Source organism: Aegilops tauschii, chromosome 6, assembly GCF_002575655.3.
Source record: "Aegilops tauschii subsp. strangulata cultivar AL8/78 chromosome 6, Aet v6.0, whole genome shotgun sequence".
Lineage (NCBI taxonomy): Eukaryota > Viridiplantae > Streptophyta > Magnoliopsida > Poales > Poaceae > Aegilops > Aegilops tauschii.
Window position 1 is genome coordinate 25,371,368 of NC_053040.3, and position 72,089 is coordinate 25,443,456.

Here is a 72,089-nt window from a genome sequence, read left to right on the forward strand (position 1 = left end):
CCGCTTGGATCGGCTAGGCAGACCCAATGTCTGTTTTTGGCCGCCAGCCTGTAGTCCAAGACAACACGGACGGAAGATCTCGGGAGCAACTAATTAACTAGCGTTCGTTGGGAGCCTTCTCAAAGATCACCTAGAGTAGGCTGAGAGCGTGTCATTTGACAGCGCATCATGTGTCGCGTTCTAGATGCTCCCTCCGATATTTTTCCACGAACGCGTTGTCTGGGTGGCGGTGGAGCTCGGACGGGAGGCATAAACAAGAAATAATTGAAGGTGTGTGAGACCTTAAGGGTGATGCTTGGGTTTCCAAAATAAAAATGAAATTAAGCTTCTCTTTCGCCCATTTCTGCAAATTCATTGAGCTATGGTCCATCCTCCGTGACTTTCCTTCATGAGGATGCCGAGGATGACATTTGTGTGGAAGCACAGAGATAGTGGCCACATGCTCTTCAAAAAAACAAAGTAGCAGCGGACCGTTAGGACATCAAATTCTGTGCTGAGTTAAATGCTATTCCCTCTGTTCCTAAATATTTGTCTTTTTAGACATTTCAAATGAACTACTATATACAGATGTATATAGACATATTTTAGAGTGTAGATTCATCCATTTTGCTTCATATGTAGTCACTTGTTGAAATTTCTAGAAAGACAAATATTTAGAAACGGAGGGAGTAGACAGTATCAATCACATACTTGAAAGCATGCTATCAACCTACTCTCTCACACCACATGCATGCAAGAGATATTAATGTCCTAACGGTCCGCATAGTATCAAATTTTATGTATCAAATAAAGAGACAGTATCAAATTCTATGCTGAGTTAAATACTAGACAGTATCAACACATTTTCAGCAGCTTTCCAATGGTATATCATTTGCTCAATTTGAACAAATGGTTGATGAGTTACAAGAAAAAAGCAACACCAAAATATAAAGTGAAGTTCGACTATGGAAAAACCTCAGTTCAAACCCGCACAAAAGCTCAATCCGAATATTCTGTTTCTGGATGAAAAAACAGCAGGACCGATCTTGTTGTATTCAAAATTACTCAAACGAATGTGAATTTGAGAAAAAGTTCAACATAAAAAAGTTTAGCAGTTTTAATAGCATACGCATATCGTTTTCATAATGGAATTTAAACCATGTGGAATTTTGGAAAAGGTTCTATACAAAAAGTTCCGCATTTTCTATTGCTTTTCAACGGTCTATCATTGCTGCATTCCAGCAAACTGTTTGAAAATTAGAGAGAAGGTATATTTCAGCTAAAAATCGATCATTTTTCAAATTACTTTTAAACCCTATGGAGTTTGGGAAAACATTATACATGAAAAAGAGCGCATTGGTAGCACGCCCCATATCACATGCACAGGTCCGAAAAACTGTATGTAAATGAGGTCAAAGATATGGTTCGCGTTTGTGAATACGAAAAAATGTTTTTTTTTCATAACTGTTCATAAACCGTGAGGACTTTCGTGAAACAATTCTACATGAGAGGTGATCTCCATGCCCAGAGATCTCCAATGGTATATTATACCTCTCATCCTAACAAAAACCATGAAATTTCAAAATTTTGCTATATGCAGTTTGGGTACTAAAGCAGAGATAATTTGGTAACACCATTAAAATAATATTCTGTGAGTAGTAATAGAATTCCACTTTCTGCACCCAGGTGCAGATGCTCCCCAGTGTGAACTGTAAAATCATTTAAAATAGAAGAAAAATTAAAAAATACCGATTTTGTGTGGTGCAAGATGGTCGAATGCCTGATGCCCGTGCAAAATTTTGTGGAGTTTGGATATTCAAGGAGCTCGTGGCAAAAAAGACAAATTCCGGCTCTGTGAGAAAGTTTGAAAAATGCACTGTTCATTGCCGATTTTTTCTTTTTTGGTGCGAGCTCCTCGAATGTTGTTTGCCAACGAATTTTTGCACTTACTTGCAGCACTGAAGCATCTTGCATGCAAAAAATTTTCATATTCTTCTTGATTTTTTTACTCTTTATTTTTATCCTACTATTCATCAGGTGTAGATGTGACCGGGCTCCAGATTGAATTATCGATATATTTATATAGTAGGTTTGTGTCAAATTAAGCCATACATGCATGGCTTGATACACCGTAAGCAAACCACAAATTGATGCAACTGAACAATACATGCATGGATTGATATATAGACGAGAAAAATTACACAGTAGCTACAAAAGTATGTAGTTCCCACACAAAAAAAAGACAATACGTAGTACACCTCACTTTACCTAAGAACATGGAAAATGGAGTATATAGCATGGTAGTTGGTGATGTGGGAACATATAATGTCCCACCTTTTTTTTTCTCCGAGAAAATACATAAAATGGTTCATATGAAATTCACATAAAGTGAAGTTAAGGTGTCTTTGAGACTAAACGATAGGGTGTATGCATCTTCACGCTTGTACATGAAATCCATTGTCCGGGCAAGATCAGTCGCCTTCTCTAGAAGTGTCATTGGATATTCTCTATGGAGGCATTCGTGGACTATGTCCATCCATGCTTCTTCAATTATTACCTTAAGCTTCTCATTGGCTTCTACCACCATGATCCCATGCTCTTTTGTACAAGTTTGTACTGTGGATGCCACATGCTCTGATAGTTGCTCGCGCTTCAAAAATAACATGATTAATTAGATGAAGTTTCATCATGCATGCATGCATGTGTGTATGCATAAATATGCCATGTACAAGAAATAATTTTTTCGTATTGATGATGTGACTCTCCCAAGTACCCTAGCTGCTAGTTCGCAGACTACGCGCTCCCTCACCGCCGTCGCCACTGCAGTAGGGTAGACGTGTAGTTCCGTGGTTCCCGACGAATGTACGGAAGCGGCTTGTGTGTCCCGACATGGCAGGTTTCTCGATGGCAAGACCGTGGCAGGTAGTAGGTCACATGATGGGCGTCTGGCGGACGACCATGGTGGGGGATCGTTTGGTCAGCTGAATCACCACTTGTTGTGTGAATCTGGTGCAACAATGCCGCTCTATATTTGGTGTGTTCCATTCCGGATGTGTGACTACTCAAGCTTCAATGTACATCTGATGTTGTTCTGGACACTACACTTAGGGTAGTTTTAGCAGTGGATAGATGTTAGCTAGAATGGTACAGGGCAGTGGATGTTGTTGTCGGTGGCAAGCTAGCCTTGTTGGGCGGGGATGAGATGACGTGGAGCTATAAGTGTGGCCGTGACAGAGCTGATAGTCGGTACATGGATCCAACTAGCATGTCCTAGACTCCCTCCCAAAAGCTCCATCTTTCCAGGTAGGTCCGATTTTGGCAATGATGACACTCGTGGGTGTCTTTGTTGAGGCATCGACTATTTTAGTTGGATTTGAGGCGGACTTAGTAGCTACTGTGTTGTCGGATCCCCTCCCTCGGGGTTTTGGTGAGGTGGATGTGTGCTAGGATTTGGATGGAAGTCTGGTGCCAATAAATGGCCTCCATGGGCTTTGCTTCCCTACTTGGGCGTGCTATTGAAGAGCTTCGTTGAAGTCCTAACCCTTGGAGTATAGTTGTGTCGGTTGCGTGGCAACGAAGCACGAGTGCTTCTAATGGACAATCATGTTGCTTCATTGGTATGATTGATTTGCTGTGTGGTACTGTTTCCTAGTTTAGTTAGGTGCTACACAACTATCCTTGAATCCTCTATAAGGTTTTCGTCCTAGTGTTCCTCAAAAGTGGGCCAATCTCTCTCTCTCTCTCTGTGTGTGTGTGTGTGTGTGTGTGTGTGTTTGAGAGTGCAGGAATGCCCTGCCCTTTAACCATGATCTCAAAGAAGACATGTATGATACTGATACATTAATTAACTCAGACTTGTTGGACTATGTGACTACTAGTTAATTTCATTTAGGACAACCACAAATAAAAGAAATATGGTTTACATGCGCCAGAAAAGTTTTAAATGGATAGAGTTGGTACCTCATGTGACACCATGTCATTGCCAATACGCCCGACAATACATACACATTCGATAATTTTTGGATAGGTAGAAGCCCACTCAAGAACCTCGCTTGTAGTTATATCACCCATTGAGATGAACACAAGGCTTATTATTTGCATACAAGCGCTGGTGCGCACTGAAATTTGTAGATGCTCTTCAACACTAGTTGGTATGTAGTGCTCATCCCGCCATTTCACCTCCGCGTGATAGCTTTTGGCAATGTCAATTACCTAAACAAGGTACAATTTTAAGGTTAAATAAAGTACAAATGTGGGGAGAATGTTTGGTGGCAAACTGTCTTTGCATTGTGATCTATTGGCTAATGACACAGTACTCATAAATATTCTCCTTTTGAAACACAATTGTATCCATAGATAAATCCAACATAAACCAATGTTTCTATATAATCAATAGTTTAACACACTAAACCATCTTAAAATTAATAAAATTTGTTGAATTGTGCGCTACATGCATGAAGGGACAGAAAATTCATATGCAGCTTTAGATGCATTATATAAGATAAAACTAAAATGATGATTTCTCATAGTTTACTCGAAGCATGGTATCCAACATTTTTTGAGTTAATGAAGGTTCTCGTGGCTCCACCGACTTCCATTCCAAAACCACCAATCAAGCATGTTATGCAATTATTAGCGTTAGGAGCTACAATTTTTTTTCACGAAGTTCTTCTATTTGTATTTGCTTGTCCCCCCTCCACATGAATTTCACATTTACCATCAACAACACGACTCTCATATATAATACATAGATGCATTTGCCCCATCTCCTGACACAAGATCTCAAGACGTTAGAGCTACATATTATTTGCTTCAAATTACTTATACATAGTCGAGTAATGATTAATAAATAATACCTAAGTTTGAAACCTTGAGCATTGAATGGGAAAAATATAATAATATATGTAGTTCTCTGGTATAGCTCATTTTTAGGAATAATTTTTTACAGTTTTGAGAAGCACTAACCATTTTTTTTGCCAATCCAGTATGCATGTTTTTCTGATGCTTCAACTCTTCATCAATAACATTTGTAGTGTTAAGTATATTGATGTATAATGCCTTCAAGTATGCTGGGAATTGTTCCACGGCTTCTTCATCCCACCTATGGTTCAGAAAGTGTGTGTTTAGTGCAAACATAGATAAAATATATGATACCAAACTAAATAGTGTTGCATATAAATTGCAATGGAAGATATTTATATTATTGTAAGCAAGGCTACATAACTTGTATATTTGGAGAAACTCTTTTTTGCGACCCACACATGAAAATAGTTATTAGATTGATAACTAGGACGCCTTGTTATCTATGCCACGTCTGACAGTATATTGTTTCCTAGATGCCTTATTAATTCAAGATATTGTATAATAAAATATTGTTGACAATTATTTCAAAACATAGGCAAATGGAATGTAAAGATCCATAATTGGGCCGCTATTTTTTTTACGTGGAAACCCCTTGAAGAAAACAAGAACATGGGTGGCTACATCAGAAGTGTTTGCAAATGTTGGGGCTTAAAAATGTGTTGTTAACTAACCTTGTGCGACTTATAAGAAGTATTAACAGATATCATGTATTAAACTCAAGTCAAGCAGAAACCTAATGCGCCATGCAGAAGGAATGCTACCACTATTGTCTTAAGAATTTAGATCAATTACTTGTCGGAGAAATGGATGTATCTACAGGTATTTTATTTTTAGATACAATCATTTTTATCCATTTCGGCGATAAGTATTTCAGGGTGGTGGAAGTATATTAGTAAATTAACCACACATACCTGGTAGTAAAGAAGTCACTGGAGTTTGGTATATAATATTGTTTGATGCATATATATATAATTTTGACAAAAGGGATACATGTGAAGTTAATTATAAAATAGAACTGTATATACATGCTCTAATTATTCTAGCTATAGATCATGTTGGTGAAATAATTGCACGTAGGAAGCTTTTGCTAACAATGTTTTGTCAAGGGATTCCATTTGTGTGACTTAATGTTAGGCTTTCCATTCGTTGTGCAAGATCGATAAATATTATATGAGAAAAACCAAAGGTGAATGTACCTTTCCAAGGCTGCGGTGAAGATGTTGCTTTCTTCAGTGGTGCTATAGTTATCATAGAGGTCATCAAATAATGACACAAATATGACCAATTTTGTCAACATTATACGTGAGTAGGAATATTGCGGCTCATAGACAACTCCAAGCATCCAAAAATGAATCTCCACCATTCTATCTCGTGCAAACTGTAGATCTGTCTGTGCTTGAAAGTCTTTCCACCAACTGTTAATTATTAATTGAATATGTATTAGCACATTTCATAATAGTTAAATAGTAAAAATCTTATTGACATTTTAATAGCTATTATATTTTATTTACTCTCTTACATCGTAAGAGCTTTCAACTCCTGGCAATAAAGAGTTTGCAAAATGTTGAAGTCCAACTTAGAAAATTCTAATATGTGCTCATCTCGAGTAGCCTTCTTCTCATACACCGGGATGTAACGTCTCGTTTCCACTCTTTCGACTCTCCTGAAATGGGGTGTTTCCAATGTACACTGGACCTCTTCTACCAACCGCGGGTCTAGATGTTCCAACATACATTGTAGACGGCTCTTGGTGAAAACAACTGCGTCATCAAGCACTTCTTCCCCACGAACCCTAAGATACGCTGCATTATACAATGCCAATAACGAGTCCAGATCATTGCTAGCAAAGTTTCCTTGGTCATCTCTGAACTTCAGAAACACATCTGCGTGAGCAAGTAAACCTATCATATATCTAATAATTGATTTAAAAATATGTATGTAGGGATTAACAATCATGACTGTAATTATACCCTGAGAGGTGTGGTACCCATGCTTCCTCAACAAGTAGAACCGCATCGCTCTCATATGGAGGTCGTCACCAATGCCTTGTCCATCACCGTGCATGTCACATAGTATTTCATTGATATCTTCGCGGTAGTGATAGGCCACACCTATTCGTTCCAGTGTGTCAATAAGCTCCATCTTCACAACTAAATCGGAGGAAGATTTGGTATCCAAGATGATCTTTCTCACTCGTTCCTTCTTGATAGTTGCCATGTGCTTCATAGCCAAACACTGCAAGATAGAGAAACATTTATCATCTTGGAAAATTATTTTCTAGAAAAGACCGCTGCCCTACAGCTATGTACATAGAAAGCACAAAAATACATTTGGGATACCAACTCCAAAAACGGCATCTTGTAAATATCAAAGACCTAAGAGTGCACGCTCGTGTTCAGGAGCTTTTCAAAAACTTTAGAAAACATTCACAGATGTACCCATGGGAATACTAGTGAATCTCCTGTACTAGACAATACCTTGCATGTATCCTTAAGATTTGAACTATGTAAGGAATTTCTACAGAAACAAAAAATAATAATCCTAACACAAATTTGAATATATACAATTAAATGCACTGAGATTTAAAATCCACTCAAATTGCACTAAAGCATGTTGCATGATAGAGAAACTCTCATGTCGAGAACAGATAGAAGTTAGTCGACCAAACTAGAAACTCCAATTGCTACGACAATCTTTATGGTGTGGAAGCATGCATGTGTAACAAAATTGCTATTTAAGGACTTGTGCTGGGGTTTAGCTACATATAAAATATAGATATTTGTGTCTGATAATAGTACGGAATAATATCAGCAACCGCCGAGACAGAAAGTAAGAAAACAAATCGGTAATTACCTGTGATTGAGTGCATGGGTTGTGGTTGAGGAAGAAGTCACCCCAGGGGCTGGGGGTGTAAGGCCGGGGCTTGTGCAGGTCAGCCACAACCTCCTCCTCGTGTGAGCCATTAGCTGCAGGAGCCATATGATTCACTTCACTGCTGGGAAGACGCACGGCAAGAGTATAAATTCTGATGGTGAAGCAAGGTTGCTTTGCTTGCAGCAGATGTGTAGTTAGCGCACACCCTCGGTGGCCTTATATAGATGGACAAATGACCTGCACATAACATATGTCTGTTGGTAGATTATTTGTCTGGAAAAAGCATGCATTTATATAACCCTAGCAGCCTAGCTAGCAACGTAAGCTCCATAGAACAAAGTAGTGCATGCATCCTTTCCGCAAGCACAACCTCTTCCGATCATATATTCAAAGTCAAGTTCCATGGGACGGCCAAGGATTAAAACTTGATTAGGAGATCAGGACCAGTATACATGTACATGCAATGGAGTACTATACCCAAATTATTGATCTGACACTGAATATACATATGGGGGCTCGTGTGCTGACAAACTAACCCGATAAAATCTAAAAAAATTCGATTGCCTCCTTATATATATGGAGGCTGCTAGCTCCTGCTGGCGTCAATTAATGGGTTAAGTTGGTCGTTGCATGCAACTTGCAGTTGTAAAACCCTAGGTGGTCGATCACACCAACCACTAGCATATGAATGGCTAGCACAGCCGGCTCGCATAATCTTTAGGGGCTAGCTGGAAACACCGCTCCCGCAAATTAACATTCTGGTCCACCTCTTCTTCTTTTTTAGAAACTGCACAAGCCTAAATATATTATATAAAATCGCCCCTTACAAGAATATGAAATCACCGAAATGTTTCTGAAGAAAACAACACCATCTTCCTTTCGCATCCCAAGGTGGTGTCGAAATGCTACAGCTATGGGCAATTGTTTACTGGTCCAAGTTTACGGAAAGATGTGGCACTAAATACTTGGCCTGCTAGAAATCAAGGGGGGCCAGAGAGTAAAATCAGCGAGGAGTTATTGGTGGAAAACATCCCGTAACCAGAATCCGTAAGCAGTTGCCCATAAGTCTAGCAATTTTGCACGGTTGTGTGCCATGAGCAATGCTCGTTGCCAGCTCTGAGAGCATCTCCAACAAATCCCAAATAAAAAAATCCAGGTATTGGGGGGAGTTGGGGCAATCATGGTAGTTTCATCAATTAGCCATGCACCTATAAAAAATAGTCACTTCTGTTTATAGTAAGAACATCTCATGCCATCTCGTGATATAGTGTCATGGAAAATCTATTTTAAGTTTAACAACTAAAAACTTAGAACATGGCGAAAATGGCGTGGGTGAAAAACTAATGATTGCCCAAAATTTGCATGACTAAAAATGTCCATGGGCCATGGTAAAATTTCCGGCAAAATGATTTATAAAGCAGTAGAGACAAAACAAATTGCCATGGCAATTTAGGAATTTGAGTTATATGACACATGGCAAATAATTGCTTAAATTTGCGTGGTATTTTTTTTTGCGGGAAAAACTTCCAATCTATTCATCTTCAATCATGGTAGTACTACGAATGCCATGATAGAGAGGATGGTATATGGACACAAATGCCATGGTACAGTGAATTTTGACATGCTAAATAGACACGAATGCCATGACATGTTTGCGGTACAAACAAAACAAAAGGTCATGCTAATTTAGGGATTTGATTTTGAGGAAGCCACATTATGTCAACTTTAGTAGTATCATTCAGAACACTATAACCTCCATAGATGTGCCCCTGTAGCATCTAACCTCGCCACCCCCCCCCCCCCCCCCCCCCGCCCCGCCCCTCCCCTGGAGTCCCCTTGAATCATGGATCCAATTCTACGAGCCACATTAAGAGAGGATCAAGCATGTTTTCTACCTGAAAATTCTGTAAAGAAACGGCGCATTGGTGAAACGTTGGTCGCGAGGTTAGATGCATCGCACGCTCACGACAACGTTGGTCGCGAGCCGTTGGTGAAGACCAGCTTGCAGCACTCGGGGAAATGCACTCGCGGGGAGGCACACATTGTCGGATGTGCGCCTTCCTCGGCCGCAGAGAAGCCGCCTCGGCTCTGGCCTCGCAGGGGCTCGTCACCGTTCGTGGCCACCACCATAGCCGGGTGCCGCCTCCGCGACCTCTCGTCAACCTCGTCGACCTCGTTGAGATGCAGCAAGGAGGAGCGCCTAGCTGGCGACCTCTCACCAACCTCGTCGAGATCAAGCGAGGTGGAGCACCTAGCCGGCGCGGAAGCCCGGGTGGTGTCAGGCAGAAGGGCTGACGCGCATGGTCCCCAGCGCGGTCGCATCACAGTCGCCGTGGGTTGTCACCGAAACCATCTCTCTCTCTCTCTCTCTCACACACACACACACACACACACACACACACACACACACACACACACACACACACACACACACAAGGGGGCATCGGTGCTTGTATGGCCGCGAGCGCGTTCGCGCCGGGTACATTCGCAGCCAACGGCTGGGTTTGTCTGACTTGGCAACTAAGAGTGCATCAGGATTCGTGTTTTTGATCCAACGGCTGTTTGCTGGGAAATGTCTTAAAATCTGACATTCCCCGGATAGCATTTCCCTACTAAAATGATTACTCACTTACACCTATTTTGTCTATAAAAGGACATAACTAATACTCCCATCCATTTCATTTTACTCCATATATAAAATTTGTTTGAAGTTAACAAACGAAAAGTTTGACCAAATTTATATTAAAAAATATCAACAATCAACGATACTATTGTTATATAGGAAATTAACTTGAAATTTATGATGCATCTAATGATATGGATTTTGTATTGTGAATGTTTCTTTTACAACGAACTTGGCCAAACTTTAAAAAGTCTGACTTTATACAAATTTTATATGAAAAGTAAAAAGAAAACGGAGAGAGTAGTAACATAAATTGTACATTAAAAAAAACACATTATTTTACTGCCAAGCAGAAGCAAAATCACTGAGCGCAAACGTAATTGAAATGTACTCTTTGTTTGCCTCGGATATCAAACTACAGAGAAAACATGATGTCTCTCTACGAATGGAGAAAAACAAATTAGAACCGAGCTAGATTGGAACTAGGCTAGGAACATATGGAACTACATCAACGGCAAGGACTGTTTTCATTGGGTACTCAACGACCACCGTGCCCGCGTCGTTGTCGGGATGGTGATACTTGAGATACCGCGTGTCGACAAGATCACCATAACCCGGCTCACAACCACGTCGACGGTAGCGCCAGAGATACGACGGTCCGGCGCGCAGAAGTATGGCGCCGGCCGACGCAGTCATCGGACGAAGAGATCGGTTGCCACGGAAAACACAGGCCTCGACGACGTGACGCCGGTCCCACCGGGCTCCGGTCAGGTCGCCGCCGCATGCCCACATCTCCACCGACCCCATGCCGGGCCTCGGGCTGCCCACGCACAGCCACAACTCCCCGCGCAGCTCCGCCATGCTCGACGCCGCGTAGTCGATCCTCTTCTCGCAGGGAGGCCCCGGGACGACGCCGAACGGCTCGTCGTTGTCCTCCAGGCTGAAGCGCACGAAGCCCGGCGCCTCACCGCCGTCGAGGACCCGCTCGTGGGGGGTGAAGAGGAGCGAGCCCTTGAAGAATGTCGCAGTGCGCCCTGGTATGACGGGGCACGGAGGTGGCGCCGCCGTCTCGCGCCAGCACTGGTCCGTCCCCCCGGCTGTGAGGGTGAGCACCTCTGCCCCGAGGGAGTAGGTGTAGGTGCAGCCGCCGGCGTAGAGCTCGACCTCGTCCAGGGAGCGGTAAAAGATGCGGACGACCATGTAGGCTCCCGAGCGAGGGTCGCAGCCGAGGCCGAACGCCTGGTGGCCCACGATCCGGCCAGAGGGAAGCGGGGGCGGCACGCGGGCTCGAGGGTAGCGCGAGGACGCGGCCCGTGGCCGGGTTGAGCACGCGCACGGCGGCGTCGGTGGGCACCAGCAGCAGCCCGTCGCAGTGCGCGAGGTCGTGCGCCGCTTCCGTGTCGGGGTGGAAGGAGCGGTAGTCGGGCATGGCATCCACCACGAGGGTGGCGACGCCCTGGCCCTCCTCCCAGCGGTAGAGCCCGGCGGTGGTGAGCGTGCCGTCGTCGGCCTCGATCTGCGGCGCGATGAGCACGCACGGGCACGGATCCTTCGTCGCCGTCGCCATCGCCAGATCGGCCGGCCGGGCTTGTTAAATTAGGTTTATTTATTAGTCGATCGCGCGAAGCAAGTTGTCACGTTACCAAAAAAAACTGATCGATCTCGGTTGGTTAATATACTCCGTATATGTAGTCCAAAGCAGTACGGATCGATGAAATTGGTCTCCGAGCCGTACAATACGGGAGAACACATGGAAACCAATATTCAAGAAAAAGATAGTTTCGGAAGATTGCAACCACATTTTCTTCGGGTGCCCTGCGGCGCAGTTCATATGAACTTGCTTCCGGAAGGTTGTTGGTGGCGTTTGATGCCATGACAACCTTCCGGACTTGTTTGGGGAGATCCTTAGTCTCCCCAGCTCTAGGCATGCCCCACCTGGGTGGCTATGGGTACCCTTGCATGGACCCTCTGGTGCATCCGCAATAAATTAGTCATCGAGCGTGTGATCCCTTGCCGTGTGACTGATGCAATCTACAAAATGTGTGGCTTCCTACAACTATGGAGACCGCTTAGCAAGTGGCGTGATGGGGACGTCATCGACAACATCATCTCAGGTCTCCGCTCTTCGGCCTTGACGTTAGCTCCACCACCACCGCCACCCCCTCCTGAGCCGGATTAGATTCTGTTTTCTCTTTGTTTGGGGCTTGTTTTGCTGTGCCCCAGCGACTATGTGTGAGACATGCTTGTACTTGTACCGATCTTGACTTGTTGGATGCTTGGTGTTGTTGCTTTATAATATAAAGCAGGGGAAAATCCTTTTTCGCAAAAAATATAGTTCATGAAAACCATATATAAAAGTTTTCAAAAAGGATGTGTCTAGGGCACATCTAGACGTGCTCTAGTTGTTGCACATCTAAGTGAGTGAATCAAGTATAAAAAGAAAAAAAAAGAAAAAAAATATCCACACGAATCTCAATGTAAAATCAATGACATAGGATTTGGGGCAAGGCCAACGCGTGGCCTCAAAGTGATGCCCCATAGACTCGGATGCCACTGTGCCATTGCCTGCATGCGCAGGTGAAGCTTGTAGAGGAGGCTGGTTCTTCAATGGAAAAAGAAGGAAAAAGTAAGAAGGGAGAGGAAAAGAAGGGGAGGAAGAAAGAAAAAGATGAACACACATGGGGACCAAGGATGATGGGTATGAGGCAGCACCACAATAGCCACCATTGGACCGAACACATGTGAGCAATAGTCTCAATTCTCCCATGCCTACGTGTTTGATGGAGCACCCGTCTTTTTTCCCTTCCATTGTTCATGCCCTTAGTTGTGCAATACTTCTGTCTTTTTTTGCTTTATTTGTCCATGCCCTTAGCTGTGCAATACTTATGTCACATCTAGATGTGCTTTAGTAAAACTATTTCAAAAAAATCTAAAAAAATGATATTATATTGTCATGCAAAATTTCAAGTTGAAACAAATTACAGCCGGAATGCAAGCTATGAAAAATATAATTCAGCAACGAATAGTGCTGTTACAGTTCAACACTATTCAATGTTGATTTTGTTCTTTTTAGAGCTCCCATCCAATTATGTGTTCGAACTTGGATTTTCGTGTGGTAATAGAAAATCATCCTCTTAAAGGCACACATGCAACATTTCAAGGCCAGTGTGAATCTCCATACAGAACACGTTATCTCTGAAAGTCCTCTTCTGCTATGTAAGTCCACTTTCTCTTCTCTCTTCTCTCCTCTCTACTCTTAAAAATAATATACTTCCTCTGATCTATATTACTTGTCACTCGAACGAAATATCTAGACGTATTTTAGTGCTAGATACATCCATTTAAGCTACAAGTAATATTAATCGAAGTGAGTAAAGTCTTCCGCAAAAAAAGATATCGAAGTGAGTAAAGTCTATTCAAGGCTCAATGTTGTTCAACTTTAGTAGGTACGTCATCATTTCTCTCCATCCAATTTTTCATTTTATCTTAATTTTTTTCATCAATTTTCTCTAACAATCGCCTCAACTGTCTGTCTTTCATTTATTACATATCGAATAAAATGTTGTTTTCTTTATCAAAGATCTGCCCTACTTAAAAAAATTGTAAGATACCGGTGGTCGCTCATCATTCGTCCAACCTTAGATACGTCAACCCCTCTTTCCGTTTGATTTATTTCACCGACCACTTGCTTTTCTTCCATCGGGTTTTCCATAAAACCCGCCTCAACAGGCCAACCTCTTATTTACTACTCCCTTAAAGGCTCTTATATTTGTTTACGGAGGGAGTACTTACCAAGTAATTTTTTCTTTGGCAAGCCAATAAATGGTTACCAAATAAATCCTTGTTTTACATAGTCAAACTTATATGGGTAGGTAAATCATGGGCTAAACTACTAGAATATTTATGGTCAATTATCTAATTTATTTACAAAATTTGCGTCACCAGAATAGGTAGAAATCCCTTTATAATGTTTGAGGATGGTCGGTGCACAATTTTGTGTTCGGGGATTGACTTACAGTTTCCATACGTGCATTCCATTCTTAGTATCACCAACAAACGTGGTAAAGGCCCTTATATTGTCAACAAATCCCATGGTAACATACTAGAATATCTTGTACTCTTACAAACATAATGTCATTACTCTCTCGTATCTACAACAATTCTAGCAACTAACAACCATATAAACTTCTGCAAAAGAAAAGCAATCATATAAACTTGTAAAACCTCCTACATCACCATTACAACAAAACACACACGATTAGTCCTTCTCATGAAAATATCATAAAAATGAAGCAACATGCACAACTATAGTATCTTTTCGAGGCAAGGGGCATCCTGGATTCCCACTAGAGCAATTGTGAAGTAAATTCATACTGTGTTTAGCAGACACGACGTAAACAAAAACTACACCACAATCCATGCTAAACTTATTTCAACGCCAAAGCACAAGCATAGAAGCCCCTCTGTAGAACATTGTCAGTAGAATAAAAGTACTCTCTTTTCTTCGCATTGAAAAGTAGCGAAGTTCATCTTGCAATTCTTCTCATGAACGACACCAAATGCTAACTTCGTATCTAAGCTTCCACAATCACCACTCTCGGCATCCGCGCTCCTTCGTCCATTTTTCTTCGAAGTAGTTACTTCCGTAGAAGTGCACAAGACACTAGATGCCTACGTAATCAAAATTTAGTGAAGCAAGATCATTGGGAATTGTTGCTTCTAGTTTTCCAGATTGTCCAAGAAACAACTAGCCGTCCAAAGAGGACAAGCTTTCTCTGTTCAATTGGGCAAGAAGTCCAAACAACGATACAACACAACGCAATAAATAGAAGCGAAATAAAAGCCCCGACATGATACATGGATGTCTGGGAGCAGCAACACAGCTCAAACAGGTAATAAAATGAGACACTGGAGCCCTCATCCATGCTCGAAGCACCAATGCTGCGAACGGAGCCGGCTCGAGAAAGGGGATCAGCCGACAGAGGGGCTATGGCACTGCCATCGCCTGGGTGCCCAACAAACCAGCGCCATCCTGTTCCATTGTCAGAAGGAGCCCCCAGCTCCCCGCCTCGGCTCGAAGGGTGCCGCACCGTCGGACGATGGAATTCTCACCACCCTAGAGCGCCACCGTCGATCCATGGACTCGACACACGACGAGAAGAAGCCGCCATCTACAAAGCTCACCCTCGCGACCAGTAGCAGAGGACCTTGCTCACTTGATGGAGCCTCCAAGAAGGATATGCCGACACATCGCCGCCACCGCCTGGTTTGGAACCTGCCATACCAAGGGTTTTCACCCAGAGCCCATGGTGAATGGGGCCACCTACGAAGACACCTCCAAGGAGGAAAACCGCGCGCATGAGCGTCGCTATCACCGGCACCGACATGGTCGGGCAGAGCTTTCGATCGGGACTAGACCCCCACCAATCAGGTCCTCAGCCATGGCCGACCAAGGAGAGATGCAAACGACCCCGAAACAGACGGAGTGGCAGCAACGATCACACCCGCATGCCGGACGCTCCCGGAGTGAGCCACCTCGCCGCCCACACGGCCGAAACGACACACAAGCACCCGCGCAGCGACACCCGTCGGAACGATGCTGCCGTGCCCACTGTCCAGAGCCGCCGCTCCGGCTACCGAAGAGACCCATGAAAGTAAAAAAAAATCAATAAATAAATAGTGAATAATAACTAAAAATTGATAAACTATATCATAATCGACTTCAGTGCCAAATGCAGTCTATGTCTCTGTTTGGATTGAGTATAATTTTTCCGAAGCTCCCTGGTATCTAGAGCACAAGAGTTACAGTCAATCCAAGATGATTTGAGCTCCAAAAAAATATTAGCCTGATGTAACCTGCCATCGTTATCTTGAAGACATATATGCTCGGCCTTCTCAGGTGATGTACAAGCAATTGAGGCATACATTTTCCCTGGAGAAACAGAGCACATTAGTAGAAAACGAGGTATATCAACGCAGGATTGGAGGAAAATAGAAGACACTTTGGAAATGGATATGGCCTACAAGTTTTTAATTAAGATATGTACAACCTTGGTCGCTACGCACTATATATTATGTGACCACTTTAAGCATAATATATCAGACAATTTGATTAACAAAGTTGGTCCATAGCAAAGGTTTAAATAGCTGGCTATATAGCTCATCTATAGCCCCCCTATAACGGTTTGAGCATGGTGCTGCTAGATGCTAGATGGTATTCCGGTATAATTTTTCGATTATGTTATGAAGTAGCTAGCCATAGCTCGGCCATACCTTTACTATAACTGATTTGGAGGACCGACGCTGTTTACCATTGCCTGCTATTTAAAACTATGGTTCATATGCATGTTTGAGGCTGCAAAAGATGACCTTTCTAATCAATTTCTATTTACTACAGAAAACACATGCGTTGAGCAAATGTATCATACAGCCAAGACAACCTAACCAATAATCATTTGGTTGGATATCCTTCCCTATATTTAATTTCCTACCCATGAGTAGTTTCGTCTAGCGGTGCATAATAAACTACCGTTTTCTTGTACCGAACATATTGAGGCACCGGTCAATATAAGCATATGATCAACGCTGGCTATCATCGAAACTGCAGATAGATATGCTTTTAACAAGATAGACGGTCGAACCATTTCACAACAATCACATAGCTAGCAATCGACCCAATTAGCCAAACCATGGATGCTGCAGACTAGTTGTCTCACCAACACATGCATGTATAGCGGCGCAACACGCAACCAACCAATAGCTAACAATCTCAGTCATCTCAGCAGAACTGAAGATTGGCTGGCGCATACCCCCTTTTCGAAAAAAAAGCAGAACTGAAGATGACGATCAACATCTATCCATGACACTCACATGTACAACCGAATCCATGGGGTTCTCCTCTCACATAGCAAGCAAGACAACACCTCCAACAATGTCACAGTGTCTATTAAGCAACTCTATCTATCTCACCAAAACTGTTTTGTAGATGGAATCAATATGCACGCTGAACGCAAATTAACTCCACGGCAGCTTCAGATGGCTATGCAAGTCAATGTCAATCACATCAAGGTTTAGAAGTTGTAGTTATCGTGTCAAAAAGTTCGATCGGACGAAGCATAGCAGCAGGCGATCAGTCTCTGGCTGCGGCGTCGTCTCCGGCTGTACGTCGAAGCAAGCAGCAAGCAGGTGAGCAAGGGAAGGCGATTGACTAGGTTCTTGCGGTTCTTGATTTCAGACTCGATCGGGAAGGCGAGAAAGATCTGACAAACCGCGTTGTCGACGTAGCCAAAGAAGTATCCGATGCGACCCATAGGCGGCTCATCAAGAATGTCACTCCGCAGCCCTTGCAGGATGTTGAGGACGTTACCCAGATTCGCAACGGCCCGACGGGCGTGCTGAGCAGCCGTGGCATAACCATCAGCGGTCACGACACATGCCTCGACAGCCGTGGCAGCTCCCTCCTGCGGAGTAGGCACGGCGAGAAAATCGGCCACTGGAAGGGGAACACTCACGATTTTTTTTTTCAGAATTTCTTGAAACATCTAAATTTGTTTTCTGAAAATTTGTATCATGGGAGCATGCAGTGTGTGGGAGCATGGGATATCTTCCCACACCGGCTTACATATCTCCTAGCGGCGATTCGCCCGGAACCGGACGACATGTATATATAGACCCGAGCAGGGGGCGACGAACACAGTCACGCCGCTGAGCTTTGCACCGAGTTTTTGGCTTAACATCAGGGGCGTACGTACATGCCCATGGTGTGCGAGCGGTCACGAGTAACCCATGTACACTCTACGCAGTGACACGTACAAGGAAGCATGTTCTTTCTTCTTTCTTCTATATAGAAAGCATTCCAGTTCTTCAACAAACTATTGTAGACATGCACTGTGCATCGGCACTTTTGTTTCTTTTTAACAAAATTACACTAAGCAAAATAATCGGTCCAGACATCTCAATAGATTTGAGTTGCAAATTATAAGATGCCCGCAGAAGAAAGACAGCAACACACTTTCAGAATTTCATTCCTGAATGCTCATGGAATGGTAATCCATCGATAGGGTTCCTCGCCACCTCTTGAAACTGGATCATGTACAAGTATCTAAAAAACAAAGAAACTTCAGATGAGGGGTTATCTATCCGGAGAAAGAAACTTGTTCACTTATTGGAGGAGACTTGAACACGAAACCAAACTACTGCAAATGGGGGATTCAGTTCACTACCATGCATGCACTTAATATGAAATATTTCACTTATTGTACTATCATGAAGTCAAATCAAAGATTGATTAATTATTATACAGTTGATGTTTCAAGAAAACACCAATGAACTGTTAGTTTCATAGCAGCAGTGAACGCTACAAAAGAGATTATATTGTGTTTGGTACACCCATTATATAAAGGCTTTCTATACAACTAAACTGTATATCAAAACCAGAAAGAAAGTCACAAGTTAACCTACATTTTCTCTGACTATCCGTTAGTCCTTTGAATAGCAATTTCTATGCCAAATGTACTCAAGAACTTCAAAACTTTGCAAACCCTGTCATCAATCACTTCACATTTGACTTTGATAATCTTCAGGTATCCTGAAATAGTAGGTGGTTTTTCCAATAAACCAGGATTTTCTTCCACTTCCGATGCACATTTACGTATTCCTTGCTGCAACAAGAATGTTTCACCAACATCCATCAATCATGAATGAAAACTTTAAAGTAAGTCTGCAACTGTCCACTTGAAAAACATATACCTTACACAATTGAAGTGTCAGATTCTCAAGAACCGGTGAATGCTCAAGCATACAAACTAGTCCACTGAAGTCAGGTTGCACACACCACGGGTTCATCAACAATGTCTTTAGATTACTAAATATAGGGCACCATGTCAAATCCCATCTGAAAATAAACTGAACAAAGTGCAAAGCAGTTACAGTTAAGGATCTTTGGATAATCATTTAAAATTCATACCTAGAGAAAGGACATATACAATGTCAACATATGTCATAATTAGCAAACTGTAGAACACTTTTGGATTAAAAATTAAGATGGAAGTATGTGTAAGCTTACCATTTGTGGATAAGTTTGTATCAACTCCAAGTTTTTAGCATGAGAAAGACCTTCAAAAAGTATGCAACCATCATTGTGGCCATCATTACCACAGCAACCTTGACAAATACCACAAAACTCCCCAAGAACACCATTATGACAGTTATCCCCAGATATGTTGCAAGGCCTGACAACTGCAGTTTCTAGTGATGGCATGCTTTCGAGCAATGGCGTTCTACCTGCAATTTTTATGAGTTGCAGCGCAACGAGATTTGGTACAGAAATACGAATCCGGCTACCATTAGGTGCGAAAGCACATCCACTGATGCTCAAATGCTTTAAAGACTGGGACAAGATCCTACGAGCATCTAAGGTGCAGTCTTTTATGTTTAGATCCACCAATTCCGAACAGCTTGAAAAATCTAGGAAGCTACTTTTCAACGTCACACAGAAATCCCTAATCTTCTCAAATACTGGGATATGAGAGGGCCATACAGACACAAAAAGAAGTACGCCCTCTCGGGGAGCTTGACAGTGAGCACCTGAGCTTGGCTTGACAAAGCATGTTGAATCCAAATGTCGACCCAAGGAGGACCACCGTTGTTAAAATGGCGATATTCTTCTGAATAATTATACACGATCTCAACCTCGTCTAGAGTCGAGCCAGGGTCTCGGAAGAGCAGCAGGCAGTTGATGAACCTGTTACGAAAGACGTCGGTGCTCTTCCTCCAGCTCCCCATGTCGTTGATGCGGAGACAACGCATCGATTTCCAAAGGTGGCGCCAGCGGCGAGCGAGCAGGCAGGTGCGCACCGCCTGATCGGCCCGCAGGAAGCCAAGGACATGGTGCAGGATGTCGTCCGGCAGGTCGCTGATCCGGTCATCCCCGCTGGACTTCGAATTCGACGATTTCCCGGCCGTGCTGGCGTGAAGCATTCTGTCGAACTGCCTGTGGGCTGGTGGCGGCGATAAGATGATCCGACGAACACCAACCTTTGCTTCCCTTCTTCCGCACGAACGAACAGGGATGGCGAAGGAGGAGATCAGCACAGCGGCGAAGAAGCCTGGCCCTGATGCACCTGCAATTCAGCGTCGAGTCTCGCGACTTGCTTGCTCTTGCCGTGGAACCCTAACCCCAGGGAGACGTGGCTTCTTCTCTGGATCGATCTGGGGTTTTGGCACAGGCCAGCGCGAGACGCGCAAGGGAAGTGCTTAACCAAGTAGACAACGGAAGGGCAACACCGTCATTGGGTGCTTATATATTTCTGGACTACATAAAAACATAGATTTTTTTCCGGCTTATGCACAAAAAAATAAAACCCCGACGACCCCCGGCGCGGATGACCTCGCTGGGTTAACCGTCGCGCTCCTTGCGGCAAATGGTTCGAGCAAAAATGAATTGTGGTTGTAGCACCCCGATTGTACGGTTGTAGCATTGCATGGTCGCCGTCGCGCCTTGCTGGTCGAGGTTATAGCTCGCCGAGAACCAGTTGCAGCTCACCGGCGATCGTGAAGAAAGGATGTAGCATGAAAGGGTCAACAGTAGCAGCAACAATCCCACATGGTTGCAGCCAAAACGTTCGTCTCACTGTCGGGGGCTGCAACTAAGTCGTAAATGGATGTAGCCAAAAAAATTTGGTGCTACCAAAATACAACGATGGTTGTAATAAAACGATGTCGCTGCCGTCGCTTGGGCGCACCTGATCATGAATGGTTGAAGCAAAAAAATGGTGTCGGTAGTAGCCTCATCCATCGCCAGTTGCAACACCCATATTCGCCGGTTCCGGCAAAACGTGCAGCTCGTGGTCACCGTCGTCATAACTCGTTTGCCCGTCGCGGTAGCAGCACCGCAACATTTAGCGACACACGTTTCTGTAGTCGTCATTTCCAACGTCGACAGATGTATGATGCAACACCATCTTCCTTGGAGACCGCGCCGCGAATATGGGTGTGGAGATGAAGAGACCGCGAGGAGAGTAGGGAACCAGCTTGAGAAATGAGAGGTTAGAGACGACTTGAGAAAAGGATAAGGGAGCGAGGCGAGCAGTCCTGTCGGTCAGGTTGAGAGGGGATACGTGACAGGCGTTGGAGAGTTGAATGTCGCTCGATCCAATGACACGGGGCAGGCCGGCCGTTGTAGTTCATTACCCTTTTCTCACGCGATTATAGCGCTAACACGTGCGCTTTCTTCACCTTAGCCTGGTCATAGTGGGAGTAACATAAATAGTAACATACGCATTCCAAAATAAGTTTACGCATATGGTAAGTAGTTAATGAGAAAAGAAGTGTTTGTGATAACATAATATCTTACCGTAACATAACGCACGCCAATGTAAAATAGATTTATCTTTAAATGAATAAAGGCTTACATGATACACACACTATAAATGTAGTAACATAGACCAATAACATATGCATGTTACTAGTCTAAGTTAGTTCTCACTATGACCGGCCGCGATGAAACATACATGCGATATAACTTTCACAGTTGTCTGTTGGATCTTGGTAGCACCCCTCCCATCTCTTGTTAGAGCATCTACTGTCGGGCGCCTCAAAACCCGTCTCAAACGCCTGGATGGACAACCCGGCCAAAAGAAAGACCCAGATGAGCGCCTCAATCGGCCTCAAACACCCGGGCTAACCGGCACCCTTCATATCCACCCCAAATTTAGGGCAGATATGGGGAGCCCGAGAGGGACAGGCACGTCCGCCATGTCAGATCCGGTCCACATTGGCCCACTCAACCCCGCATACATTTGACCCCATCCCGCTTGCCCAACAAAACCCTAGCCACTCCACTTTGCCCCCAAGCTCCTGTTTGGTGCTCTCCGACCTTCTATGACATGGCGGGCAACGCATCTTACTCCGACCACTCCCAATCCGTCGACTGGGTGTGGACCCTTGTGGGTTCGAGGAGGCAATTGCCGTCCGCATTGCGCTCCGCCACTCCCGGGAGGACTGCGTCTAACCGAAGACGGGATCTGTCTGATGTGAATCCATTGTGTCAGCGCAACAGGCACTCGGATTCGTCAAGGCTAGATCCTCGTGGTCCGTTAACCTTCCCATTTCTGGTTCGTCAAAGTATTAGCGCTATAGGGACCGAAGTGTCCGCCGTGGAAAGGAGAGGATGAAGGTGGCCGAGGCCCGCCTCATTGCCGACATGGCGGCGGCTATTACTCCCGTAGGAGTTGTTGGATTTCCCCGAAGAAGAAAGGTGATGTACCACGACAGCAGAATACATTTTTCTTTAGTTAAGAACCAAGGTTTAATCGAACCAGTAGGAGTCTACAAGCTAACAAGATAAGCATCACCTGCATACAAACAAAATAAAATCTTGCACCCAACTTGGCAAGGGGGTTGACAATCCCCTCGTCTTGCTAGTTACAAGATTAAGACACATAGTTGATGGATGATAAGTGGAACAACAAAGTATTGAAAGTGAATGGAATATGTGTGGAGACATGATGAGTAGTAACATAGACTAAGAGTATCTCTAGAAGACCCCTTAAACCGCGGATAAGGGCCGAGAAAAACGCGTTTAAAGGCCGAAATCTTCAGCGCGAGGAACAGAGCCCGCAAACCCGAGCGGTGCTGAAGCTTTCGGCCCTCAAACTGTAAAACCACACAATGCAATTGACTGCGATTTTGACAAATAAAATACAAATTTCAAGAATTCAAAGACAGTTTTGGCGACATTTGAACATAGTTCTCGCGCCACAACCCACAAGACGGTGCATCCATCATCATCACAAGATCAAATCTTCACCGCCACCATTGCCACCACCAGTTGCCGAACCACCACCAAACCTTGGCACCACATGGCCTCTCGCGGTTAGTATCCTCCTCTCCACACTAGTAGAAAACAGGGCTTTGGTCACAGGGCAATATTAACAATAGTCCCGGTTCAGTCACGAATCGGGACTAATGTGAGCATTGGTCCCGGTTCGTGCGGCTAAGGCATTAGTCCCGGTTCACCTGAGCCCTTTAGTCCCGGTTCGAGACACGAACCGGGACTAAAGGGCATGGCACCCTTTAGTCCCGGTTCGTGTCTCAAACCGGGACTAAAGACCACGAACCGGGACTAAAGGGCATGGCACCCTTTAGTCCCGGTTCGTGTCTCAAACCGGGACTAAAGGGTGCCATGCCCTTTAGTCCCGGTTCGTGTCCCAAACCGGGACTAAAGGGCTCATTTTCAAACTCTACCCCCCCCGGATCGCCTTTTCGGTTTTGTAAAACGCAAAAGAAAATGATAAAAACTTCAAAAATTAAAATCCTTCCATATGTAGTTATGTTACTACATGTACTAGTTAGGAAAATTTAAAAACTTAAATTTGGACATGTTTTGCAAAAAGTGTAGGGAAAATGTAAAACGGCTATAACTTTTGCATACGATGTCAGAAAAAAAACATATAATATATCAAAATGTTCAGCATAAAAATCCGCATCCGATTTTGACCGCCTACGGCATATTTGCAAATTTTTAGAATCCTCAAATTCTGTGATCAAACTATGGTCAAACTACTTATTCAAGAAGTATTAGTGTTACTAAATAATTATTCAAGAATATTAGTGTTACTAAATAATTATTTCAGTTTTTTTGAATTTTGGTCAAATCTGGTCAAACTATGGTCAAACAATGGTCAAACTAATTATTCAAGAAATATTAGTGTTACTAAATAATTATTTCAGTTTTTTTGAATTTTGGTCAAATCTGGTCAAACTGTGGTCAAACTATGGTCAAACTACTTATTCAAAAAAATATTAGTGTTACTAAATAATTATTGTTTTTTAGAACAATAGTTTCAAACTCAAGTGCAGACTTGGAAACGAGGGTGAATAGAACCCGGAAGTTAAGCGTGCTCAGGCTGGAGTAGTGAGAGGATGGGTGACCGTCCGGGAAGTTAGATGATTTGGAATGATGAGGGGTGATTAGAGACTAGAGGTTAAATTGAGCAGTGATGAGGGGTGATTAGAGATTAGAGGTTAAAATAATTCAGAAATTTGAAAATCAAAAAAATTTCAAAAAAAATTTGAAAAAAAAATCATAAAATTTCCTTTAGACCCGGTTGGTGTTACCAACCGGGACTAAAGGTGGAGCTCCAGGCTGCGGCCACGTGGACGGCCTTTAGTCCCGGTTCGTGTAAGAACCGGGACTAAAGGGGGAGGCTTTAGTAACGACCTTATGAAATTGTCAGGAAAACAACAAGTGCAGACTTGGAAACGAGGGTGAATAGAACCCGGAAGTTAAGCGTGCTCAGGCTGGAGTAGTGAGAGGATGGGTGACCGTCCGAGAAGTTAGATGATTTGGAATGATGAGGGGTGATTAGAGACTAGAGGTTAAATTGAGCAGTGATGAGGGGTGATTAGAGATTAGAGGTTAAAATAATTCAGAAATTTGAAAATCAAAAAAATTTCAAAAAAAATTTGAAAAAAAAAATCATAAAATTTCCTTTAGTCCCGGTTGGTGTTACCAACCGGGACTAAAGGTGGAGCTCCAGGCTGCGGCCACGTGGACGGCCTTTAGTCCCGGTTCGTGTAAGAACCGGGACTAAAGGGGGAGGCTTTAGTAACGACCTTATGAACCGGGACTAAAGACCCTTTTTCTACTAGTGCCAAGATCTCCAACCTTGCTATGTCATGCCATTCTTTGGTGAGCTCATCCATATTATTTCTATTCATCATCATGATGTTGTTCTCCTCTTGAAGGAGCTTGGCCATGGCTTTTCTCCTTGGCCATGGCTCTTCTCTGCTCAATGGCGGCCTTGTGCATGGTCTCCTCCTTGAGTAATTGCCACTTCTCTTGCTTCTCTTGAGCCTTCTTCTCGGCCAACTCCTTATTTGCCTTCAATGTCTTGATCACCAATTCCTCATTGGACTTGATCATGTGATCTAGCTTGTCCCGCAAGCTTCATGCCTCCGCTTCCCTCTTGATCTTGTCCTTGGCCTTCTTGTTTCCATCGGGCTTGTTCTTGTTTCTTGGGCCATCATCATCTTCATCATCATCATCCATCTTGGTGAGTGTGTTGGGGAACGTAGTAATTTCAAAAAAATTCCTACGCACACGCAAGATCATGGTGATGCATAGCAACGAGAGGCGAGAGTATCGTCTACGTACCCTCGTAGACCGTAAGCGGAAGCGTTATGACAACGCAGTTGATGTAGTCGTACGTCTTCACGATCGACCAACCCTCAGTACCGAACATACGACACCTCCGCATTCAGCACACGTTCAACTCGGTGACGTCCCGCGAACTCACGATCCAGTAGAGCTTCGGGGAAGAGCTTCATCAGCACGACAGTGTGGTGACGGTGTTGATGAAGTTACCGACGCAGGGATTCGCCTAAGCACCGCTACGATATGACTGAGGTGGATTTTGGTGGAGGGGGGCACCGCACACGGCTAAGAGATCAATGATCAATTGTTGTGTCTTGGGGTGCCCCCTGCCCCCGTATATAAAGGAGCTAGGGGGGAGGCAGCCGGCCAAGGAGGTGGGCGCGCCAAGGGGGGAGTCCTACTCCCACCAGGAGTAGGACTCCTTCTTTCCTAGTAGGAGTAGGAGAAGGGGGAAGGGAAGGAGAGAGGAGGAAGGAAAGGCCCCCCCCCCTTGTCCAATTCGGACTAGAGGGGGAGGGGGCGCGCGGCCTGCCTTGGCCGCCCCTCCTCTTCTCCACTAAGGCCCAATAGGCCCATTACACTCCCCGGGGGGGTCCGGTAACCCCCCCGGTACTCCGGTATATGTCTGAAACCTCCTGAAACACTTCCGGTGTCCGAACATAGTCGTCCAATATATCGATCTTTACGTCTCGACCATTTCGAGACTCCTCGTCATGTCCGTGATCATATCCGGGACTCCGAACTACCTTCGGTACATCAAAACACAAAAACTCATAATACCAATTGTCACAGAACTTTAAGCGTGCGGACCCTACGGGTTGAAGAACTATGTAGACATGACCGAGACATGTCTCCGGTCAATAACCAATAGCGGAACCTGGATGCTCATATTGGTTCCTACATATTCTACGAAGATCTTTATCGGTCAAACCACGTAACAACATACGTTGTTCCCTTTGTCATCGGTATGTTACTTGCCCGAGATTCGATCATCCCGTTACCGGCAAGTCTCTTTACTCGTTCTGTAATGCATCATCCCGCAACTAACTCATTAGTCACATTGCTTGCAAGGCTTATAGTGATGTGCATTACCGAGAGGGCCCAGAGATACCTGTCCGACAATCGGAGTGACAAATCCTAATCTCGATCTATGCCAACTCTATGAACACCATCGGAGACACCTATAGAGCACCTTTATAATCATCCAGTTACGTTGTGAAGTTTGGTAGCACACAAAGTGTTCCTCCGGTATTTAGGAGTTGCATAATCTCATAGTCATAGGAACATGTATAAGTCATGGAGAAAGCAATAGCAGTAAACTAAACGATCAAGTGCTAAGCTAACGAAATGGGTCAAGTCAATCACATCATTCTCCTAATGATGTGACCCCGTTAATCAAATGACAACTCATGTCCATGGCTAGGAAACTCAACCATCTTTGATCAATGAGCTAGTCAAGTAGAGGCATACTAGTGACACTATGTTTGTCTATGTATTCACACATGCATTATGTTTCCGGTTAATACAATTCTAGCATGAATAATAAACATTTATCATGATATGAGGAAATAAATAATAACTTTATTATTGCCTCTAGGGCATATTTCCTTCAGAGTGCACCTCTCTTCGGTGGGGATTCTTTGTCAATCACCTTCCACTTCTCGCTATCTTTAAGAAGTTCCCAACAATGCTCTAGTTGAAATGCCCTTTTACTGGAAGCTTCCATGTCCTTGTACCTTTCTTGCGCAATTTTGTCCTACAAAATGAAAATAATGTCAATTATGCAACCACTCCGACGGCTACAAAAGATTTGCACAACTTGGGACATGAGAACAAACTCACATAATCGGCTTCAACGGTACCACTTAGAGGTGCATTGCGCACTTGCGTCAAGCAAGCAGCCCAACGGCTACAAATTGGCTTGATCATGTCCCAACGACCTTGGAGTGGCCGAAAGGTGCGTGGCGTCCTGTTGGGATACATTGCCATTGTGCGGAGGTATTGATCCTCTATTCTTTGCCAATAATGCTTGGCAGTTTGGTCAGTGATGGTGCACGCATCAAGAGAAACTGATTCCCAAGCCTTGATCAAGACATTATCTTCCAATGGCGTGTAGTTCTTCGATCTTGCGCGTGATTTTGCTTGCGCTTCGTCGAACACCCCCTCAGCAACCTCCTCCACATCATCTTCTTCCTCACCGTGACCGTGCACGCTGATACGTCTCCGTCGTATCTACTTTTCCAAACACTTTTTCCCTTGTTTTGGACTCTAACTTGCATGATTTGAATGGAACTAACCCTGACTGACGCTGTTTTCAGCAGACTTTCCATGGTGTTATCTATGTGCACAAAAAAAAGTTCTCGGAATGACCTGAAACTCCACGGAACGTCTATTTGGAAATAATAAAAAATCCTTGCAAAAGATGAAGACCAGGGGGCCCACATCCTGGCCACGAGGGTGGAGGGCGCGCCCTCCCCCCTAGGGCGCGCCCCTACCTTGTGGGCTCCCTGGAGCTCCTCCGACCTCAACTCCAACTCTATATATTTGCTTTCGGGGAGAAAAAAAATCAGAGAGACGGATTCATCGCATTTTACGATACAGAGCCGCCGCCAAGCCCTAAAACCTCTCGGGAGGGCTGATCTGGAGTCCGTTTGGGGCTCCGGAGAGGGGAATTCGTCGCCATCGTCATCATCAACCATCCTCCATCACCAACTTCATGATGCTCACCGCCGTGCGTGAGTAACTCCATCGTAGGCTTGCTGGACGGTGATGGGTTGGATGAGATTTATCATGTAATCGAGTTAGTTTTGTTAGGGTTTGATCCCTAGTATCCACTATGTTCTGAGATTGATGTTGCTATGACTTTGCTATGCTTAATGCTTGTCACTAGGGCCCGAGTGCCATGATTTCAGATCTGAACCTATTATGTTTTCATGAATACATGTGAGTTCTTGATCCTATCTTGCAAGTTAATAGTCACCTACTATGTGTTATGATCCGGCAACCCCGAAGTGACAATAATCGGGACCACTCCCGGTGAAGACCGTAGTTTGAGGAGTTCATGTATTCACTATGTGTTAATGCTTTGGTCCGGTACTCTATTAAAAGGAGGCCTTAATATCCCTTAGTTTTCATTAGGACCCCGCTGCCACGGGAGGGTAGGACAAAAGATGTCATGCAAGTTCTTTTCCATAAGCACGTATGACTATATTCGGAATACATGCCTACATTACATTGACGAATTGGAGCTAGTTCTGTGTCACCCTATGTTATGATTGTTACATGATGAACCGCATCCGGCATAATTCTCCATCACCGATCCAATCCCTACGAGCTTTTCACATATTGTTCTTCGCTTATTTACTTTTCCGTTGCTACTGTTACAATCACTACAAAACACCAAAAATATTACTTTTGCTACCGTTACTTTTGTTACCGTTACCACTACTATCATATTACTTTGCTACTAAATACTTTGCTGCAGATACTAAGTTATCCAGGTGTGGTTGAATTGACAACTCAACTGCTAATACTTGAGAATATTCTTTGGCTCCCCTTGTGTCGAATCAATAAATTTGGGTTGAATACTCTACCCTCGAAAACTGTTGCGATCCCCTATACTTGTGGGTTATCACACGCCACCATCCATCTCATTGTAACCATAATCACCGATCGGGGCTTGATCGATGTCGACGGTGTTGTCGTCCAACATTTGCATGAAGTCGGCAGTCCATCATGCAAACCGGCGCTACAATTTCGCTCGACAAGTCAAGAACACGCGCAATGGAGAAAAGTGAAAGAAGTGGAAGAAATCGAAGCATCATACCTTGCGCCCATTCTATCGAACACCTCGAGGGCGGCGGCAACAACGTCGTCGGCGGGCATCCTCGGGGTAGTTCTTGTCGGGGCAATCGGGCGAGGTGTTGGCGGGGTAGGTCTTCCGGCGAGCTTCTTGCGTTTCGCACCGGAAACCTTCCCCTTTTTCGCCGGCGGGTGCCCGACCGAATTCGCATCGGAGGCGGTGGGGCCGGCGGGCACGCGTGCCTTCTGGCGGTGGCTGTGAGAGCGTCTCGCTGGACGACAACGTTGCCCTGCCACCTGCGGGGTGGCGCGGTGGAGCCTTGAACGGTCACAGGTGCGACATGGCCGGCGACAAGATCTGCCGAAGGGATTGTCGCGTGGATGACATCCACGGTGACGGCTGATGGTTGAGAGGCTTCCTTGGTGGCCAAGGGGAGCCGGGGAAGGTGCTCCAGAGCGGGCAGAGGGAGGTGGTTGGCGGTGGAGGGAAGCCGGGGAAGGTGCTCCGTAGCAGGCGGAGGGAAGCGGAAGCGGGAACAGCCGCGCGGAAATGTCCCTCCCACCAAATCTCGCAGCCGATAGGGGTCAAGCTCGGGTCGGCCTCCCACCCCGTGAATCTAAAGGTTGAGGGCGAAGATTTTCCACCCGCAAATTTTTTTTAGGTCACGGGCCGATACGGTGTCTAATCAGGCCACTTTTTTGCCAAAAAACCGTAAACGGGCGGTATTTTGCGGGTTGGTGCATTTTAAGGGGTGTGCTAGAGATGCTATAAGACTACCCACAGTGGGAGTAACATAGATGGTAACATCACACATATCTAGATAAAATAGATGATGTGTCAAGCAATTAATGAAGAAAGAGAGGCATGTAGTAACATAGCTAGTTACTAGTACTATAAGTAACATCACACATACCAAGGTAAGATAAGTCTATAACCTAATAAATGAATTGTTACATGACACCACACATATGTTACTCCCCATTGTAGAGGTAGTAACATAGACTAGTAACATATGCATGTACTAGTCTAAGTTACTCCCTACTGTGGCTAGTCTAATAATATATGCATGTTACTACTAGTCTAAGTTACTCCCCATTAGGCTAGTCATAGTGGGGAGTAACTTATAGAGTAGTAACATATGCATGTTACTACTCTATGTTACTACCTTTATAGTAGGAAGTGTCATAGGTGTAGTAACAGTACATATTTTCATTTATTGTCTTGTAGACACATTTTGCATTGGGAAGCGCCATGTGATGGTAACATATTATGTTACTTTATTTGCCTCACTATTCATTAACTACTTGCCACATCAACATTAACTATGTGGATCCCCGGTCTCTTATATCTGCTGGTTACCTTGGAACTGGCACACTATTTTTGGCGGACTCCTCTGCTCAAGAGCCTGCCATCATTGGTAGCGGCATATATCGACACTGGACCTGACTGCAGCGATAATTGTAAAAATAGTTCTAACGAGGATTGTCGTCTTGAATCATGTACAGAGTGCTATGGTTTAGATGGTTGTGTGCTTCTCAAAGGTTTATCAGGCGCTACGCATTTAGAGCTGATAAATCGCAAGACTATGGTATGCTTTCGCTCCTTTTCCAATGATATGCTTGTTGTTTTGTTGACTCCTTTTGTTGTTTGCTTTTCACATTTGCATCAGCGTTTTAGTCAATCAGAGCACATTAAACTGGTTTGTAGTGTGTGTTGCATGTTCGACACCTACTCACTCTATTTAATCATTTTTTCTATTTTTTTCTTGAACATACACCATTTTGTAACAGAAGAAAAATGCCAAGAAGGCTCATCACACCATTTTTTCTTGAACATACATCAAACCCAGAACCCCAAAACAACTGTAAAACAAAAAATGAAGGACAAAAAGAGGCAGCAAAAAGTGGTTTGCAAGCCTAGCCAGCTGTTTGCTCTGGATGCAGGATGCCTGAAATGCAAGGGCTGCCGTCATGTTTCTATATGAAGATAACCCCTATAATTTGTTCATGAGAGGCATTATGCATATAGTATGTATGTAATGCTACTTGGTACTTACGTTTACTATGCAAAAGCATATGATTCTGATTAATCTAGGAGTCATGTAAATTTGTGTGATAGTTAAATTGTGCGGCTTAATGTAATTTGTTTCGGTGTAAACCAAATGGTTATAAAATCTGGTCTAGAGTATAAATCGCTTTATCTGTTTGTGCATAGTACTAAAAAAATTGGAACTTTCTGGAATGCTTGTATTCATTTTAGTATTACTAAATCATATACTTGAAGAGTTTCAATTGCTCTTTTTTTTGGCTTCGCCCAGATCTTCAGAAATGATGTAAAATGGTCCCCTATGTTTAGCAAGCTAAAAACATTGTTGCTCGGTGACTGGTGTATGGCTGCTAGCTTCAGTGGATTAGTTTACTTTCTCCAGCACTCACCAATTCTACAGAGACTTACGCTTGAATTTGGTAGTCGCTCTAAGGTATATAACTTTTTTTCATGTATGATGCCTTATCATTGAAATCCACACCTGCCGCTTATTCGTTTCATTTAATTATTTTGTTTGTAACAGGAATTTCACATTGAAACGAGTGAAATCTACAACCCAACGGAACAATTCTTGGTATCAAAACATCTCAAGGCAGTAAAAATCAATCATAAGAAAGATGATAAAAGGATTCACCAATTATTGAAGATCCTTGCTTACCATGGAATACATTTTGAACAAATAAACATTGAAGAGACGAAGTATCATTCTGACCGTAAGTAAATACTACCACATTTTACTGATATTATGTTATGTTGTCTGCATGTGTGACAGTTGGAAAAATGTACTGTTATTATCAGAATGTAAATAAAAAATTATTACTTAAATTTGGAAAACTAGACATTCAACCTAACATATTTCAATGAAAATGTAGACCTAGGCCAAGCAGAATTACATGCACCATTTCCACATTATTTGGCTTGTGTTCCACTTGGAGACCATACAATGCCATTCATCCACAATGCCGCATCTTGATAGACTGTTTAGACTGCTGATGATCAGTACCTAACAGCAAACTTGGTGACTCCATTCTCTGGGGCAACAACTATAGCTGCATGCCCATGCGGTTAAGTAGGAGGATAATGCTTAGTTGATTATTAATCCAGCAGTTTGCGGAATGCATGAATACTTTTTTTTGAATTTCAATGCATAAACACTTTATAGAGGGTTTTCATCTGTCTTCATAAGGCGATGATTCAACCTAGTTTCTTAGAGCTTCCTTATATGCCGGGTGTGTGGCTCTTTCCCGAGAGCCAAACCACGGGCACTCGGCAACCACATATACGCCGGGAGTACCACTCGGAAACCACAGGTTCACAGCAACGAGGTAATGTTGACGACAGTGATTCACGGCGAACAAGGCACAATCGGCAAACGCCACATACACCGAGAGGACCACACGGCAAAGACTAGCCACATGGCATATCCATTTGCATCTGACGTCTCCGTGACTTGTTGTTGTCTTTATCGAGAGCCCGGAAGGACCGCTTGGAAAACCACCTGTCACCGAAGAAACAATTTAACCTGACAGCCAGTGAAACAATCCAAATTATTTGATAAACTTTTAAAAAGAATAATATGGTGCATTTTTTTGCCGAGAGCTATGTGGTCACGCTCGGCAACGAACCGTTGACTGAAACATTTTGTCCTGACAGGTGGGCCCCCTTGTCCCACATAGCAATGCATGCTCTCGGAAAAGAATAGCACTACTGGAATGATACGAGATGCGCTGACGCTCAGAAAAGAATGGTACTATTGGAGTGCCGGACCTCAAAAAAGCTTGTCCCACCGGTCAGTTTTGTTCCGGCAAATTTCAGGCGCTCCATATGTCCGCTTTTTAGCAAAGGTATGCCGAAATTTTTCGTGAATTGTGGCATAACTTGTGCTAGAAAGTAGGACATGTCGAGTGCCCGGGATTTGTCGGAACGGGAATGAATCAACATTTCGGCAAAACATAGGGCATTTTTTATGTCATTCATTTTGTTAGGTGTGGAATTAAACGAGCATACTGGACCGTAGGAAACATGGCACACAACCACGACGACGGGGGTTCTTATCACGTCGACGCCATCTTAGAGAATGCACACGCTTACTTCGACTTTTTGGCTAGTCAGCAAGGAGAAGGGTTGCAGAGTCCCCGTCTCATAATGGAGGGTGGTAGTGCCACTGACCCCAACACCGACACCGGCGTCGAGACTGGCAGCGATAGTGGCAACTAGACCATGGAAGCTGGTACCGGCGAAGCCGCTAAACAAACGAAGAAGAGGGCACGACGCCCAAACCAGCTCGACACCAAAAGACTGGTGGTCACGGAGGTGCACCCCGGTGAATTCAAGCCAATAGCGTCAGAGCAACCGCGCAAGTGCTATGACAACCAAATAGGATGCATCCTATGGGAAACCGCCAGCATCAATGACTATGACTTAAGGAAGAAACCGCATTTGGAGCACCTCCTCCTAACAAGGTTGCACTAGAGATTCCAGTTCTCCAGCTGAGATGACACCAAATTTCCATGGGAAGATGATGCCATGGACAAGATAAACAATGAAGTCATGGTCAAATTCAGCAACGCATTGACCATCTGGAAAGTCAGGGTGAGACAAGCAATTGAAGATAAAGAACCTACTCGTAGATTCTTGCAGACAATCCGACAATTACTGAACTGGAGTACGAAAAATTCAATAAAGACTTGCACTGCCGATGAGACCAAGTGTAAGTCGGAGAAAATGAAGGGGCTTCAGTAAAGAAACAAGGGGAATCATATAGCTAAGGAGGACACAAAACGTGAAAGTCATGGGCTTCCAGACCACTCGGCGGACTTCATCGACCCGTAGGATCATGACTTCGTTAGGGCCCGGTACAAGTGGGACGTGGAAAAAAAGGTTTGGTACATGGACGCGCCCACGAGGAATTCATGAGACTACTGGTAATTATTATTTTACCACCTTATATTAGCTTCCGATCAAGTCGACTACATGTTCTAGTAACATTTGTAAAAGGTCCATGTTCCTTTTGCAGAGAGAGCAACAAAAGCTTGCGACCGAAAGTGACTCGTCGTTTCAGTCGTCGACGTGGCCCAAGTGGAACACCCCTTTCAACCGGGACCATGAATATATACACAAGAAGCTTCCAGGGGACCAGCGGCTGCAGTATGGACATGTGCACGCCGCGGAAGACGGCTCGACGGCGTCGTTTCGTACCTAGATATGAGGGCCATTTGCCACGACTGGCGCCTAGCCATCGCCAAGCCATCTCCAGAATCCGCTGTGGTCGACCCACGCTTTCACCCACGCAACTGGAAAATGCTCGACCAGAAGCCAGTGGATGGCCTTGATAGCTGCCTCTTCCACAGCCTCTCCGTAGGGCGTCTTCTCCACCTCAGCCTTTTGCTGCTCGACAACGAGGGCACCATCATGGTCGGTGCATTTGATGACATCCTCCTCCCCGGCGACATCAAGCGCGCGCACCATATCCGTCTCCTCAATCCTTCACTGGTGGCATGGTCCCCCTTGACGAATCCATTCTGAAACTGGCACCGTGGCTTTGTGGTGTCATGTATATACTTTGTTATAGTCGTATGGTAAGGGAGTTTGCGCCAATCCGTAGGAGGGGCAATTGAGTAGATTTCACTACTTCTGTTGTCCAGGTTGGCCACTGACGAGTACGGTATGAGTTTCACTCAAAAAAAGTACTGTAAGAGTTATGGTCGTATGGAGTAGTATGAGAGCGTTCGATCTATGTCCATGAGATTGTATGGATTTAAGGGTTTGAATATGAGGGGTGGAACATAGATCGAACGATCTCATACTACTCCATACGACCATAACTCATACACTACTTTTTTTAGTGGAACTCATACAGTAGTAGTCAGTGGCCAACCTGGTCCACCGCCCCCAGCCCTTGATTCTTTTTTGAGAATGAGAATGCCAGCCCATGAAATTTCATCATACTAATCCTTAGTAAATTGCAACAGAAGTAGTGAAATATGCTCAATTGCCCCTCCTATGGAAAGGCGCAAGCTCCCTTACCATACGACTATAACAAAGTAATACATGACACCGCGAAGCCACAATGCCAGTTCGGAATGGATTCGTCGAGGGGGACCATGCCACCAGTGAAGGGGTTGAGGAGATGAATATGGTGCAGGCGCTTGATGTCGCCGAGGAGGAGGATGCTATCAAATGCACCGACCAGGATGCAGTCATCGTCGTCGAGCAGCGGAAGGCTGAGGCGGAGAAGACGCCATGCGGAGAGGTTCCGGAAGAGGCAGCTGTCAAGGCCATCGGCTGGCTTCTTGTTGAGCATTTTCTAGTTGCGTGGGCAAAAGCGTGGGTCGACCACAGCGGATACTGGAGATGGCTTGGCGATGACTAGGCACCAGTCGTGGCAGATGGCCCTCATATCTAGGTATGAAATGATGCCGTCGGTGGTGACCACCAGCATGTCACGTCCACGTAGCGCCGTCTCCCGCGGCGTGCACATGTCCATACTGTAGCTGCTGGTCCTCCGGGAGATTCTTCTGTGTATTCATGGCCTGGTTGAAAGGGTGTCCCACTTGGGCCTTGTCAACGACTGAAACGACGAGTCGTTTTCGGCCGCAAGCTTGTGTTGCTCTCTCTGTAAAAAGAACGTGAACTATTTACAAATGTTAAAATATATGTAGTTGACTTGATCAGGAGCTAATATAAGGTGGTAAAATAATAATTACCGGTAGTCTCATCAATTCCCTCATGGGCCCGTCCATGTACGAAACCTTTTTTCCATGTCCCACTTGTACCGGGCCCTGATGAAGTCATGCTCCTGCGGGTCGATGAAGTCTGCCGAGTGGTCTGGGAGCCCCTGACTTTCACGTTTTGTGTCCTCCTTAGCCCATATGGGCCTCTTGCTCGTGTAACCAAGGCTTCAAGGCTTCAGAGGCGGTGGTTCCCCGGTATCCTTTCCTGAAGCCCCTTCATTTTTTATCCAACTTACGCTTGGTTCTTTCGGCAGTGCAAGTCTCCTTGAATTTTTCGTACTCCTGTTCTGTAAGTGTCGGATTCTCTTCAAGAATCTGGGAGAAGGGTTCTTTATCTTCAATCACTCATCTCACCCTCACTTTCCAGGCAGCCAATTCGTTGCTGAACTTGACCATGGCTTTGTTGTTTATCTTGTCCATGGCATTATCTTCCCACGAAAATTTGGTGTCATCCTGGCCGGGGAACTGGAATCTCTAGTGCAACCTTGTTAGTAGGAGATGCTCCAAATGTGGTTTCTTCCTCAAGTCATAGTCGTTGATGCTGGTGTTTTGCACTAGTAGGGAAAAAGTTAGTGATAGCGCGGGTAAATGGCCTAGCAGTAGCGCGGGTGCCGGCGCTAACATTTAGCAGTAGCGCCGGTAAGGCCCATGCTACTGCTAACCCAATTATCAGTAGCGCGTTTCTGAGGAACGCGCTACTACTATGGTTACGTATTCCATTTATATTTTATTTTATATTGTATTTATACACCATTATATAAGTTTTCATACAGTAGCAATTTATGAATTGTTATATCATTATGATCATAATGAGTTATTACATCATTGGGTGAAAAGACCCGCGGATTAGATTCAAGCCAACTTGGTCACTTTGGATCCATCCACTTGATCTAATCCGCGGTTCTTTCACCCAATGATATAATAACTCATCATCATCATCATCATTATAATATTAACAACTTATCATCATCATCATCATAGTCATATAACAACTCCTCATCCTCATCATCATCATCATCATCTATGAGTCGTATAACAACTCATGCATCATTCTAACACACTATAGCAAATAATAACAACTCCTCATCATAGTCATAATCAACACTAACTAATTGTTGTTAATACCTAGGACCTACTCCTCTCTCCTAGGTAAAATAGCATAAAACAGGTAAATATGTCCATCTCCAAAATGGAGAATGGAGATCCACTTGTCGCCAACTTGTGGCTTGCGCACATGCATGTTGTCTCCAATCGGCTGCGTGCGCGCATTCGTTAGTTTGTTCCATTCTTTGATATTGTGCTCGCATCTTTCAAAGAAATAGAGTATGCACTATGGTAGGCCGTCTGCGGAAATGGTCGTAAGCTAACCATATACATATGACCTTCGGTAGGCATCATGTCAGGCACAACCTCCTTCGAGAGCTTCTGTTGAACAACCCAATAGTAACATATATAGTTAGCAATGTAGTTTACTTAAGAAGAATGTATGCAATGAAGTTACCATCATTAACAAAATCATACCAAGTTTTTGGCAGTGAATTACGATCCCGCAACTCGGCTAGTGATATCCACTAAAATTTGGGCTGATAAAGTGATTGGTCTTAAAGGTCTCAACATCATCTATAAATGATACAAGATAACATTTCACCTCATAATTAAGCTCGGACCCATAGCTATAGTGTTCTGTCTACAGCCTTTCGAGTATTTCTTGAAGATAAGAAATAAGCTGACAATTATAAATAAACAAGTTTAGTAGCAATGAACACCAAATATTTTTAAATAAACAATATAAATTACATAACTTAAAAAATTAGTTTGAAAAACTCACATTTAGGAAAAACTGGAGGCATATCCACATCCACCCAAATGTGGATATTAATTTCAATATCATCATCTTCGTTCGGGACTAATATCAAATGTTATTTGCATATTATCCTCAAATCCATATGCCTTGTAGAGAGCTTCCCAATTAGAGCCACCGAAATGTGAGTGATTAAGCGCATTGTACAACTTTACCCGAAACGCATAACCATGTTTGGTCCGCCCTCCTCGTCTCCATATTCTCAAAGTCTTGGAAACCAAGGTTCTGCAAGACATGCATGGCACGGGATGTACTAGTCGAGTTGAAAAACACAGAAATTACAAATTGAAGTAAAGAAGCACAAGTGATGATTAATTATGATGAAATACTTGTTGTTGCATACCGTACAAACATCAAAGGTCTCTTCCAGCTTCATGGTGAAGAACCTACCATTTTGCAGGTGAGGCTCCCTGCAGCAGTATTCGCACTCCGGGATCCTATCATCTTCAGACATTTCCTGTGTTCAAAATTCAACGATTATAAATCGACGGAAATTACCAGGAACTCACGACAACAGATCATTATTATTCATCACGCTTTCGGTCTGTCGAGTTTTCAAGGGAAAACTCTCATCTCACGTGGTGTATATGGTGGGCACTCCCTCTTTGATATATTTGACCGCCGGTGAAGGTCGCTCCCCAATTCGTCCCCAAGTGCATTACACCAAAATGTCTAGCACACAGGAACGGAGGAGAAGCGACCCCCACGACAATAGTCGGGATTCTTCCTCTCTGACATTTGCGACTGTTGGTGATGGTAGCTCCTACATTCATTCCGAAGTGCATTACACCAAAATGTCTAGCACCTTCGAATGAAGTGGAAGCTAGCCGCCACGACAATAGTCGGGATTCTTCGTCCTCTCTCATATATGGTGGACACTCCCTCACTGATTTTTTGACCGTCGGTGATGGTCGCTACTACTCCTTCCCCTAGTGCCTGGAATTTGCCGGAACGGAAATGAATCAGCACTCCGGCAAAACATAGGCCACTTGGCCAAGCACGTATCCTTCATTTTCGTATTTAAGCAACCACATAGACCATGTTTACTCACCATGGACGATGGCTATCGGTGATCTTTTGGGCGTCATCGATCGGCTCGTCGGTGATCTACCATGTGCCACATGAGCATTTATATAGAAAATTTCAAAGTTGGTATGCTTATTGCATTTCAGTGGTTCAATTTTGACAAAAACATTGCAGTACATCTTATAACCCTAACATTTCATTTGGATAGCAAGCATAACTAAATATTTAAAGGTATTTGTTTTTTTGCCCTTATATTACTAAAATAATTCTATTCTATTCAAATAATCTACATTATTGGAAATTTTCTATTCTATTCAAATAATCTACAATACTAAATATCTTATAACCCTTACATTTACTAAAAATTTACATTCTACATTCTATTGTATTTGAAGAACATTTAAAAACCTACATTCTACAAGAACAAGGGGAGGAGGGATGGAGGGAGGCAGGAGGGAGGAGGGAGGGAGGAGAGAGAGGAGGAGGGCGGCCGAACAAGGAGGGAGGAGAAAGGACAGAGCAGGAGGAGGGAGGATGGTGCCCGGAGGAGGGAGAGGAAGGATGCCGGAGGAGAGAGGAGGGAGGAGGGTGGTGGAAGGAGGGCGGCGGCTTACCGAGGAAGGAGGAGGGAGGACGGCGGTGGCAATGCGGCGGCGACCGCAATTTTCGCTAGTGCATTACACCCAACATATATCTTTCCTCAAAACAGTCACCATACCTACCTATCATGGCATTTTCATAGTCATTCGGAGATATATTGCCATGCAACTTTCACTGTTCCATTTATTATGACATGCTTCATCATTGTCATATTGCTTTGCATGATCATGTAGTTGACATTGTTGTGGAACCCCGGCTCAGAGAGACCGGAACGCCCCGCATTAGCCCAGAGATCGAGGTAAGTCTTTTGGAATACAGCACTTCTCGGCATAGAACACATCAGCTCTTATTACAAAGGATAATGGATACAAAAGGTCTGATGTTACGAAGGATCACATCAGCACGGCGACACTACGCTTGCTAAGGTAGCTCTATGCTAGCAGCGGAACAACTCGTAGCGGCGTACTTCTAGTAGCGAGACAACGACGAAGGTGGTGAACTCCACTCCACAGGGACTCTGGCTGGGACACGATCTAGCTCGCACGCACGGTAACCTCGACAAGCAATCAATCAATCACGGCATCACCTGCAATCTGGCATGACACGCCAGGTCAGTACATTGAATGTACTTGCAAGCTCACAACAACCAAAACCATCAAGGCAAGACAACAACATAGCATTAACAGGTTAAGTTATTAACAACTACTATGATGTGGAAGCAACAACTAAGCATGATATGATACTACCAAAATTACTGCTGAACCACCATCTCAAGAACCATCTCACTCTTGGCTATCCGGCCAAGCAATAAATCACCTCGATCACCTCGTCATCAATTCCCCCACATGATCACCTCGTGACCACACCACAAACTGAATGATCATCCCAATATCCTCATCATCATCCTGCCAAACTGTACTTCTCAAATATATCAACATATAAATGTCATTCCGTCATGTGAGTGTTGATCGAACGGTGTGACCTAGTACGAACTTGTGCCCATGACCAAGGACGCAGCGATCGATAGATTAAACACACACTTAGCAGAGGTTAGCACACTGTACCCACATCACAGAACCCAGTGCCTCGTGCTCCCATTCGGGAGGACCAACGGCGTTCCGACAAAACCGATCTACTGCCATGGCACTCTCCCGGCCACTCCGACCAAAGTTAATTTGGACTTGTAGTTTAGGAGTTATTCATGGTCAAAGTTGAGTCAAATCTGGATTTAAATTGATTTACATATGTGGAATTTCAGAAAATTCCAGGGGGTGACATCGAAGGCGTATTCCCGGAATACGCTTCCACTTGAAAACATTTAGGGCGGGGGAGGAGAGGCTGACCAGAGGGGCCTGCCTGGCAGGTTTAAGAGAGAGAGGGAGGGAACAGAGGCGGGGCGGCTCACCGGCGAAGGCTGGCCGATGTAGAGGCCACGGCGGAGCTGGGCGAATGCGGGGATGGATCGGGCGCTCGACGGCGGTCACACCCGTACCCGTAGCTCCTCGGGAGGTGGCCGGACGGTGTCATCCCCTTCATCTCCGGCGGCTGCGTGCTTCGGGCGCCGGCGAAGTCGACGATTCCCGCGATGATTGGCCCGGGGAAGTGGTCGAGGAGGAACAATGGAGGAAGAGGAATTCAATGGTGGTGGTGGCTTGAGTGGAGATGCACAGGGGGAGTCGGGATAGAGTAGAGGCCGCGCGGAGAGGCACCTCGCTGGAGAGGAGAAAGAGGGCTCGCCGGCCTCGCTACTGGACTCCAGAAAGCGATTGGGAGGGAGAGAGGTGGAGGGGCGAAGAGAAACGAGCTCCGGGACGGCATAAATAGGCGAGGAGGAAGGATCCAGAGCTCGGGCCCGCCATGGCTCACGGGCTGCTTCGGCGATGGCCGCTAGCTGCACGGGGAGGACGGGGACGACTGGAGAGAGCAGAGGGGTTCACTGGAAGAAGAAAGAGCCAAGGGGCCAGGAGGAAACGAAGGCGAGCTCGGAGCCAAACCGAGCACAGTGTGCCTGTGGGCGCGCGGCGGTGAGCGCCGACGAGGAAGCTGCCCGAGGGGGAACAGGGTTAGAGAGTGTCGTGAGGTAGCAGGGAGTTAGCTCGGCAACCACGGACGCGCGGAGGATGGCCAGAGAGATGGGCCCGAAGCAAAACGACGTTCTAGACGCGGCCACAGCGAGCAGAGCGCGCGCACAGGCATAGTCCAACGCGGTCACCACGTGACATGTCACGGGGAGGACAGGAGGGGCTGGCAAACCTTGTCTGGTGGCTAGTCCTTGCTCCCCAAGGTAGCCCAGAAGTGAAATATCTAGAGAAGGAGCCAGGGAGAGGTGTGAGGCTTTGATGAAAGTTTTTTGTAGAAAACTTGGTCATGTCACTGTGATCAACAGAGAATTGATTGAGGCCAGAGTTGATGTCTAGGAGGCTTAGGTTAAGAAGGACTATGATCCTGGGGGTTTTGGAGTAAAATGGACCACAAAGCAACATACTCCCTCCGTCCGGAAATACTTGTCATAAAAATGGATACAAATGGATGTATCTAGTACTAAAATACATCTAGATACATCCATTCCTCAGACAAGTATTTCCGGACGGAGGGAGTAGTTGCTTTGTAACTGCCATAATGGTCGGGAATCAAGATTAGGATGGTGCACTCACATGGAGTATCAACTTAAGATGGAATTGGGTAGATCAGGATGATATGGACATATTAAGATGCTGTAAAAATTTCATACCAAATGGACTTGCCAAAATGGTACTTGCTTCGCAAACATCCTCTCTATCCAGAAACTTGCAATAATTTTGGTGATAAAGTGGCTTATGGAAATGATCCCAAATTTGGTGGAGAGATGTTATTTGGGTAGGAGCATGATCTGGTAATTTCTTCAGAATTATTGAAGCAATATAAAATATACTTGCTTCACAACCTGAAAATATTAACAGAATCAAAGATTTGAAGTTGTGCTCGCATAGATGATTGGATGGAGCTGAAAATTGGAGGAGGGTAATGATATGATCACATGAATAGGCATGCAAAATTTCAACTCATTTGAATACTTCTAGCTAGTACTTCCTTGCCGATGGCTTCTGTCTGACAGAAACTTTGAAAAATCACTAAGGAAGGTTGGCTAGGCAAATGAAGTTGAATTTTGGCATGAGGCAATGATTTGGATGCAATATCATGCCCAAAAAGTTTGGGAGAAAACAAGGAAGGATAGGTGGCACTTCCTTCACAGAAGACCACACTGGACAGAAAGGAAGAAATAATATTGGGGAATTAATATTGAACTGGACAAGGATGGTTTGGACATATTTGGGGCATATATGATCCAAACAATTTATGAGAATTATTTGAAAATTTTGGGAGTGACAGAAATATAGGTTGCTTCACAACCTAGGGCAAATAGGGTTATCAATCATCATAAAAAAAAGAACTTCCTACTATTTTCTCTACCTCTTACGGCTGCATCTCGCGGCGTCCTTAGAGTCGCCATTAAATCTTTCCCTAGACCCACAAGGCTCTACCAGTTGATCTGATGCATCCTCATGGCATCTTCCTCATCCTTCTCACACCCCTCTACCAGGTCATCATGCCTCCACCGGCCACTTCCGCCTCGATGCTTCCACTCGCCGATTTCTATCTAGGTACGTGACGCTGCAGTTCCTAAATAAGAGAAGGTCGCGATCCTATTCATCTTCTCTGTGATCCCCTTCTTCCCACCAATGAATCTCTTCGGCATAAAGTTCTGACAAAGCTGCAGTCGGAATCATCCTTTTGTAGGCCAATCAACGATGCTTCCACTCTCCGATTTCTATCCACGTACGTAAGGCTGCAGTTCCTAAATAAGAGAAGGTCGTGATCCGATTCATCCTCTCTATGATCCCTTCTTCCAACCAATGAATCTCTTTGGCATAAAGTTCTAACCAAGCTGCAATCGGAATCATCCTTTTGTAGGCCAATCAACAACACTTCCACTTGCCGATTTCTATCCAGGTACGTGAGGCTGCAGTTCCTAAATAAGGGAAGGTCATGATCCTATTCATCCTCTCTTTGATCCCCTTCTTCCAACCAATGAATCTATTCGGCATAAAGTTCTGACCAAGGTGCAGTCAGAATCATCCTTTTGTAGGCAAATCAACTAAAAAGTTATCTCAAGGTTATTGATGCTATGGAAGTGGAGGTGGGGGTTGTGGTGTACACATATGGAGAGGACAGAAAGAATTGCTCTTATAGCTACAGGGTTAGGCTGATGAATTGCTCGAATTCACAGTTCTAATTTCCAATCTTCAGCTATTTTTATCTGTTCTCAAGATACATGTCATCTGGAATCCCTCTTTCAGCTACCCGACTGTACTAAAGAGGAGGGAAAAAATAGAGGCGGCCTGAACTCCTGGAGAAACGGCCACTCACATGGTTAGAGCCCAGAAGATCGGGCAGGTATTACTTTTGATCTGATTTCAGTACGTGCATGCTGAACCATACTACAAAGCTGATAACTGATGAGTGAAAATTAGTACATTCACCTGATCTGATCCGAGAAAAGTCACGTTCTTTGTGTAAAACGGGCAAGCTTCCACCTTTAAAATATTATTTCTATGGTAAGTCACTTGGCAGTTGGCACCACTTTGTTATTAGTCGGTTCAGTCTTGACGAAACAACGACAGTACCAGGATTGTGATATGTTTGTAGCTAATTTCATGTAGTTTGTTTTAAAAAAATCTGTGTCTGCCTATAATATCTTGCCTTTGCGGAACACTAGGATTCCTGAATTACAAGTGTGTATGGAAGCTATGGTTGATTTCTGTTGCAGAACAAATACCTATTGAACATTGCATCGGTACACCCCCTGGAAAAGTTTACGGATTACAAATAAGAACCATTTATGGATGTAGTTATCCAGATCTGCTAACTGACCACTTTGCTTCGATAAAGTTGTTAGTTGTTGTTATTAACCGATACGTGAAGAATTGAGGACATAACTCGAGCCCCATTTATGTAAGAAGCATACACATGGTTCATGTGAGTACTCTTTGTTTGTCAATTCCTTCTTTCAGGATTACCACATGCTATTGGAACTATAGTTCTTGATCTATTGGCAACTCAATATTGTACATCACCAGGATATTGCTACTGGGAGGTCAGTAGTTAATCAGTAAGATAGTAAACGATGGTGAAGTAGAACCATAGAAGTACTCGCCATGCATGTCCATAGGTGGTACATGATGATCATATGTTTGTTCTCTCTGCATGTTAACATGTATGATCTATTTACATAGAAATCACTCCAGTAATGGCTGCATGCATCGATTCACTAGTAGAAAACAGGGCTTTGGTTCAGGCATGGCAAGCCCATTAGTCCCGGTTCAGTCACGACCCGGGACCCATCGAGGCATTCGTCCCGGTTCGTGAGCCCAGGGGGCCGGCCGGGGCCTCGTGGGCATTGGTCCCGGTTCGTATGGACCCATTTGTCCCGGTTCGAGGCACGAACCGGGACCAATGGGCCTCGCTCCTGGCCCACAACCATTGGTCCCGGTTCTTGGCTTGAACCGGGACAGAAGGCTTGGCTTAGTCTCGGTTCCAGCCACGAACCGGGATAAATGAGTTACCTATATATACTCCATCGCCACGGCAGAGCACTCCACAGTGCTCTATTTTTTCTGGCCGGCGAGGGGAGGGCACTTTTGGGTGCTCTAGCTCACCTCCTATGCACATGAGGTGTTCGATGAAATGTCTGAGCCACACTAGTTAATCTTTCTCCTCTCGAAACTCGATCTCCAAGCTCCATTTTCCCCGAGATTTGTCTAGGTTTAGCGGTCCGTCACGTCCCGTCCCCGTCTTCACCGCCGTCGACCGCCCGCGCCGATCTCGTCGCCGGCACCACCGTGGTGAGCCTCTTGTTCTTATTTTATTTCTGAAAGAAAAAATTCTTACTTTAGATAGATACTTGTCTAATTTTCTTACTTTTATTATTCCTTGTTATTATATAGTGCGATGGTTTTGGTATCCGCCCCCGTCGGCCCTCGTCTTGTCTATGATTCGGATGTGGCATATATTATATTTTTATAACTATTTGGTTCATTTATTGTTTATGACAATTATGCCGACCAACGTGACATAGATTTTATTTATCTAGGAGGTGGTGGAACCGGAAATTCCAACCGACCCTATTGTCGAGAGGTTAAATTTAGTTGAAGAAGAAAACAATTACTTGAAGGAAAAAATAAAAAATTTGAGGAGGAGAAGATGATATTGGAGTTGCATGTTGCGAATGTCGTCGATGATCACAAGATCAAGATGGATGCAATGCGGTTGAAGATTAGAAAGATTAGAAAATATGCCATTCATACCGAGGCTTGGTATCATTATGCAGTTGGATCAATTGTTACCTTGGTTGCGATTATGATCGCATTTGTTGTTGCATTGAAATGTTTTACATAATTTCAATGTATGGTTTAATTAGATGCTCTGGAGAGCTATATGTTGTTCAATGAGAACTATGTATGTACTTTGGTTTTAATGTGATGATGAATTTCTATTAATTTGGACACTTATCTATTCATGAGAGCTATATGTTGCCTTCAATTTCAGGGTCTTATAGCTCAAAATAATCAGTAAATGCATGAAAAATAACAAATGAAGTCAGAAAGGGTTGAAAATTGATGATGTGGCTTTGAATGGTGCATTTTGAACACAGAAAAAGTCTGGAGTTCAAATAAGTTCAAAAAAATGAAATCCCTTTGTAACAAAACGGACAAAGCAGCGTGGCTTCCACCGAGCAGCTTCAGCTGGAGCCTGTCTTCACGGCTCCTGCTAGCTACCCCGTGGATGCTATCACGGAGTCTCAACATTGCCACCTTATGACGCAATGGATGAAATTGAAAGTCAAGGCGGCTGTTGGCTCTGTTTTACCTTCTGAACCTGGCGCAACCTATCACTGCCGGCCGATTCCAAAAGGATATGCTAGGGTGATGGTGGATGAAATAACAGACGGATTTGAGGACCTCGAGCTTGACCATCCTACGGGTGATGGGGAGACTCGGCTGGGTTCTTCTCTGAAGACTCCATGCCTATGGCGGAAGGAGCTCATCAACCTTTCGAACTGGACGCCTCCGCCTCCTCTTCCTCCTCCGGCGAGTCAGGGCACTCCGCCTCCTCCTCCGCCTCCTCCTCCGGCGAGTGATCAGGGCACTCAGCCTCCTTCTCCGCCTGCGCCGGCGCGCCCGGTCAGCCAGCCTCCTCCTTCTCCGCCTCGTCAGCAAGGGCGGAAGAGACCCGCCGCAGCTCCGGCTGCTCCGGCGCGTCGTAGTCCTCCTCCGCCTCGTAAGATAGGAAAGAAGACAGCCGCAGCCGCTCCGTCTGCTCCGGCGTCTAGCAGTATAGCCAGAGGCGGGAGGCAATACAGATTCGGTCCTTCTCTGAAGACTCCAGAGAAGTTACCATACGAGAGGAGCCAGGAGGAAAACGCGAAGATCGTGCGAGCCGAAGTGAAGAACTTCTTTGAAGGGGTGAAAGCAAAGAAACATCCACCTCCGAAGGAGAAGGGAGATCTGGTGAAAGCTAAGCGCACTCTGGCTGCCCTGACGAAACCACCAAAGTCTCCGCCGAAAGGCAACTATGACCGCATTATTGAAAGGTCATTTATCGAAGCGGGGCGGTCTGGAAGTACTATCAGTGATCAAAGGTTAAAAGAACGACGAGCTGGTAAAAAATTGCCCAGCTCGGAGAACAAGCGAACCAATCGTGCCCCCCGCTCAAGGTGTCTAGCGATATCGTCGCAAATGATCCGAGGATGGTGCCCCGTTATACCAATCTTGGAGATTACCTGCCCGACGATGTACATTATGATTTCTTGCAGGTGGACGAACACAGATACGTGTACGGGAAGCCTCTCGTCAAAGATGAAAGATCTCTAACAACGATGATGCGAAGATTCCATGATTGGTACATGAAAACCTGCAGAGAGTCTGGGGGAGGAATATTTTGACGCTGAGAGTTAAAGAGGAGCATGACCTCGTTGGAATTGAACTGTTGAATGTTCCATTTGAGGAGTTCTTCCAGTTTTTCAATCAACATGCCCTCGATAAATTAACGGTCACTTGCTTTGCTACTGTTTGTAAGTACTACTTCTGTCATTAAGTCTCTATATATAGGTCAGCTCTTTCATTGCATGTATTTATAATTATCCTCACTATATTATGCAGATTGAAGATCACCGAATTGAAGAAAAGACAAATCGGTAATATTGGGTTCATTAACACAAATCTCATAGATGCATATACGGTTGAATTTAAGGCCAGAGAGACCGAGGCCAACTTGCTACGATCGTTGGTAATAAATGAAAACAAAGATATAATACTCTTTCCTTACAACTTCAAGTGAGTGTTACTGTCTTGTGTATATTCGGTTTCCCTTATTAGTCCAGGTTATAGTAATGTAATTGATGAGTTATGCATGCGTGCGCAGGTTCCACTATATTCTCCTAGAGATTAAGCTTGATCAGGGACTAGTAACCGTTTTAGACTCGAGACGAAAAAATCCCAAGGAGTGTGCGGACATGACTGAAATGCTCGAGAAGTAAGTTAAATCGATCATTATCGCACCATATCGGCAACTTTGTTCATTTCCTGATATCAAGTAATTGTTTTCTTTGTCTGGCGGGGTTTGGACAAAATTCACCTCAAAAGCTCCGGGACTGTCGAAGAAGCTGCAGTTTAGACACCCGAAAGTAAGTACTACTAGCATGTTTCGCGCATCTCCTAGTGATTCAAGCGCTAGTTTCATCAATACCATTTATAGCATGATTGCTTATCAGTTTGATTGACCTCTATTTTTTGTAAAGTGGTTGTGGCAGGAAGCCGGGAACAATTACTGTGGATACTACGTTTGCGAGTCCATCCGCCACACGACCTGTGAGCGGGGCCACTCTGACAAATAATATGAAGTGTGTAAATAATAATATTCACAATTTTATTTTATTACCATCATTTGTGTTGAGTTTCATTTATTCATATATATATATATATATATATATATATATATATATATGTATTGACCCCCTTCTTCAAATTAGATGTTTCGGATGCGGGATGAACTCCTACCACCAGCAATTCAAGGGGAATTGGCGGCATTCTTTCTTGACCACGTGATCGCTAAAGACGGAGAATGCCATGTGGACCCTGAGTTCATATATAATTAGGAGATTATATTGTAAGAGATAATTATATTGTATATATGTAGCCAGTAGCGTCGGATAGATATACGAGAACTTGTTGTTCGACCAATCTCTCGGAGAAGGAGAGGTGGTCGATATCACTTCTCTCTGTATGCATATGTTCATGACGATCTTCTGTTTCCTTCATTTGCTTACTAGCTAGCGTGTCGAGTCCTCTCTATACGTATAATACGTAGCGTACGTCGACCAAGCACGGAGATAAGAGAGGACACTTCTCTCTATTAATTAGCTAGATAACACAATATATGAAACACCTAAATTAACCCCCCAAAACCCCTAAACCACCCCTTTCAAAAAAAAAACCTCAGCTGCTGACGCATGGACGCCTATTGGTCCCGGTTGGTGCCACCAACCGGGACCAAAGGGCCTCCTGCATGGGCTCGCCGCACCGGCCACGTGGAGGCCCATCTGTCCCGGTTCATGTAAGAACCGGGAATAAAGGCCTAGGGCATTAGTAACGACATTTTAGTCCCGGTTCAAAAACCGGGACAAATGGCCCTTTTTCTACTAGTGATTGATGCAGAGGTCGGGGGTGATCGTCCTTTTCAGAAAAAAAGAAATCACTCCAGTAGCTTTATGTGGCAACATAATAAAGTTCAGTTAGGAAAAGGATTTTTTAATGATTTAATCTTATTTGAGATGACCATGCATACATGCTTGTAGGATACCACTACTCTTACGTTTTCTTTGTTATTGCCGACTCAGAAGGACAGGAACTTCTGATAGAGGGTTGTTTTGGGCTGAAAATTTTCAGATAAAAAGTTACAGGCCAAAATTTCTATCTAGAAGGAAAATATTTAATCATTAAAACACTTTCTTCCTACACATGCTTTGGTGTTATGACAATTACTTCCTTTTATTTTGTGCAACACCGATTAAATGATAGCAGCTCCTTTACTATTTACATGTACAGTTAGATAATTTGAAGATTTGTACCGATAAGTAGATCTTGCGATTTTGTATCTTGATAAAGTAAACTCGGTAACAAAACTCACACTTTGGTATTTTGTGCTTGCTCTGAATTTCCTTTGATCTGTACTTTGTATGTTTATTTTTCCCCACTTCCTACTGTGTATGCATGATGATACTTTATTTTCAATGATGTCTTTTCTTACCAACCAAATAATGTTTTGTTCATAATTTTTTTTGCTTCGGTAGATTATATGACTCTCACGAAGTTTTCTTTGAAAATTTCTGGTGAATTATTTTCCAGTTGATTAATTCTGAATTGCAAGGAGCACAACGACTATGATCTTCTTTAGCCTGCCACAAGGTTGCCGGCGGCTGCCGCCACTGTCCAGAATTAAGGTGCAGTTGATTGGTATCTTATATTTCTTTTCTTGCCGACCTTTAATAGCACAATAGTCATGTTTGCTTGTGGACCATATGGTCTTTTATTGCTCTGCCACAGTTAGGTTCCTAGGTCGTTCTGAATTAAGGTGCTGGCTCTGACAAAATACATAATGTATAATTATATACGAACTGAAATACCATGGCTAGATGACGGGAATTATATACGAACTGAAAATATAGTGATACTGACGGTATACAGTGGCCAGATGACGGGAATGATAAACTATGATAATGGGGATACTAAACTTTGATAGGGTGCCAAAGCAAGTTTTTGATATATATATGAAGTGTTATATATTTTTTGTTTAGTGGTTAGTTCTAGGCGCAGTTAAGTAATTTGGAAGAAAGAAAATTACGTTGATGCAACTGGTGCATTGGAATGCCTCGCATCCGTTTTGTAAGACCACCCTCCACTGATGTTATTTCTTAAAACTGTTAATTTTGCATCAAAAACGATATTTTTCATTCATGCTTTTGGTGTGCTATAGGATTGCAAATATGAGAGGTTAGATTTTCATTTAGATCTTTATCATGAGATGTTTCATATCAAGGAGATTTTGTCCTAACATGAACTTCTCTCCATATGCTAGAGTTAGATGGATGTTCCTTAAGTTTACCATTTCTGTGTGACCTATGATCATATCTTTCATGCAGATTCAGATTCATATATTACTACAGCTCCCACTAGCATTTGCCCGAGATTAACAAGTTTATGTGTGTAGCTAATTTGATTTCACATACTTTGTAAAGTACTCTTCTCCAAAGCATATGGACCTAATGATGCACTGGATTTACAATGAACATTCTTATACTTTACACGTTCATTTTCATGAATAATATAAATGGTTTGATACTGTAAACGTCATAATGTACGAGTATGTTCATTTTCTGATGACAATACAAGATGTGTTGGTTCCTGGTCATTTTCCATGGACGGGGTCATCCATGCAAGTTCTTTGAAGCCAGTAAACTACATCGCCATGTAGTGGCAAAACCATGCATATGCTATGTCTTTCATACTTACACTGTTTCTTTTCCTTAGATGTTAGAGCTCAAAGCTATGGTAGAGTGGTGGTACTTAGTGTGTGTCAAATCGCAATCTAATTATTGTAGTATTTTGCATGTGTGGCCGTTCATACCTTCGATTTCTTTAAATGATCACACCAAAACGTGTGCTATAGCACTCACAATATTATCTTCTTCGTTGACTCAGATTTATTAATTTAGTTGCATATTAAGAAATACTCCAGTTGAATATCATAAAGTTATTATTCACAAAAAGAAGAATCATTCAATAGCTGCACACAACGTGTGTGCTACTGGTCTGGACTTAACAAGGTCATATGAAACATTATGATTTCCAGGCGACCATTTAGATTAACATTGGCTTACTGGCCGTCTCTAGGACTTGCTTCAGAATTAGAAACCAAGAATCTTTTGGAAATAGCATAAAATAAAGATAAATCCTCAGATATGACGTTTACTTATATAGAAATGAAGCTGCATAAATTAAGATGCTTGTGCAAATCGATTCATCATAAAAAGTATATTTAGTAGAACATGGATAAGAAGGTGAATGATAAATATATAACATGTATATTTATATGTCAATAAGAAAACAGAACAAACCAAAGGAAAATTTATGTTAATGAAGGCTTATATATTTGTAAATGTCATCACATTTGGTCACAAATTTTCATTATGCAAATCAAATAATATGTTCCCATTATTCCACTATCTAAGGTTCTAGCCCGCGCATCGAGCGGGCCACTTTGCTAGTTCCTTTAATGACAAAAGGGAATATTCCCTAGAAAGGAATTTTGAGGTTGAGCTAGAATGGAAATGACATGATCTAGGGAAAGTTTTGAGGATGATGAACCACTTCAGAGAAGAGAAGATGATGATCTCCCAAGTTTCAAGTCCATAGATCCACTCCAAAAAGAAAATCAGGGCAAAAACCAAATAAATCAAAAAGGAAAAGAAAGGGCCAAAAACCAGGGTGTTACAAACCTTCCCCCCTGAAAGAAATCTCGTCCTCGAGATTTGGTTGCTCAGGGAACAAGTATGACTTGAGGACACCATTTCCAACTCGGGTATCCATTTCCTTTGTATGTTTTCCCTTAAGAATTTCATTTGATATTCTCTGGGGTGGTTTGCTTCACCTTTCCCAAATTCTGTCAGGTTTTTGCTCATATACCAAATCCTTTTGCTGACGTTGATTCTCTCATATCTGCGGTGATATCCAATGGATCTGAGCATAAATTTTCCTTTGGTCATGAAAACCTTTTACTTCTACCATGGGGTTGCTCAAACAAATGCATGTCTTCTGGATTCAATTAATGTTGAGAATCATGGCCATTCTCTGACGGGATCTGACTACTCACAGGTGGTATTGATTTATCTTGATTTGTTTCTTGGGCTCGAGCATGAGATATGTACCAAAGATTCGACTGCCTTCTGTCGTGAGCAACATAAAGGGGTATGGATTTATAGGTGTATCATACCTCAAATATTAACATCTTGAGACTGGCCTAACAGGGGTGCTGGCAGGAAGATACTTTTCATGACAGACTGTCCGTGTACTTGGTTCCGACAGTTAGTATACCTAGTCTGAGCTGATGGTTCAGCGTTTGGCTTACCCATTCGGTCGGTATACCCATATGTGGTAATAGGCTGTGAGATGCTTTAACACTGCCGCTGAAGTCAAACTACTGAGATTGCAAAGGAATCTTAGATCTGACAGGACATACTTGAATATTCCATACTAACCATTTTAAGCGGGTCAGCAGAATATGAAGTCCTTGTATAATAGAGTAGGCCTCTAAAGGTATGTCTTTGTGGACCCATATGGAATCATGGCCTCCAACTGACTTGGGTATCCGGATCCTGATGGATGCGCAAAAATCATCATATCTTTGCTGTCAGTCTCACTCTTTAACGGTCATGATTTTCTTTGTCAGGATATCTCACTGTGAAAGACTGGGTATCTTGGACCGGAAACTGTACATATATGGCACTGAGGAAAAATTGATGAGCTGTGCATCATAAGTTTCTTCCGATAGCGTGTGGAGGAAGACTAAGTTTCTCATATCCAAAACTTCATACTGTGATATGCAGACTGAAAGCCATACACACACCCATAATATTCTATGGCTGATTACTTACATGAGAAAAATTGTTTGACTATCTTCCTTGATCATAGCACATTCTGGCCTTCTTTCGGAGTATAACATATTTCAAGTATCATCCATTGATGAGCCAAAACTTGTATATGATCCATACCTTTGACTGAAATTATACCATTAATCTCGCACCTGACTTGTCTTCCTATTGGCTGGATCATAACTGCTGTGAGGATTAAGTACTGATGTAGACTTGATGTGTTTAGCTGAGCTTCTTCTAGATATTTGAAATCCTTATTGCTTCTTCGATCCCGGTGTCGGTGGGGGAGCAACTTCCATAAGGGGAAAATAGGGTAACTCCAAGGGCCCAAAAGAAAGAAACAACTCAACTAATCAAAAGCACACACAAACAAAGTCACATATTACTGCTAGTCACACAATATGCATGCCTACTTAAGCACACAAATCTCGCGGGATCTCCGGTACTACGATCTAGCATGTTGTGACGGTGTGCACGAGGACGAATCAATGTGTGGAAGGGTTGGTGTAAACATAGCTACACCGAGTGCGGGCTTAGCCAGGTAGCAACCTTGACTAGCTCGGAAGTGAGGACGTACTTGCTAACCATGTAGCGGGACACGAATGTCGCGACCACATTATTATCAAGCGGGTGGAAAGGATCCGTACTCGTCCAAGGAATAGGATAGCGGGGAAAACTGAGTCTGCTGACATTACCCTTTCTTGATGACTAAGATCATTAAGGGTTGCCAACATGACAAGATAAAGGCATGATCCGGGGTAGAAGCATGTCTAATCACCGAAATGATAGGTGGGGATGACGAAAAGAAACTGGTGCGATACCTCAACACCGTCCTGCAAACGGTGTCGGAAACACTTGGCATCACTCCGCTGGGACAGAAATGACGCCAAACATCGAAGAGCAGGCTCAAAGGAAACTTGAGAGATGCAGGGGCTGATCTGTAGTGGATCCGAACCGATGCCAGCTACATTCACAAGATAAACCGTTAGCAACAAATAATAAGGTTATATGCATGCTATGCAACAAACAAATGCAGCAACCAATGCAACAAACAAGACAGACTCTATACTATCAGTTACTACCGCTCACGCTGACTAGGGCGTCCTACAGCCAGACCTGCTCTGATACTAAGCTCTATGGCACCCCGGCTCAGAGAGACCGGAACGCCTCGTATTCCAGCTTAGAGATCGAGGTAAGTCTTCTGGAATACGGCACTGCTCGGCATAGAACACATCAGCTCTTATTACAAAGCATAATGGATACAAAAGGTGTGATGTTACAAAAGATCACATCAGCACGGCAACAATACGCCTGCTAAGGTAGCTCTATGCTTGCAGTGGAACAACTCGTAGCAGCGGAACAACGACGAAGGTGGTGAACTCCACTCCGCAGGGACTCTGGCTGGGACACGATCTAGCTCGTATGCACGGTAACCTCGACAAGCAATCAATCAATCACGGCATCACCTGCAATCTGGCATGACACGCCAGGTCAGTACATTGAATGTACTTGCAAGCTCACAACAACCAAAAGCATCAAGGCAAGACAAGAACATAGCATTAACATGTTACATTATTAACAACTACTATGATGTGGAAGCAATAACAAAGCATGATATGATACTACTAAAATTACTGCTGAACCACCATCTCAAGAACCATCTCAATCTTGGTTATCCGGCCAAGCAATAAATCACCTCGATCACCTCATTATCAATACCTCCACGTGATCACCTCGTGACCACACCACAAACTGAATGATCATCCTCAAGATCATCCCAATATCCTCATCATCATCCTGCTAAACTGTACCTCTCAAACCTTCAGAGGCGGTGGTTCCCCGGTATCCTTTCCTGAAGCCCCTTCATTTTTTATCCAACTTACGCTTGGTTCCTTCGGCAGTGCAAGTCTCCTTGAATTTTTCGTACTCCTGTTCCGTAAGTGTCGGATTCTCTTCAAGAATCTGGGAGAAGGGTTCTTTATCTTCAATCACTCATCTCACCCTCACTTTCCAGGTAGCCAATTCATTGCTGAACTTGACCATGGCTTTGTTGTTTATCTTGTCCATGGCATTATCTTCCCACGAAAATTTGGTGTCATCCCGGCTGGGGAACTGGAATCTCTAGTGCAACCTTGTTAGTAGGAGATGCTCCAAATGTGGTTTCTTCCCCAAGTCATAGTCGTTGATGCTGGTGTTTTGCACTAGTAGGGAAAAAGTTAGTGATAGCACGGGTAAATGGCCTAGCAGTAGCGCGGGTGCCGGCGCTAACATTTAGCAGTAGCGACGGTAAGGCCCATGCTACTGCTAACCCAATTATCAGTAGCGCGTTTCTGAGGAACGTGCTACTACTATGGTTACGTATTCCATTTCTATTTTATTTTATATTGTATTTATACACCATTATACAAGTTTTCATACAGTAGCAATTTATGAATTGTTATATCATTATGATCATAATGAGTTATTACATCATTGGGTGAAAAGACTCGCGGATTAGATTCAAGCCAACTTGGTCACTTTGGATCCATCCACTTGATCTAATCCGCGGTTCTTTCACCCAATGATATAATAACTCATCATCATCATCATTATAATATTAACAACTTATCATCATCATAGTCATATAACAACTCCTCCTCCTCCTCATCATCATCATCTATGAGTCGTATAACAACTCATGCGTCATTCTGACACAGTAGAGCAAATAATAACAACTCCTCATCATAGTCATAATCAACACTAACTAATTGTTCTTAATACCTAGGACCTACTCCTCTCTCCTAGGTAAAATAGCATAAAACAGGTAAATATGTCCATCTTCAAAATGGAGAATGGAGATCCACTTGTCGCCAACTTGTGGCTTGCGCACATGCATGTTGTCTCCAATCGGCTGCGTGCGCGCATTCGTTAGTTTGTTCCATTCTTTGATATTGTGCTTGCATCTTTCAAAGAAATAGAGTATGCACTATGGTAGGCCGTCTGCGGAAATGGTCGTAAGCTAACCATATACATATGACCTTCAGTAGGCATCATGTCAGGCACAACCTCCTTCGAGAGCTTCTGTTGAACAACCCAATAGTAACATATATAGTTAGCAATGTAGTTTACTTAAGAAGAATGTATGCAATGAAGTTACCATCATTAACAAAATCATACCATGTTTTTGGCAGTGAATTACGATCCCGCAACTCGGCTAGTGATATCCACTAAAATTTGGGCTGATAAAGTGATTGGTCTTAAAGGTCTCAACATCATCTATAAATGATACAAGATAACATTTCACCTCATAATTAAGCTCGGACCCATAGCTATAGTGTTCTGTCTACAGCCTTTCGAGTATTTCTTGAAGATAAGAAATAAGCTGACAATTATAAATAAACAAGTTTAGTAGCAATGAACACCAAATATTTTTAAATAAACAATATAAATTACATAACTTAAAAAATTAGTTTGAAAAACTCACATTTAGGAAAAACTGGAGGCATATCCACATCCACCCAAATGTGGATATTAATTTCAATATCATCATCTTCGTTCGGGACTAATATCAAATGTTATTTGCATATTATCCTCAAATCCATATGCCTTGTAGAGAGCTTCCCAATTAGAGCCACCGAAATGTGAGTGATTAAGCGCATTGTACAACTTTACCCGAAACGCATAACCATGTTTGGTCCGCCCTCCTCGTCTCCATATTCTCAAAGTCTTGGAAACCAAGGTTCTGCAAGACATGCATGGCACAGGATGTACTAGTCGAGTTGAAAAACACAGAAATTACAAATTGAAGTAAAGAAGCACAAGTGATGATTAATTATGATGAAATACTTGTTGTTGCATACCGTACAAACATCAAAGGCCTCTTCCAGCTTCATGGTGAAGAACCTACCATTTTGCAGGTGAGGCTCCCTGCAGCAGTATTCGCACTCCGGGATCCTATCATCTTCAGACATTTCCTGTGTTCAAAATTCAACGATTATAAATCGACGGAAATTACCAGGAACTCACGACAACAGATCATTATTATTCATCACGCTTTCGGTCTGTCGAGTTTTCAAGGGAAAACTCTCATCTCACGTGGTGTATATGGTGGGCACTCCCTCTTTGATATATTTGACCGCCGGTGAAGGTCGCTCCCCAATTCGTCCCCAAGTGCATTACACCAAAATGTCTAGCACACAGGAACGGAGGAGAAGCGACCCCCACGACGACAGTCGGGATTCTTCCTCTCTGACATTTGCGACTGTTGGTGATGGTAGCTCCTACATTCATTCCGAAGTGCATTACACCAAAATGTCTAGCACCTTCGAATGAAGTGGAAGCTAGCCGCCACGACAATAGTCGGGATTCTTCGTCCTCTCTCATATATGGTGGACACTCCCTCACTGATTTTTTGACCGTCGGTGATGGTCGCTACTACTCCTTCCCCTAGTGCATAACAAAGGTCTAGCACACAGAGAAGAAGGAGAAGCGACCCCCACGACAACAGTCGGCATTCTTCTTCTCATATATGGTGGACACTCTCCCTCACTGATATTTTGACTGTCAGTATGGAGCCCCGATAGACTAAAAGTCAATCTAAAATGTCGTTTAATTCTCTTTCCGGCAAATCCAGGGCACTCGATATTTCCTACATATTCTAGCACAAGTTATACTAAAATTCACGAAAAAATCCAGCATGACCTTTGCTAAAATAGGACATATCGAGCACCTGGAATTTGCCGGAACGGAAATGAATCAGCACTCCGGCAAAACATAGGCCACTTGGCCAAGCACGTGTCCTTCATTTTCGTATTTAAGCAACCACATAGACCATGTTTACTCACCATGGACGATGGCTATCGGTGATCTTTTGGGCGTCGTCGATCGGCTCGTCGGTGATCTACCATGCGCCACATGAGCATTTATATAGAAAATTTCAAAGTTGGTATGCTTATTGCATTTCAGTGGTTCAATTTTGACAAAAACATTGCAGTACATCTTATAACCCTAACATTTCATTTGGATAGCAAGCATAACTAAATATTTAACGGTATTTGGTTGTTTTGCCCTTATATTACTAAAATAATTCTATTCTATTCAAATAATCTACATTATTGGAAATTTTCTATTCTATTCAAATAATCTACAATACTAAATATCTTATAACCCTTACATTTACTAAAAATTTACATTCTACATTCTATTGTATTTGAAAAACATTTAAAAACCTACATTCTACAAGAACAAGGGGAGGAGGGATGGAGGGAGGCAGGAGGGAGGAGGGAGAGAGGAGAGAGAGGAGGAGGGCGGCCGAACAAGGAGGGAGGAGAAAGGACAGAGCAGGAGGAGGGAGGATGGTGCCCGGAGGAGGGAGAGGAAGGATGCCGGAGGAGAGAGGAGGGAGGAGGGTGGTGGAAGGAGGGCGGCGGCTTACCGAGGAAGGAGGAGGGAGGACGGCGGCGGCAATGCGGGGGCGACCGCAATTTTCGCTAGTGCATTACACCCAACATATATCTTTCCTCAAAACAGTTACCATACCTACCTATTATGGCATTTTCATAGTCATTCGGAGATATATTGCCATGCAACTTTCACTGTTCCGTTTATTATGACATGCTTCATCATTGTCATATTGCTTTGCATGATCATGTAGTTGACATTGTTGTGGAACCCCGGCTCAGAGAGACCGGAACGCCCCGCATTCTAGCCCAGAGATCGAGGTAAGTCTTTTGGAATACAGCACTTCTCGGCATAGAACACATCAGCTCTTATTACAAAGGATAATGGATACAAAAGGTCTGATGTTACGAAGGATCACATCAGCACGGCAACACTACGCTTGCTAAGGTAGCTCTATGCTAGCAGCGGAACAACTCGTAGCGGCGTACTTCTAGCAGCGAGACAACGACGAAGGTGGTGAACTCCACTCCACAGGGACTCTTGCTGGGACACGATCTTGCTCGCACGCACGGTAACCTCGACAAGCAATCAATCAATCACGACATCACCTACAATTTGGCATGACACATCAGGTCAGTACATTGAATGTACTTGCAAGCTCACAACAACCAAAACCATCAAGGCAAGACAACAACATAGCATTAACAGGTTAAGTTATTAACAACTACTATGATGTGGAAGCAATAACTAAGCATGATATGATACTACCAAAATTACTGCTGAACCACCATCTCAAGAACCATCTCACTCTTGGCTATCCGGCCAAGCAATAAATCACCTCGATCACCTCATCATCTATTCCCCCACATGATCACCTCGTGACCACACCACAAACTGAATGATCATCCCAATATCCTCATCATCATCCTGCCAAACTGTACTTCTCAAATATATCAACATATAAATGTCATTCCGTCATGTGAGTGTTGATCGAACGGTGTGACCTAGTACGAACTTGTGCCCATGACCAAGGACGCAGCGATCGATAGATTAAACACACACTCAGCAGAGGTTAGCACACTGTACCCACATCACAGAACCCAGGGCCTCGTGCTCCCATTCGGGAGGACCAATGGCGTTCCGACAAAACCGATCCACTGCCATGGCACTCTCCCGGCCACTCCGACCAAAGTTAATTTGGACTTGTAGTTTAGGAGTTATTCATGGTCAAAGTTGAGTCAAATCTGGATTTAAATTGATTTACATATGTGGAATTTCAGAAAATTCCAGGGGGTGACATCGAAGGCATATTCCCGGAATACGCTTCCACTTGAAAACATTTAGGGCGGGGGAGGAGAGGGTGACTAGAGGGGCCTACCTGGGACGTTTAAGAGAGAGAGGGAGGGAACAGAGGCGGGGCGGCTCACCGGCGACGGCTGGCCGATGTAGAGGCCACGACGGAGCTGGGCGAATGCGGGGATGGATCGGGCGCTCGACGGCGGTCACACCCGTACCCGTAGCTCCTCGGGAGGTGGCCGGACGGTGTCATCCCCTTCATCTCCGGCGGCTGCGTGTTTTGGGCGCCGGCGAAGTCGACGATTCCCGCGACGATTGGCCCGGGGAAGTGGTCGAGGAGGATCAATGGAGGAAGAGGAATTCAATGGTGGTGGTGGCTTGAGTGGAGATGCACAGGGGGAGTCGGGACAGAGTAGAGGCCGCGCGGAGAGGCACCTCGCTGGAGAGGAGAAAGAGGGCTCGCCGTCCTCGCTACTGGACTCCAGAAAGCGATTGGGGGGGAGAGAGGTGGAGGGGCGAAGAGAAACGAGCTCCGGGACGGCATAAATAGGCGAGGAGGAAGGATCCAGAGCTCGGGCCCGCCATGGCTCACGGGCTGCTTCGGGGATGGCCGCTAGCTGCACGGAGAGGACGGGGACGACTGTAGAGAGCAGAGGGGTTCACGGGAAGAAGAAAGAGCCAAGGGGCCAGGAGGAAACGAAGGCGAGCTCGGAGCCAAACCGAGCACAGTGTGCCCGTGGGCGCGCGGCGGCGAGCGCCGACGAGGAAGCTTCCCGAGGGGGAACAGGGTTAGAGTGTCGTGAGGTAGTAGGGAGTCAGGTCGGCAACCACGGACGCGCGGAGGATGGCCGGAGAGATGGGCCCGAAGCAAAACGACGTTCTGGACGCGGCCACAGCGAGTAGAGCGCGCGCACAGGCAAAGTCCAACGCGGTCACCACGTGACATGTCACGGGGAGGACAGGAGGGGCTGGCAAACCTTGTCTGGTGGCTAGTCCTTGCTCCCCAAGGTAGCCCAGAAGTGAAATATCTAGAGAAGGATCCAGGGAGAGGTGTGCGGCTTTGATGAAAGTTTTTTGTAGCAAACTTGGTCATGTCATTGTGATCAACAGAGGATTGATTGAGGCCAGAGTTGATGTCTAGGAGGCTTAGGTTAAGAAGGACTATGATCCTGGGGGTTTTGGAGTAAAATGGACCACAAAGCAACATACTCCCTCCGTCCGGAAATACTTGTCATAAAATTGGATACAAATGGATGTATATTGAACTAAAATACACCTAGATACATCCATTCCTCGGACAAGTATTTCCGGACGGAGGGAGTAGTTGCTTTGTAACTACCATAATGGTCGGGAATCAAGATTAGGATGGTGCACTCACATGGAGTATCAACTTAAGATGGAATTGGGTAGATCAGGATGATATGGACATATTAAGATGCTGTAAAAATTTCATACCAAATGGACTTGCCAAAATGGTACTTGCTTCACAAACATCCTCTCTATCCAAAAACTTGCAATAATTTTGGTGATAAAATGGCTTATGGAAATGGTCCCAAATTTGGTGGAGAGATGTTATTTGGGTAGGAGCATGATCTGGTAATTTCTCAGAATTATTGAAGCAATATAAAATATACTTGCTTCACAACCTGGAAATATTAACAGAATCAAAGATTTGAAGCTGTGCTCACATAGATGATTGGATGGTGCAAATTGGAGGAGGGTAATGATATGAGCACATGAAGAGGCATGCAAAATTTCAACTCATTTGGATACTTCTAGCTAGTACTTCCTTCACGATGGCTTCTGTCCACTACTAGGGAAAACCTTATACACAGAATCTTACCAGTAGCGCGTGTTAAAATGAGGTGCTACTGCTACTTAGCAGCAGCGCATTGACATAAAGGGCACTACTGCTATCCACTTAGCAGTAGCGGGGCAGGAATAAAACGCGCTACTACTATAATTGCCACACCGTTGCCGACATGCTAGGTATAGTAGTAGCGCCCTTCTACAAACCGCGCTACTGCTATAAAATTAGTAGCAGCACACTTTTAGGGTAGGGTGCTATTGCTAAGGAAAGGAAAATAAAATGAGAAACATATAGAAAAGTAAATGAAAATGAAAGAAATAGAAAAAGGGGAAGGAAAAATGAAAATGTGAATGAAAATAAATGAAAAAGAAAAATAAAGGAGAAATGCGTAGTAGCAGCGGGCTTTATGGACAGGCCCTATAGCTAATGTAGCAGTAGCGCTTTCCGTGGAACGCGCTACTACTACTTTTGACTTAACCACGCGTCCTTCTTCCCCACACCACTTCCCCCAAATCCAACACGCGCGCGTCTGCTGTCGCCGCCGTCATCGCCCGGCCGCCGCGCGCTCTCCCGTCGCCCTCCGCACGCCGTCGACGCCGCCCCCGCCCCCGACCTCGACGCCCCCCTACATCGCCGCCCTCCGCCGTGCGCCCGCCGCCCCGACCCCGACCCCGTCCCCGACCTCGACGCCGCGTGCCCCTCTCCCGAACTCCGCCGGCGCCCGAGGTGAGCACGCCCTCCTCCTCCTCCTCCCCTACCTCTACCTAGCTAGGGTTCTTAGTGTCGTGGTTTTGTCACGGCAGATGTCCTAGCGTGAGGACTTAGTCGTGGAGCCATCACGACGGGTTAGCTTAAAGGGGTTAAAGCGGGACAAAGGACGCAAGGAGTTTATACTGGTTCGGCCCCTTGCGGTGAAGGTAAAAGCCTAATCCAGTTGAGGTGGAATTGCTAGGGTTTTGATGACCAGGGAGCGAATACGCTTTGTCTGGCTCTTGATCTGTCGTTTCTTGTCCTTGAACCGCCGTAGGGTCGTCCCTTTATATACACAGGTTGACGCCCGGCGGTTTACAGAATCCCGGCCGGCTCATAACCATGTCCGGCTCGGTTTCTACCCTTTCTTATCTTACAACACAAGTTATACATCATATGGCGGTTCATATCTACGAGCCCTAATCCGCCTTTGGGCCTTGGGCCTTCTCGTATGATCTCCTCCGTAAAGCGTCATATTCCTTGTCTTCGTGGGCTTCAATATAAATAATTCACTATGAGTATAACCCGGCCCCTCCTGGGCGGTTCACACTCAGTAGTTATATCCCCAACATTAGGCCCCAGATTGATTTGAACTTGTTCATGTCAATCTTCAATACTTAGAAAAATTCCTTCTTCAGCATCTTCGTGAAAATCTTGTAACTCGCCGTGACGTCACCTTCCAAGATTACGATGATCCGCCATGTCGTCATCTGCCATTAACTTTGTATAAAACCCAAATTTTTTAATACTTATCCTTTAATGAATCTCCAAAAATCGAGGCATCTGTATATCTACAGATCCGTTTTTCGACCTCCTGATTCCCGCGCCTGCCACTTATCCATTCTCCTTATAAATAGGACCGGGGGTCATTTTTACTTTCACACCCCCCCCCCCCCCCCCGCGTGCCCCTTTACTTCATCTTCTTCCTCGCGTCAACCTAGCGCTCAAGCTCCGCCACGCAGCCAAGTCTTCGCCCTCGACCTCAACTCCGGCCGCTGCATCACCCTGATCGTACCAGAGAATCGCGGCGCCACTCCGTTGTTCGTTTAGCATCAGTAAGTCTTCTGTCTTTCCGCCATAGATATTCTATTAGGGTTTCAGTGTTCGTCAGTGTTCATTGCTGCGCAATAGCTCTTGACTCAAACCTTGACTTTTACCCCATACAACAATACCCGTAGCCCTTCTTTCCATTAGTGCATCTCATTTAAGTAGAAAACCCCATCTGGATCCTTCAACTGTTCAAGTACCAAAATATTTAACCCTGAATATTTTTCATTTTCTGACGCATGGTAGATCCAGATTTGTAATACCAACTTGTGAAACCTGTTTTTCCATCACTTAGTTATTTCAGATCTGTACCTTCAATACTAACATAGGCGGTTTAACTTTTAAAGAATGATAACCCGCCAGGTACCATTAGTCCCTTCATAAACCGCCAATTGCTTGTCATTATAATTCTGATAACATCACCCTCCGGTTTAACAATCTTGCATGCCTTAACAACTGTCTCTTAACCTGTAACACCTTATGCTTGCCTAATGATGAATCTTAAACCGGCAAAAACATTCCTTCAGGTTGTTGAACAAATGGCCAAGGCTTTTTATGCTTGCAGCTGGGTTCCTTCCCGGGTTACTGAAGATCAACTGAACGGGTGGGTCGCCACCGGCGCTTTAGCAAAAAAGGAAGTCATCCACTGGAGAGCCCCTGGTCCAGAAAATCCTCCTGAGCCCAAGGATGGAGAAGTGATTGTGTTCGTTGACCATCTGGGTCGAGGGTTTAGCCCTCCCAGATCAAAAAAATTCCGCGATGTGCTTGCTAGCTTCCAACTCCACCCTCAAGATATTGGACCTAACTCCGTGTCCAATATCTGTAATTTTCAAGTGTTTTGCGAGGCTTATCTACATGAAGAACCCACTGTTGAACTGTTCAGAGACTTCTTCTATTTGAACCGCCGTACTGAATTTATAGATGGGCCCAATACTGAACTTGGCGGGGTTAAAATTCAGAAGAGGAAAGATGTTAGTTTCCCTCAAGCCAAGCATCATAGTCACCCCAAAGATTGGAATCAGACTTGGTTCTATTGCCGGGATACATTTCCAAGTGAATAAAATCCTCTACCGGGTTATCGTGCTCACCGGCTTACCAGTACACATCCATTCCCCCAACGACTGAGCGCAAAGGAACGAGCCAAGTATGCACCACAGTTTTCGAAGCTCCGAGCCTTTGTGGCAAACTGTTTAACAGGCGTCTACTTTGTCCGTTGCTGGGTTTCTTGGAGTATCTTGCCTCTAAGCCATCGCCCCGGTTTAATGTGTGAATACACAGGGGACTTAAAAGATCCTCAACGCCATATTGATATCCAGCTATCTGATGCTGAGATTACTGAAGCTGTTAAGAAGATGCTGGATGAACTGGTGGCCGAATGCAGTAAAACAGGGCTTAGTCCCTTCTGCGTTTCCAACAAACCGCCAGCTGCAAGAATTGTGTAACTCTTATTTTAATCCGACCCTTTTTAACATTCCCTTGTAACTTTTGTTAATCCTTGACAGGGTGATGATCCGTTCTGGAAAAAGAAGCCGCAGGATAAACCGGCGAAAACCCCTCGTGTCAAGAGTAAGGTCACCAAGAAACCTGCCAAAAAGGAAACCGCCGACTCCACCGATTTAAACGTTGACGATGACGATGAAAATCATGAGTCAGAGGTAGAACTTGATTCACTTGGTTCCTTCTTCATACACCTTATTGATAATGATTATTATCAGGAGGACGCAGAGGCTAGCCAAGCTGGTGATGTAGAGGTAATTATTCTTTCCTCCGGCTTAGAATCTCTGCCAACTCCGAAAACCCGTCAAGCAAACCGGAAAGTAAGATTTTCTCACCCTCTAGCTCACATGGATCCAAACTTTCTTTTGAAGAAGCAGCAACACGAAGCTCGCCGCACAACCCGGCATAGCGGCCAGGTGGTAACTTCTGCCGGTTTACCGAACACGCCGGTTCGTAAGCATCGCCCAGAGGTCTCTTATAATTCTGACCCACATTATCCTAAGGCAGGTTATTTCCGGCAACCTCTTACTCCGTCTGATTCAAATTATCAGGGAACTTCTCATTCCTCTTCTGGCGAATCAACAGGAATGCAACTTCCAACTCTCAAAACGGTTCCTGGGTGAGTTATGCTTTAAATAACCCCTTAACACCTTATGTTTGGCCATTGTACTAACCTTTATGTTTGTTCCTCTTAGTGCCAAGCCTAGACCTAGCAAAAACGCCAAGTTGAATAAACCGGCTGATGATAACCCGGCCATTGAACCGGAGAAGACCCCCGAACCGTTTGGGCCACATGCTAATGATATCCTTGATGACTCGCCAGCGCAAGACCATGAAACCTTTGTTGAACAGATGGAAAATGATCCAACGGGTCATGCTGTTGACCCGCCAAACCCAGCTAAAGCGGCTGATAAACCGCCGAGCCCAGTCAAAACTGCTAGTGACGAAACGGGTGATGTTGTAGTTACTGGCCTTGGCTACACAACTCCTGGCAACCCCGTTGCTCTGTCAAAACACAGTGCCAAAGAAGAAATCTCTGTTGTTGACAAGGGTAAATGGAAAGCAGATCTAGAGAGCTATGCCCATCTCAGTGCCCAAGACATCCATTCTGGGTTTTTGAACCGCCTGTACACAAGCCGCGACTATGAAGCCGGCTTAGTGAACATGATGAAGGAGCGATATGAGGTAAATGTTGTTTAACTCTGCATAACTGTTTTTCCTGTATATCCGATTTATAATATCAACTCCAGTAGCCCCCAAGGACCGGTTTATCATATCCATGTAAACCGGGACTGTGTAATACTTCAATCTTGCCTGCATAGCCCCCAAGGGCCGGTTTATCTTTACAAGATGAACCGGGACTTTAGCCTATAAGGTGCAAACTCTTTGTTGAACCATTTTTGTAAACCAATTGACCACCAAGCTGATTGATAGAAGAAAATCCATAGTGTTAACTTGAGCAAATATGCATTAGCCCCCAAGTGCCAAGAATAATACTTGAATTGAGCTTGGGACTTGCAAGAAATTTGTGATAAGAAGCAATAGGCATTAGCCCCCAAGTGCTAAGCGTATAACTTGTTATGTGCTTGGTACTTCAAATATGTACTGTTAACTCATAACATGTATGTCTCTTGCACGCTGAACTGAGCAAAAAGGAATCCCAAATTGCTGACCTTCAAGAAAATGTCAAGTCTCAACAAACCGAAACGTCCAAAGCCAAAGAAGAACTCACTGGCTCTTTAGCAGCCATGGAAAAATTGAAGGAGAACTTCAAGAACGAGCATGCGGGATGGGACACAGAAAAAGCAGCTCTGCTGAAGAGGGCTGAGGACGCTGAAGCGGCCCTTAATCCAGTAACATAAGAGCTGACTGGCTTGAAACGGCAAATAGATGCCATGACTTCTGCTGTCTTCGGTAAAAAAAACCTCTTCATAACCTTTTAACATGTAATATCCACAAAACTGCCGGTTTACTGATTATTTTGTATGATGTAGGATCTTGCATCGCTCACCTTGGCTCAGATATGCGAAATAAATTAAAGGCTGCCTATACTCTCATAGAGCAACTATATACCGGTGCACAATGGATCATCTGCGGCCTCCCACAATAAGCCGCCCTCGACTTTGATCAAGGAAACGCTAGAAAGATTGTCGATGATGCCTGCCTGGTTTGAAGAGCTAAAAAGATCAGCTGCAAGGGCAGGTGCTCTGACAGCCATAACTCGGGCCAAAGCGTGGGTACCTGATCTTGATCCAGCTGATGTGGGTAATGGCTATCCAAGCTTAAAGGAGGACGGATCAGATTTTGATAATGATGATCTCCGAGCTTTGACGAAGGAAATGCGCCCCTTGGCTAGCAAGTTGGCCGAAGAGACCGATCTTTCTCATTATCAGTCGATTTATGGCGCTGACAATAAGAGAGTTAACCCACCAACCTATGATGCTCCCACGCTTATTCCTCCAATCCGTAAGCACACTTACGCTCCTGATGTTGAACCTTCCACACTTATAAGTGATGAAGCTGTATTCAAGGCCTTAACTGGGATCAACTGGGCAACCATCGACTTCCAGTCACTAGGTGGAGAGGAGGAGGATGAACCGGCACAGGATGATCCACAACCTTCAAGTCAGCTCGGTGAAGATTCATGAACCGGAAGCCGTTTTAGCTTCTGCATCCTGCAACACTGTGGAAAACAATTATCCTTTTGGGCATCAAAGCGCCTTGTAATAGGCTAGTTTAAACACTTGCTCTGTTATGCCATCGTGCATACTTACTTTGCATGACATTGTTAATCCACCATGATTAAGATATGTTGTCTGCTTATGATCTTTAGCAGCTTATTCAACATGTCCCTGCATATAATAGGTGTAAAGTGTCCTGGCGGTTTACCGCTGGACGGGTCATCATGCCCAACATATAGCCAGGGTTTATAACCAAGGCTGTACTTTAATAATATTCAAATATGAAATATATCATACCTGTGATATTGAATCACGTTGTTGGTTTACCAACTTATTGTAGTAAGGGTGATAACCCAGATCATGAGTATTGATAATTCCTCCTATATTTGCCGGTTTATAGAGAAGACGGACCGGGTTTAATAAACACCGGATTATCCTTATATCATATTGCGACTTGTAGTCGAAAGCCAGACCGGGTCAATAAACACTGGATTGTAGCTGATCGTATGCTGACGACTTATAGTCGAAAGCCAAGCCGGGTCAATAAACACCGGATTGTAGAATGTTCATCAAAATAAGCTTCAAAAAGAAGGATTTCAAAAGAAAACATGCAAGAAGCGAGGCTTTTCATGGGCTGTCAGGCCCAAAACGAGGCTTTTCATGGGCTGCCAGGCCACTGAGTTAAACCATTTTGTACAAACCTTATAAGATGGACCTCACATTAACCAATCGTCATTTTAACTAACACAAGTTCAGTGTCTGTATAAGATTGACTTGTCAAATGTTCGACGGGTCTTACCAGGATTACCTGGACGGAGTGACTTACTTAAGAAGGCAGGATAACTCGGGGTTTTAGGTGAATACACCTGGCTTCCAAGCCTGGCTTTTATAGCCTATTACAAGGTTATAGACTCTATGTTCTTATAGAACAAAGAGCCCCCAAGCAATATTTTGAGCTGTGCTCAGTGGGCGCCTATGTTTGAGTTGTGCTTTGCAACAGACTCTCTTTGGCCCCTGTTGACTTTGGGTAGCAATCCCCCAAGTTTTTTTATGTGGCCTATAAGCCGGATCAATGGGTAATCAGCACTCCACTTCATAAACAGAAGCCCCCACGTAACCAAAAACTGTTAAGGAAGAATGGCAGAGGCCTCGCTTTAGCAGGGATGTCGGTTTATTATATTGATCATAATATATACATTGTCGAGAATATGTACATAAGAGGAGCCTATGGCTCAGGTGTAGTAAGGCCGAAGATGAGCGATATTCCATGGCCGGTGGGTCTCCTCCTCCGATTTACGTGAATCTTTGTGCTCTCGAACATCGATAAGGTAGTATGACCCGTTATGCAGATTCTTGCTGACCACAAAGGGTCCTTCCCAAGGCGGGGATAACTTGTGCATATTACTCTGATCCTGGATGAGCCGGAGCATCAGGTCGCCTTCTTGAAAAGTTCTGGTTTTAACCCGGCGGCTGTGATAACGACGCAGATCTTGCTGGTAAGTCGCCGAACAAGCCGCTGCAATATCACGCTCCTCATCTAACAGGTCAAGTGCTTCCTGACGTGCTTTCTCATTGTCAGTTTCAACATAAGCCGCCACACGGGGCGAGTCATGACGGATGTCACTAGGGAGAACCGCCTCTGCTCCGTAAACCATGAAAAAAGGTGTGTAACATGTAGATCTGTTGGGTGTGGTATTGATGCTCCATAACACAAAAGGTAACTCCTCCACCCAACAACCCGGCGTCCGCTGTAAATGAACCATAAGTCGGGGCTTGATGCCTCTCGGGATCTCTTGATTGGCCCTCTCCGCGTGACCATTAGATTGGGGGTGAGCCACTGATGACACGTCAAGCCGGATGTGCTCACGTTGAAAAAATTCCTTCATAGCCCCCTTGGATAGATTGGTGCCGTTATCAGTTATGATGTTGTGTCGAAAACCAAACCGGAAAATCACCTTCTTGATGAATTGAACCGCCGTGGCCACATCACACTTACTGACTGGCTCTGCTTCCACCCACTTAGTGAACTTATCCACCGCCACCAAAAGGTGGGTCTTTTTATCCTTGGACCTCTTAAAGGGTCCAACCATATCCAGCCCCCAAGTTATAAAAGGCCAAGTGATTGGAATCATCCTCAATTCCTGAGCCGGAACATGAGCTCGACGTGAAAACTTCTGACAACCATCACACTTTTTGACCAAGTCTTCAGCATCAGCATGAGCCGTCAGCCAATAGAAGCCGTGATGAAAAGCCTTGGCTACCAGGGACTTTGAACCGACGTGGTGACCACAATCTCCTTCGTGGATCTCACGCAAAATCTCACAGCCTTCTTCAGGAGATACGCAACGCTGAAACACCCCTGTTACACTGCAATGATGCAATTCTCCGTTGACAATGGTCATTGACTTGGATCGCCGGATTATCTGCCTGGCCAAAGTTTCATCCTCAGGTAACTCGCCCCGGTTCATATACGCCAAATATGGGACTGTCCAATCTAACATGAAGAGCCACCACCAACTGAGCCTCTGGGTCAGGAATAGCCAAATCCTCCTCTGTAGGTAGCTTGACCGACGGGTCATGCAAGACATCCAGAAAAACATTCGGCGGCACCGGTTTACGTTGGGAACCCAAACGGCTTAAAGCGTCCGCCGCTTCGTTCTTGCGCCGGTCCACATGATCAACCTGATAACCTTTGAAGTGCCCAGCAACCATATCCACCTCTCTTCGATACGCTGCCATGAGTGGATCCTTGGAATCCCAAGTACCAAACACTTGTTGAGCTACCAGGTCCGAGCCATTCAAAGACCATGGAGTAAGGCCTCATATTCAGCTGCATTGTTAGTACAAGGGAACATTAAACGGAGAACATAACAAAACTTATCACCTCGTGGGGAAGTTAACACGACTCCAGCCCCCGAGCCCTCCAATTGCCTGGACCCATCAAAATGAATAGTCCAATAAGTATTATCCGGCTTTTCTTCCGGCGCCTGCAACTCCGTCCAGTCATTGATGAAATCCACCAGCGCTTGGGACTTGATTGCCGTACGAGGCATATACGTTAACCCGTGAGGTCCAAGCTCAATGGCCCACTTAGCAACCCGGCCAGTCGCTTCCCTGTTTTGGATTATATCTCCCAAAGGGGCAGAACTGACCACAGTGATGGGATGACCCTGAAAATACTGCTTAAGCTTCCCGCTTGCCATGAAAACTCCATACACCAGCTTCTGCCAATGTGGGTACCTCTTCTTGGACTCAATAAGCACCTCACTGATATAATAAACCGGCCGTTGAACCGGATACTCCTAGCCATCCTCCTTACGTTCTACCACAATGGCCACACTGACAGCCCAGGCATTGGTAGCCACATATAACAACAGCGGCTCGTTATCAACCGGAGCAGCAAGGACATGTGGCTCAGCTAACTGCTTCTTCAAGTCCTCAAACGCCGCATTAGCAGCATCACTCCAGACAAAATTGTCTGTCTTTTTCATCATCTGATATAGAGGGATAGCTTTCTCTCCCAACCGGCTGATAAACCGGCTCAGCGCTGCAATACGACCCGCCAGACGCTGAACATCGTTGATACACGCCGGTTTAGCCAGAGACGTAATAGCTTTGATCTTTTTCGGATTAGCTTCAATGCCCCTGTTAGACACCAGAAAACCCCAAGACCTTGCCTGCCGGTACACCAAAAACACATTTGGCCGGATTAAGCATCATCTTATAAACCCAGAGATTATCAAAAGTTTCCTTCAAATCATCTATTAATGTCTCCTCCTTCCTGGAATTCACCACAATATCATCCACATAAGCATGAACATTGCGCCCAATCTGATTATGAAGACAATTCTGCACACCGCGCTGATAAGTCGCCTGGGCACTCTTGAGCCCAAAAGGCATAGACACATAGCAGAAGGCTCCAAAGGGAGTTATAAAAGTTGTCTTCTCCTGGTCCTTAACTGCCATCTTGATCTGATGATAACCATAATAAGCATCCAGAAAGCTCAGACGCTCACAACCCGCCGTCGCATCAATAATCTAATCAATACGAGGAAGAGCAAAAGGATCAGCCGGACAAGCCTTGTTTAAATCCCTGTAGTCCACACACATGCGCCAGGTGCCATTCTTTTTAAGTACCAGCACCGGGTTAGCCAACCACTCAGGATGAAATACTTCAATGATAAACCCGGCCGCCAAGAGTCGGGCTACCTCCTCACCAATAGCTTTACGCCTTTCTTCATTGAAGCGGCGGAGAAAATGCTTGACCGGTTTAAACTTGGAATCGATGTTAAGAGTGTGCTCAGCGAGTTCCCTCAGTACA

At 44.4% G+C, this 72,089-nt stretch overlaps 2 protein-coding genes across 2 annotated transcripts; both read right to left on the reverse strand.

The window, feature by feature from the left end:
• Nucleotides 1-1,877: 1,877 nt before the first annotated feature.
• LOC109777990 ((E)-beta-caryophyllene synthase-like) lies at nucleotides 1,878-7,888 on the reverse strand. Its single transcript, XM_020336552.2, has 7 exons — nucleotides 7,696-7,888; nucleotides 6,813-7,077; nucleotides 6,362-6,725; nucleotides 6,039-6,257; nucleotides 4,945-5,080; nucleotides 3,940-4,191; nucleotides 1,878-2,629 (listed from the first exon to the last, which is right to left on the reverse strand). Exons 1-7 carry the CDS (start codon nucleotides 7,819-7,821, stop codon nucleotides 2,348-2,350), a joined length of 1,644 nt encoding a protein of 547 aa, XP_020192141.1. The 5' UTR covers nucleotides 7,822-7,888; the 3' UTR covers nucleotides 1,878-2,347.
• A 2,922-nt stretch (nucleotides 7,889-10,810) lies between these two features.
• LOC109777989 (uncharacterized) lies at nucleotides 10,811-11,906 on the reverse strand. The gene is made up of 2 exons (XM_020336551.1): nucleotides 11,646-11,906; nucleotides 10,811-11,578 (listed from the first exon to the last, which is right to left on the reverse strand). The coding sequence occupies exons 1-2, from the start codon at nucleotides 11,904-11,906 to the stop codon at nucleotides 10,811-10,813; spliced, it is 1,029 nt and encodes a 342-aa protein (XP_020192140.1).
• Nucleotides 11,907-72,089: the final 60,183 nt, after the last annotated feature.

Coding starts and splice junctions, on each gene's coding strand:
- LOC109777990 (XM_020336552.2), bottom strand. CDS start 7,821: ATGGCTCCTGCAGCTAATGGCTCACACGAGGAGGAGGTTGTGGCTGAC. Junction 6,258..6,361: donor GAGTTGAAAGCTCTTACGAT/GTAAGAGAGTAA, acceptor AATAATTAACAG/TTGGTGGAAAGACTTTCAAG. Junction 2,630..3,939: donor ATGACATGGTGTCACATGAG/GTACCAACTCTA, acceptor TTATTTTTGAAG/CGCGAGCAACTATCAGAGCA.
- LOC109777989 (XM_020336551.1), bottom strand. CDS start 11,906: ATGGCGACGGCGACGAAGGATCCGTGCCCGTGCGTGCTCATCGCGCCG. Junction 11,579..11,645: donor TCAACCCGGCCACGGGCCGC/GTCCTCGCGCTA, acceptor GTGGGCCACCAG/GCGTTCGGCCTCGGCTGCGA.